The sequence below is a fragment of the Megascapheus bottae genome, chromosome X, assembly GCF_031878675.1.
Source record: "Megascapheus bottae isolate mThoBot1 chromosome X, mThoBot2.hap1, whole genome shotgun sequence".
NCBI lineage: Eukaryota > Metazoa > Chordata > Mammalia > Rodentia > Geomyidae > Megascapheus > Megascapheus bottae.
In genome coordinates this window covers 89,537,060-89,609,148 of record NC_143547.1, presented here as the reverse complement: position 1 = coordinate 89,609,148, position 72,089 = coordinate 89,537,060, and the positions used below count along the sequence as shown (strand labels likewise).

Here is a 72,089-nt window from a genome sequence, read left to right as displayed (position 1 = left end):
TCTTCTTCTTCTTCTTCTTCTTCATCTTCTTCTTCTTCTTCTTCTTCTTCTTCTTCCTCTTCTTCTTCCTCTTCCTCTTCTTCTTCTTCTTCTTCTTCCCCTTCCTCCTCCTCCTCCTCCTCCTCCTCCTCCTCCTCCTCCTCCTCCTCCTCCTCCTCCTCCTCCTCCTCCTCCTCCTCTTCTTCTTCTTCTTCTTCTTCTTCTTCTTCTTCTTCTTCTTCTTCTTCTTCTTCCTCTTCCTCTTCCTCTTCCTCTTCTTCTTCTTCTTCTTCTTCTTCTTCTTCTTCCCCTTCCTCCTCCTCCTCCTCCTCCTCCTCCTCCTCCTCCTCCTCCTCCTCCTCCTCCTCCTCCTCCTCCTCCTCTCCTCTTCTTCTTCTTCTTCTTCTTCTTCTTCTTCTTCTTCTTCTTCTTCTTCTTCTTCTTCTTCTTCTTCCACTTCCCTTCCTCTTCTTCTTCCTCTTCTTCTTCCTCCTCCTCCTCCTCCTCCTCCTCCTCCTCCTCCTCCTCCTCCTCCTCCTCCTCCTCCTCCTCCTCCTCCTCCTCCTCCTCCTCCTCCTCCTCCTCCTCCTCCTCCTCTCCTTCTTCTTCTTCTTCTTTCTTCTTTTCTTCTTCTTCTCTTCTTCTTCTTCTTCTTCTTCTTTCTCTTCTTCTTCTTCCCCTTCCCCTTCCTCCTCCTCTTCTTCCCCTTCCTCCTCCTCCTCCTCCTCCTCCTCCTCCTCCTCTTCTTCTTCTTCTTCTTCTTCTTCTTCTTCTTCTTCTTCTTCTTCTTCTTCTTCTTCTTCCTCCTCCTCCTCCTCTTCTTCCTCCTCTTCTTCCTCTTCTTCCTCTTCTTCCTCTCCTTCCTCTCCTTCCTCTTCTCCTTCTCCTTCTCCTTCTCCTCCTCCTCCTCCTCCTCCTCCTCCTCCTCCTCCTCCTCCTCCTCCTCCTCCTTCTCCTTCTCCTTCTTCTTTTCTTCTTCTTCTTCTTCTTCTTCTTCTTCTTCTTCTTCTTCTTCTTCTTCTTCTTCTTCTTCTCTTCTTCTTCTTCTTCTTCTTCTTCTTCTTCCTTTTCTTCCCCATGATCTCAGGGGCCTGGGCACTGTCCATAACCTTTTTTTGCTCAAGGCTACTTTCTCTACCACTTGAACCACCACAGCCTCATTTCCTGCTTGTTCTGTTTATATGACACTGAGGAATTGAACCTCAACCTAGGGCTTCATGCATGCTATGCAACCACACTATTGCTAAGTCACATTCCCAGCCGGCATAAACTTTTCATTTGATATAATCCCATGTGTCAATCCCTCTCCTATCTGCTATGCCTCTGGTACTACCTGTACCTGTACGTTTTAGTGTTTCTCTAATCCCTTCTAAGCTTGAGGTATGACATAGAGGTCTTTGATCCACTTTGGTTGATATTAGTGCATGATGACAAACAGTAATCCAATTTTTCTGCACATGGATGCTCAGTTTTCCCACCACTAATTATTGAAGAAACTACCTTTTCTTTCCCAACTAATGCTTTTGCTTATTTTTGCAGAGTTCTATACGTTATGTTTGGTTTTGAATTCATTTTGTCATGTAATTTTCTGTAAGTTGTGTGATTCAAAGACATATCATTTTATTTACGTTTGCTACTGTTGGTAGTTAGGGGAAACTAATAACCATCTAATAACCATGTTAGCCTGTGCTTTGTGCTTCAGGCATTTCTCAGTTGAATGATGACACTAGCTTATCGTTCTGATCATACAATTAGCTCCAAACTCATTTTTTTGGGTCTGTTTTGGTGCTTGAACTCTAGCCTGGGTGCTATCCCTAAGTTCTTCAGGCCACCACCCTACCCCTTGAGCCACAACCCCCACGTCCCATTTTCTAGTGGTTAATTGGAGATAAGTATCTCATGGACTTTAGTGCTTGGGCTGGCTTTGAACACTGATCCTCAGATCTCAGCCTCCTCAGTAGCTAGTATTATAGGCATGAGCCACCGCACCTGCCTCAAAATTTTAATAGTAGTAATTCTAAAGGAATACTTTCATCAACATTTCTATTCTACGTATCCTACTGTTCAAATATCAAGTATGTAGTTTTCTTTGGTGGAACAATTTGTCTTTGGGAACAACCTCAAAAATGATTAGCTTAGAGATGTTTCAAGCTTTAGACTAAAGAGAACTTATAGACATCTGGAGAGTGCATTAGAAGAAGCAATGTAAAGTGATTTTTTGAAGTGATTCTTTTATTGTCAATGTCCAGTTTGACTTGTGGATTTGCCCAAGTTGCATTGTAGTTTACAATATAAAAAATGAAGGAATAAAAATATTCATGTATATATATATTCATAACAACATGGAAGATATATAAAATAGAAAATATAAAAAATATATAAAATATAAAATCTTTACAATGAAAATATTGTAAAGATTGTGAATTACAATATTGATTCATTATCATGTGTTTATCAAAATAGTGGGTTTTCAATACAGGAGAGGAAAAGCAAGCTGATAAGGTGGATGTGGGAGGCTCTTCTCACTCATCTATTCTGGAAGCCACTCTTGGGTGACGACAGGATTGTTCATGGCGCCAGATGGAGTCAGTGAATCAGTCTTTAGGGCTGTGAACCCAGATGGGTGAGCATATGGTTGCATTGAACTAGAAACACCATCTCACTTGAATCTCCCTTGGAATAGAAAGGAAGAGGCCCTAGAGCCAGGACCAACATCTTGACCAGCCCAGTTGCCAGAAAATAGCTTAGAGCCTTAAGCAGGAAGGCACTCTGCCATCTTGGTCAAGCCAGCTTGGCTGCGAGTTCTTCCCATGGCCCAGGAGGTCAGTCAGTGCAAGTGGAGCTACAGGTTTCCCTCTGGTCACACCTAGGCCTAACTAATGCAAATGGCCTGGTTCCATAGGGCAAAGGGGCACCAGATCTTCCCAGGAGTAGAGGAGCCAAAGGAGTCTAGAGCAATTTGGTCTGTATGGTTTCTAGGTTGGGGCTCAAGTGATGAGCTTGGCCCAAAGCACTGAGTCTGTCCTTTGCAAAGTTTGTTCTCTGTGGCTAGCATGCAAATGGCAGTGATTCAGTGCTGTCTAATTACCTCTGCCCTTGGTGACCCTGCCTCCTGAGAGATAGGACCAGGGGCCAGCCTCCTCTCCCCAGGTCATAGGAGTTTACTACTGGCATCTTTCCAAAGAAGATGAGTCTATTTTAATAGGGCACTCTCATCTGTAGGTGAGTGTGGAAACACTGTGACAGGAAGGGAAATAATTGCGTTTTCTCTCAAAGCTGCCAGAAATTATTTCTACGTTAATGGTGAAAACAGGAGCCTTTGCATCTCTGGATGTTTTACATTGCAGGCTGTAATGAGCAAGAAAATGCCTTTCTTTTAATAGCAAATCTTGGGCTGCTTCGTGTCTGGGAAGGTAAGGTGATGTGGCAGATTGATCATTGTTGAAGAAAGTGATTGAGTCAGAGGAAGCATTCTTGTTCTGTCTCCCTTGACACTTAATTCCTGTTGGAATAGCAAGAAACTATTTGCCCCAGGATGCTTCTGTAGGCGTAGCCCCACCCAGAGGCAGAAAGAGACAAGCCATTGTTTCCCAATCTCTCCCAGTGCCATAAGACTTGAATTCTCTATGTTCTGAACATTAAGTGGGCAGCCATCAATCACCTTTCTTCTCCCCCCTCCTTTTTCAGTACAGAAATTCCAAGGCATCCCATAGAACCACAGTCCATAGTGGATGATTTTTTTTTTCTTAGAAGCAGTTGGTGCCTAAGCCAGAGTGAAAGGTACCAAGATGAGCATAGCCAGTTCTCATCTCACCATCACAGTGGCCTAAATTTCCTACAGCCAGAATTGAGCCCTTGAGGTGTCCTGCTTTGGATCCTTCTTCCAGCTTTCCTCTGAGGACCTTAATTCTTTGATAGTAAAATGATATTTTTCCAAGTATATCAAGCTAAACACTTGTCATGTCCTGGTTCCTTTTATGAATGGAATTGTCCTTACCTGTATACGAATCATTTTGGCAATTGTTGATATTCCATTTCTTGGGAAATCTTGCTGTGCATGATGCTGACTGTGCTGTATTTTTGGTACTTAATGCCTTTACTTATGCTTCTATCTACCATATTTCCATTAGGGTAAATAGACTCATTTATGTTTCATTTTCCCAGTATTAATTTCTTAGGGATTTATCTAGACAATTTCTTTTCCGATGTACTTTATAGTGATCATTATTTGAACAAGACATAAACATCTTCAGCTTTATTTTAAATATTATGAATGAAAATTAATTTTAGATACTTTTATTTTCAGTCTTAAAATATCTACCAAGATCATTAAAAATGATTCTGCACAAGAGCTTTCATAGGCATCATGAACCTATTCATTTACTTTGGAAGACATTTATACCATAAGACAAGAAATTCTCTACATTGCAAATCACTTATTCAAAGGGCATGTCTATTTCTCAGTAAAGAATAGAATTGATATTCAGATTATATTAAAACAGTTAATGAATAGAATCAGAATAAAATGATGATAAGCAGCAACAGATAAGTGTAGGAAATGGGAAGGTTGAAATTAAATAGCTAGATAAGCCTAGGCATCTAATGTATATTATGTATTTTATACTTAGGAAAATTTTCATTGCATAATGGAGTTCAGTAGTGTGTGCGTGTGTGTGTGTGTGTGTGCGTGTGCGTGTTTGTGTGTGTGTGTGTGCATGTGTGCTGGTCCCGGGTCTTTAACTCATGGCCTGAGCATTATCTCTTAGCATTTCTTCTCAGGGCTAGCACACTACCACTTGCGCCACAGTTCCACTACCAGGTTTTCTAGTCTCAAAAACTTTCCCACCTGGCCTGGCTTTAAACTACATACTTAGATCTCAGCTTCCTCCTCCTCCTCCTCCTCCTCCTCCTCCTCCTCCTCCTCCTCCTCCTCCTCCTCCTCCTCCTCCTCTTCCTCCTCCTCCTCCTCTTCCTTCCATGGTACTTGAACTCTTGAACTCTTGTCCTGGGCAGTGTCCCTGAGGTCTTCAGCTCAAGTCTACCTCCTTATCCCTTGAGCCACAGCTCCACTTCTGATTTTCTAGTGGTTAACTGGGCTGGCTTTGAACCACGATCCTCAAATCTCAGCCTCCTGAGTAGCGAGGACTATAGGCGTGTGCCACCACATCTGGTGAATCTCAGCTTGTTGATTAGCTAGAAGTACAAGTATGAGACACCAGAGCCTGGTGACTTTTATACTATTAATAAACACACACACACACATACACACACACACACACACGTGCACACACACACATACACACACGGTGGTATTTATGGAAGCTGATGGATATGCAAATTGGGGTACAATGTACTTTTTGTGTTTGTGCTGATCCTGGAGCATTTACCCAGATCTTGGGCAAAGTCCTAGAGCTTTGTTGTTTCAAGATTACCAATTACAGCTCCACTTACGGCTTAAAAAATTTTTTTGGGGGGGGGCAGTCCTGGGCTTGAGCTCAGGGCCTGAGCACTGGCCTTGGACTTTCTCAAGGCTAGAGCTCTACCACTTGAGCCTCAGCACCACTTCCAGCTTTTTTCTATGTATGTAGTACCAAGAAATCAAATCTGGGTCTTCATGCATGTTAGGCAAGCACTCTACTACTAGGCCAAACTTCCAGCACCCACTTATGGCTTTTTGTTGGTTGTTCAGAGGTAAGAGTCTCACAAACTTTCTTTCCTAGGCTGGCTGTGAAATGTGATCCTAAGAGTTCGGTCTTCTCAATAGCTAAGATCACAGACATCAGCCAACGGCACCTAACTTACATTGTTCTTTTTACTTTGTATACACGTATAAAACATTATATTGTAGACATTAGAGTATATATATTAAAAAGTTAAAATAAAGAAAATATTACTGAGCATATGCAAAATTAAACTGTCCATACGATTTGAAGTTTGGTTCTAAAGGATAAGGAATCATTCATCTTATTAGAGTCGCTCAAGTCCCTCTAGGGTTTTGGTTTTTAATGTACTGAGATTACATCTAACCCAACTGAACCTTGAAGTACAACATCCTCCAGTGCTGCTACATTAGACTAAAGTCAGGGCAACCAGGGTTCTAAGATAAAACTGAGATTCAAAGGCACAGAGGATATGAAAAAGTAATCAGTTGTTTTTCTTCCTCTTGTATTCGGCTCTGTTGGAAAAAAACAACTTGGATGCAAATCAACTGGATAAGAAAATACATTTGATGTTCCGAGATCACGAATGATTATTTTCAAATTCAGATGAAATAATTCCCGCAGCAAATGCACTTTCCTGAACATTTACCGATTTCGATTCTGGACTTTGTGGGCTTTTCATTCACTCTCACATTCATTCATTTCCCCCACTCATTCAGAGAAGCACTTATGAAGTACCTGCTGTTTTCTCAGCCAGCCTCCAATTATTTCTTTGAAAGGTGGCCTATTTGGAAGGCCACTAAAAAGATTGGGGAGTTGCTTGATATTTTTTAGTGCAATGTGAGTGCATCAAATCTGAAGGTGGTTGGAAAACAAAGGGCTTGGAAAGAGGCTCATCACCTGTGCCCTAGCTTCTGCTGATAATTTGCAGGGAGCTTTCTGAAATGGCAGGGCCAGGGGACAGACCACCTGCAAGGGTTTGTATTTCCTCTTGCAAAGAGGCACAAAGCAGACCAGGGATGGGGCACCTTGCTTGCTTATCCCCATGGAGCCTCTTCTTGCCCTTTGGTTTTAGCTCTTTTGTCATGCAGGTCCTTGGCAGTTAACATCCCAGTTTCCCAGGTGGCTGAGTAGGAAAGATTTGATATTTCTTGTGAAAGGCAGCATAAAATAGAGATTTCAGAGACCAATGAAAGAGGCATTTCCACAGCAGGTGATTTGAGCTGTTTTGATGTTCTTTCTTTGGGGACAGTGGACAAACCAACTTTCTGGTTCAAAGAAAATCCATATTTTTTGAGGGGTTGTGCACTGCTAAGTGTTCATGTTATATCAATGCACTTCCTCTCTCCATTATGTAAGATCTACCTGTGGCTTCACTAATGGATCAGGTAAATCAACTGCTTTAGAAAAGGTGCAGCCAGTGAACTATTTCATGTATACTACATCATACTTAGTAGTGTAATTGTTAGCATTCTCCCTACCTCAGGTCCTCAGCCCCTTCTACTACATTTCCCAGAGCAGCTTGTAGCTCCCAGCCAGACCTGAATTCCACTCTGCCGTTTTTCCTCCACCATAGGTGGGCACTTCTACTGTCTACTCATACTTAGCAGGGTACCTTAGCAGGGTACCTCCTACCACTAGCCCTGGTGTGGCAAGCATCTCCCTGGATGGGCATAGATGCCACGTTTCTCCCTCCCCCACATGGCATATGGCCCCACCACTTATCATCTTTTGAATTCTCTTTCTGTCCTGTGCTGCATGGTCCCCAGAGATGACTGCCTTATAGTTCTAATAGAGATATGCAATAGCTGATTAAAGATGATCTGTCCTATGGAGGTAATTTATGTTTCTTCTTGTCTGAGAATTACATGAAAAATGGCCTGGTATTAAATTAACTATCCAGTTGAAAAAGTGACCAAGAACAATGTGATACCAGGTAAGAATGCCTGTAGCCCTAGCTATGCTGGAGGCTGAGATATAGAGGATCTCAATTTGAAACCAGTCTATGTTGTAAAGTCGACAAGAGTCTATCTCCCAAATAACCAGCTAAAACCTGGGCTGGAAGTGTGGCTCAAGTCGTAGAACATCAGCTAAGTAAGCAACACTGAGCAAACTTGTGGCCCCAAATTTAAACCCTGGCCCCATATCCACCACCCCCCACCCTCTGACAAAAGCACCTTTAAGTCAACCAGATACTTATTTGAAAATATTTTTGACAGACCATTGACTGCTCATTCTTCCACCTTAGTTTGCTAACGTTGGCCACCTAAAAATAATTGAATAATATGCATGTATACAATAGAAAAATAGAGCAAGTAAAAATTATATGTGTTTGTGAATCTTAATACTGACTAGCCTTGTATATGTGTAAGAATGCTCTCAATTTAGTCGAAAAGAAATAAAAATGGTTTAAAAGGTCTTGCTAAATTGAAATATATAGATATATACTTAACATGAATTGCAATATCTTTCGTTTTTTTGCTTTTTTATTGTATGTTATAGCTGATGTATTTATTGTATTTTATAGGTGATGTATAGAGGGGTTACAGTTACATTTGCCAAATAGTGGGGTATATTACTTCTTGAATTTTGATACTCCTTCCTGTGTTTTTCTCACACTTTCCCTCTCCCCAACCCCTCCCAGTCATCTTGTTTCCTCCCTTCCCTTCCCTATTTCAAAGAAACACATTAATGTATATACAATACACCAGGTACCAATGTCAGATAAAGTAATGACATGAGATAAACCATAAGAGGAAAAAAAGAGAAAAGAAAAAAACTTCACATAGTACATTAAGAACAATAATCACAAAGATAAACCTCTTGCTTCCATATCTTAGAGTTCATTTCCCTTATCTTCATCATATATGCCCATATGTACATAGTGCTTGAACTATTGTGATCCTCTGCTATTTCCTTTTATATACATTTTAAATTCAAATCTGCCCTCAAACTTATTTTTTGGGACATCTACTAGGCAAGCTTGGGCAAGCTTGCCTCATTATATTTAAAAATTCACTCATGCTGCACAGTTTGCCACCCTTCTCCAGGCTTGCTTCTTACCATGTGGTCTGATGGCCTGTCACATTGACATTTCCTGTTAGTTCATTACAAATGTACCTCCTTGGGCCTGGCTTCTCACCTATTGAATCAATCTTTATTTTTGCGAAAATCCTTGGATGATTCAAATGTACCATTGAATTTGAGAAGGGCTCCTCTGTAGATCTGTTTTTCAAAAATCAAAGACATCATCAACACCTCTCATACCTTTCCTGCTTTTGTGTGCTTTACCTGTGGTAGTACCATCATAATCTTTCCAGTCAGCCAGGCCGAAATTGCCAGTCAGATTTGTCACTATCATTCCCCCTGTCCTCAAACCCTATCAATCAACAAAGCCTGGCCATCACACATCTTCACAACCTCTTGACATTGCCAAACCCTTTCTGTTCCCCCTTTTAATCTCCTTGTTCACTATTTATCAAGCTTTCCGAAGGTCAGTGAAGTATAAGGGTTGTGTTTTAATTATTTGGTTTTTAATTTTTCCCTACAACTTTTGGTTTCTATGGCCACTGTACTTACTATTTCGCTAGCTTTCCTAACCCATACTTTATTTCATGCTCAGAAATTTTCACTGGGAAGTTTGGAGTTCACATTCAGTGAGGACAGCAAAGTCCATGAGGCTCATGTCCAATTAATCAGCAAAAAGCTAGAAGTAGAGCTGTGATTTATGTGGTAGGGTACTATCCCTCAGGAAAAAAAATTCTTAGGGACAATGTCCAGGCCTAACACAAAAATCAATCAATCAATTCATAACAAAACCTTTAGCATGACAGTTGTGTTATTTGTAAAAGCCATGTCTGCCATACTATTAGGCAATCCTCCCACTTGACTTTTCAGCCATATCAGATTATTTCCTCTTCTTTAAACATGCCACTTAATTTCCTGCCGCTGCAGCTTTGGTCATATCTGTAGTAGTCCTTTCACATGAGCACAGATGCAAACATTGATTTCTCCCAAAGCTTTCTAAACTCCTCCTTTGTACTTCCTCCTCACTCAGCAAGAGCTTTTTTGGCATTAGTCACATGCTCCTTCTTTCCACTCTGCCCTAGGGAGCTTCCCATTCATGCCTTCCCTCCCCGGAGTAATTGTGAAGTCCTTTAGGCAGGAACAGTGTTTTTTCTAGTTTTTCCTACATCTTGCTACAATGCCTAGCCAAGTGTTTGACAAAAGAGTCAATTAATGAATTATAAATGCGAATGAATATAAGCTAAGGAGATGAGCTGCGATTTTCACAGAGATACTCGAGATATGAGCATACATTGATCCAAATATTTTCTAAAAGCAATTAGTTAGATTAATAGCCAGTGGTGTTGAATAAACACAACAGAGAATGAGGAACCGAATGCTAGCAATGGGTATTTCTTTTTGTTTTTGTTTCTTGTATTTTTTGTGTGTCATGGGGCTTGAACTCTGAGCCTGAACGTTGTCCCTGAGCTCTTCAGCTCAAGGCTACCTAGTTCCTAACCTTTGAACCACAGCACCACTTCCCACTTTCTAGTGATGAACTGGAGATAAAAGTCTCACAATCTTTAATGCCTGGGTTGACTTTGAACTGCGGTTCTCTGATCTCAGCCTCCTGAGTAGCTAGGATTACAGGTGTAAGCCACCCTGCCTGGCACAATAGGTATTTCTTACTAGTTAAGCAGTTCAGTATTGTTTATCTCCTAGTTTCTGGATGGATTTATCTAAGTCACCTATATCACTTTGTATAGTACACCAATAGGTGTAATTTTGTCTTTCACCAAAACTATGGAAATATATCATACTGGTCCAAGGACACCAGGTAGCCATTGGAGCAGTTATTGTAGCTTGCTTTTCTTTTAATAAGTTTTTATTTTGGGGGTAATATATAGAGGGGTTACAGTTATATTCACCATGGAACATGCCTTTTTGGTATATCTGGACTTGATACTGAACTTTGATGTCTGTGATCTATAAGATTAAGTGTATCAGTGTGAGACTTTCTTAACCCAGGATATCTTTGACAGCAATACAGTTTGCAGCCTGGGCCCTATCTTGAGTAAAGAGTTCTATGTTGTTTGCTGTTGTTAAGGTGACTTTGTTAAATAAAATACGGCTTATATGTCCTTTCCTATAGTAATTTATTATGTCTAGTCCCAATGCAAGTTGCTACAACAGCATTCAAAGAACATTGCATACATTCTGTCATTTAATTTACATCGCATGTGAGCCTCATTCTGCTATTGGATTGATTGTTCAATTTAGACACAGACATATTGAGTAGCTCAAAAAACTAGCAACCGAAACTATCTAATTTAAGTACCTATATACTCCTCTAATCATTATCATAGAAAATATTCATCAGTTTAATTTTTTTACCATCCAACAGAGAATTTTTATCTTGGAGGTGATACTAAGAGCGATTTGTTGATTATACCCTTTGAGGACTGTATCGCAGAAGGTTGTAATAGAAGCTCCTATTCTGCACTTCTTTTTCTAAACCATGTTTTAAAATTTAATTTTACAGGGCAGGAAGTTTGGTCTAGTGGTAAAGTGGTACCTAGCATGCACGAAGACCTGGGTTCAGTTCCCTGGTACCACATATACAGCCGAAAGTGGTGCTGTGGGTCAAGTGGCCTTGAGAAAGTCCAAGAACAGTGCTCAGGCACTGAGCTCAAGCCCAGGACTGGCACCAAAAAACAAAAAATAATAAAATTTAATTTTATTGACAGGGTGATGGACAGAGGAGTTTCAGTTACATACATAAAGTAATGAGTATGTGTCTTCTCCAACATTGTTACCCCCTCCCACATTTTTCTTCCACTTTCCCTTTCCCTTCCCCCACCGCCAAATTATAAAGTTCATTTCCAACATAATGTCTTGTGATTAATGCTGTTATATTGGTTCACCCTTGTGAACCAATCATCATCTTGTGTTTTGCAAATATGTGTGTGTGTGTGTGTGTGTGTGTGTGTGTGTGTGTGTGTGTGATGAGGCTTGAACTCGGCCTGGTAACTATTCCTGAGCTCTTCAGCTCAAGGCTACAGCCTTACCCTTGAGCCAAGCCCCACTTCCCATTTTCTAGAGATTAATTGGAGATAAGAGTCTCAGGTTCTTTTGCTCCTGGGCTGGCTTTGAACTTTGATCCTTAGATCCCAGCCTCCTGAGTATTACAGGCGTGAGCCACCATGCCCAGTCTTGTTTTGCAATTCTTATGCACATTTTTGAGCTTCAGTTTTCTAGTAGGCAATAGTTAAGTCTACAATCTACTTATTCTTTCCTTCTTTACTTTTACTTCACTGTAAAGATTTAGTAGCAATTCTCTTAAGAACAATGAGTTTTGTTTCTCATTATGGTTAGCTTATTACTCATTCTTTCATTATTTTAACTTCTTAATTTTTTTGAAATATTAGAATTTTTATTCTATGCTATATAAAATACGCATAGTTCTAGTACATAATTCATTTGCACTTTAGTAAAAGAAAAAGACAATGATGGGCCAGGAGTTTGGCCTAGTGGTTAAAGTGCTTGCCTAGCATGCATGAAGACCCGGGCTCGATTCCTTGGTACCACATACATAGAAAAAAGCCAGAAGTGGTGCTGAGGCTCAAGTGGTAGAGCTCTAGCCTTGAGAAAACCCAAGGACAGTGCTCAGGTCCTGAGCTCAAGCCCAGGACTGGCAAAAAAAAAGAAAAAGACAATGAGAAAATGGTTTATAAATCTCTGTCCCTTTTATAAAAGATTGTTACTGAAACTAACCAGTGCTTGAATGTACAGCCAACTCTGAATATGTACGGATTATACCTAGGAACTAGAATTTACCCAGATATAAGTTCTGGAGTTTGTTTTTAATGGCACAATTATATCAGAGAACACTTAGCTTCTACAGTATTGAGAAATTTGAAAACAAGCCTCTGCCTCCATGGAGGAGGAGAGGGGGGGGAAAGGTGCACAGGCAAGAATATCCTGTACATAATCAGCATCAGTATAAAAAAACTTCATGAGAAAGGGTATCAATGTTTGTGAAGTAATGCACCTTCTATCTGGTGAAAATAATGTAACCGTCCTATTAATCACAATAAAAATTATTAAAAAAACTTCACAGTGTGGTTTAGCTTTCTCAAAATAAAATAATTATCTGCTAAATTTTCAGGAAAGATTTTGACTCTATGGGTTTTGTTTTTGGTTTTTTGTTGGTTTTGGGACTTGAACTCTGGGACTAGGCATTGAGCCACAGTACCACTTCTGGTTTTCTGATGGTTAATTGGAGATAAGAGTCTCAATGGACTTTTTAGTACCTGGGCTGGCTTTCAACCATGATCCTCAGATCTCAGCCTCCTGAGAAGCTAGGAAAACAGGCATGAGCCACTGCGCCCAGCTGTGGTTCTTATAAACACACAATTTTTCCTGACCTTCATCTGTTTGGGTTTTACAAATACTAACACAAAATATGTTCAATTGGTAGAAGTCCATGGGCTAAAAAAAAGAAATTGAACATAAAATGTTTACCACGTTTATCTATTCTAATGTTACATCAGGCATTGAGACCTAATTGGCTTCTTTGACCATTTCCTGCCTTGACTTACAAGATCACTTCTTCCAACTTCTATCATTCATTCTTCCCAAGATCTCATTTCATTATTGTAATGAATTCTATCATCTTCAGAAAGCTGAAAATACACCTGCTTTTGAGAATCAGGCATATTTTCCCACATATCATTTAAAGTACTCAGTTTTTCCTTAGGTGGAACCTGTGGCTTCTTGAATTTTTTCAGCTATAAAAATGTAAGCTGAATGAGTTTTTTGGGGTTTAGCAAGAAATCTTAACTCCCTCTTTTTTTTTGATCAGTTCTTTACTTTTCAATCTTCTTTGTTTGATTTCTTTTTCTAGAGATAGCAACTGAGTTGGAGTAAGCTATTGTTGAATTCTGTGTATTTCTTCTTTGTATATTTTCCAATCTGCCTTATAAGCATCTTCATTTTTTTTCTTTGACTCAGAAAGTGCCCGCCATGCCTCTAAAATTTGTTGAATTAGTTCTTTATTTTCACATCCGGGTTCTGAGCTCTAAATACTGGTAGCTGTTCTTGAGAAAACCGAAGGTAGGAAGTCATAGGTTTCTTTGGATAACTACTCAAGGTAGATGAAAAGCATTTTGGAAAATACACAAACCTGAGAGGAGAACACAGGCGGCTCCCACAGCCAGGGCACAGCTCGGCTCTAGATCTCCCCAGTGCCCTCAGAGGGCCCCACACACCCCAGAGAATTGACATCATGCCATTCCTAACCAGCCAGCAGCCGGCCAGGACTCCATCTCACAGAACCTGCCAGTCAACATCATGGAGTCCCCACAGGGCCGACCTGAGCCCGCGTGCAGACGCTCAGGGCTTGTTATCATGCCCGCCACTCACAAGGCACTATGGGAGCTCACTAACTTCTTAATTTTTTATTATTATTTAAATAGATGTATAAAAGAGTTGCCATTTAACAAAGAATTTTGTGGCTAGAATACAACGTATCTTTTTTATTGTAATTAATAGAAGGGTTACATTATATTCACCAGATAGAAGGTGCATTACTTCACATACCTTGATAACCTTTCTCATGTCTTGGTCTCCATTTCCCTAACCCCACCTCCTCCCCTCATCTTGTTTTCCCCTCTTCCCTATCCTATCTCAAATAAACAAATAAACATACAATATACCATATAACAAGGTAAAATACTGTAATAATATGATAACCAAGGGACAACAAAAGAGATGAGAAATAACATAGTACATTAAGAATGACAATCACACATTATATGGCTCATGTTTCTATATCCAGGAAGTCCTTTTATTTAGCCTCATGATCTTATGTATCTAGGTTTTGCCCTATTGTAAACCTCTGCTCGGACAGTCCAAGGTTTATACTAATTATGACAAATGAGGGAAAGCATTGAGCCTATGTTTTGTTGAGTCTGGCTTACTTTCTAAGTCTTTCCATTTCCTAACAAATGGGGCGATGTCATTCTTTCTGACAGCAGCATAGAATTCCATTGTGTACAAATACCACATCTTCTTGATCCACTCATCAACTGAGGGGCATCTGGGTTGGTTCTATATCTTTGCTATGGTAAATAGTGCTGCAATGAACATCACAACATACCAAATTTTATTGTCTTCTTAGTACAGAAATTTAGCCATTGCCCAAGACCTGGCATCATTATGGTGTAATTTGTAACAAATTGTCTGTTCAGTAGTTGCAACCTATAAATTCTTCTCCTTTTCTTACTTCCTCTTCTCTTCTTCCTTCATTCTAAGCTTTTTACTTCTCTGAGAAATACTTATTTGAAGAAGAGAACAGAGATTTAAATTACAGCTTCAAGTATCACAGATTAGTTCTCTTTATAAAATTTCACAGTGGTGCACACTTTATTTTCTGCTGTTTATTTCCATGGATCTTCATCCTCCATATTTCTGAGTGTCTTCCCCCCTCCCCTAAGAAATGGTATATTTTATCATCATAGTAGGTGTAAGAATTTACTCAGCTGAGGTATCATACAAAAGGTTCTATACCTATCTGTTATGATTCAAAATTACCAATATTGAAAAAAATTATTGTTATTGTAAAGGGGATGTATGAAGGGAAAACTATCAATAACTTTTATTTACATATTTATATATTGTAAAGGTGATGTATTGAGGGGTTGCAGTTACATATTTCATCTAATGAGTACATTTTTGGGGGGAACAGTTTCACCTCTTGCCTCATTTTCTGCCTGTATTTTCAATCCCCACATAAGTTGTATAGTTCATTTCCTAAGTAGCATCTAGTATCACTGCTCTATTTGTTCATCCTTTGTCTTACCATTTCTATGTTACCCCTTACTATCCCTCAAACAGACAACTTTGCCTACAAGGCAAAAGGTACTGAAATAAAAAACATCAACAGGTGAGAAAAAATAGCAAAAAGAAAAGAAAAACAAAAAACAAACCTCTTGCTTCCCTTTCTTGGAGTTCATTTTCATAAGCATCACTTTGAAGGATCACATGTACATAGCTATTGAGCCCTTGTGGTCCGGTCCTAAGAATATCCTCCCTTCCACCAATATTTTTTAAACTTTTATTTTATTGTTGGGGTGATGTATAGAGGGGTTAAAGTTACATTCATCAGGTAGTGGGCACATTACTTCTTGAACATTATTACCCCTTCCCATGTTTTTCTTCTGTTTGCCCTCCCTCAACCCCCTCCCACTCAAGTTGTTTTTTCCTCACCTTCCATTTTCAAATACACAAATAAACTATACACAATACACATGGTACCAAAGTCAGGTATAATAACAACATGAGATACACTTTAAGGGGAAAAGAAGAAAAGAAAACTAGCTTCACATTAAGAACAACAATCACAAAGAGAAACCTCTTGTTTCCATATCCATTTCATTTCCCTTAGCCTCATCCTATATGGACATTTCACCAATAATTTTTAATAGAGGACTTGTATATTTAAATTCCACCTCCTCTTTTAGTGGATCCTGGAATAACTCACATTTGTGACATATAGAAGTGGCATTCCCATAATGAATCTTGTGTTAAAGAAAAAAATGGGCCGGGTGTGTGGCCTACTGGTAGAAGGCTTGCCTAGCATGCACAAAGCCCTGGGTTTCATGCCTTGGTATCACATACACAGATAAAACTGGATGTGCTGCTATGGATCAAGTGGTAGAGTGTAAGCCTTAAGAAAGCTCAAGGACAGTACCCAAGGCCCTGAGTTCCAAGCCCCAGGACTGGAAAAAAAGAGAGCGAGAACAATTGTACAGTGGTTGTTGGGAAGAATCCTGTGTACTGTTCTCATCATCTTAAGAATGACTCTCTGTGGATTTGTTACTGTTATATCAGAAGGCTGAGAGGTGAGGATAGTGGTTCCAAGCCAGTCTTGGTAGGAAAGTCTGTGAAATTATTTTTTGTCAGTCCTGGGGCTTGAACTCAGGGTCTGGGTACAGTCCCCTGAGATAATTTTGCTCAAAGCTAGCATTCTATTGCTTGAGCCACAATGCCACTTCTGCCTTTTTCTATTTATGTGGTCCTTAGGAATTGAACCCACGGCTTTGTGCATGCTAGCCAAGCACTCTACCACTAAGCCACATTCCAAGTCCCTTGGAAGTGGAACTGTGACTCAAATGGCAGAGTCCCATTCTTAAGCAAACATGTTAAGGGATAGCAACCAGGCTCCACGTTCAAGTCTCATACTGATAGTTACTTTTTTTTTTTTAAAGAATGACTACATAAATGTAGCTATAGGTAGTTGTTTGCTCATGTAATTTTCACTCTGCTGCTTCAAAATGTGATGTGAGGACATATCCCCACAGAGCCATTCAATTTGTTCTGGCATATAGCCACAAACTTTCTTTGGGTTTTAAATTCTTCACTTCTCTTAATTTATACTGTGCTCTTAATTTATACAATTTCTCATGTTGTACAAATAATTTTATGGCTCCAATTAAATAAGGACCTAATGACGATTCTTAACTTCAAACTAAATGTTCCTCTCAGTAATGGTCTCAAATACGGGCAGTGTATTTACCCTTATAATTGCACCACTAAAGTCTCATTTTAAAAATTTAGAACACAGACTACTAAATTAGTTTTGGATACTAATACTTCTTTGATGTGTGCTTTGTACTTTCTCCCAGACTCTCTTCTCTCTTGCTTTTCATTCTAAAACAAAATAAAATAACATTACACAAACAAGAGCACCATGGCAAGAAATGCAAGCTAGACTGAGAAAGACACATGCTCACTTCAATATGCATCATATGTAGAATCGACACAAACAGGAATGATGTGAATGTGAAAGAGGCACTCTTGTTGGTGGAAACAATGAGTGAAGAGAGAGGGTAACAGAACAATTTTTATGGGAAATATTAAGTACTTTAGCTCATGTATGTAAATGGTGTAACAATACATTTATAAACATGCATTATAGATGAATGAAGAGGAGGGGGAAAAGTACACTCAAAATTTAACGCATATTTGCCATAGCTAAGAGATGGAATCACATGCCCTTCAGTGGATGAGTGGATCAGAAATATGTGATATATATATATATGTTTATATGTAGTTGAATTCTATGCTTCCATCAGAAAGAATGATATTGCCACATTGGTAAGGAAATGGAAAGACTTGGAAAAACTTATATTAAACTAAGTAAACCAGACCGAAAGAAATACAGGATACACGTTTTCTCTCATTTGTAAGTAGTTAGACTGTGCCTATAAATATACCAGCAAATCCACTGGATGGTAAAAGACAAAATTCACTGGATGGACATGGAAAGTTTTAGAACATTTATACAGTGTGACCAAAGGAGATTATTCTCAGGAGCAGATCACAGAGGCTCACTAACTATGTGCACATGATCATTCAAAATGATGTTCATCAAAATGAACTCCAAGAAAGGGCAACAGAGGGTTTTGTTGTTGTTGTTGTTGTTATTTTGCTTTTTTGTTTTTTTCTCCTTTGTCACTGGTTTTCATTTCTGTACTTTTTGTCTTGTCTATAAGTTTATTTGATTTCTGTACTTTGGTAGGGATACATATGGAGTGATGAGGAAGAGAGCTGGGTACTCACCTAGCCCGCAAAATCAGTCAAATCATCCCTGACCATCAATCTCGCAGCCACATCGCCATCACATGGAATAAGCTGACTTGGTAAAAGAGTTACATGCTTCCACACTCAAGGTCAATGACACTTCCAATGCTCTCTTGGGCAGGGTGTGCAATAGCAGTGACAACTTACTGTATGTGAACATTTGTCACAGTGATCTGAGGATGCTGTCCACACACCTTATGTCATTTCACTTGTTCCACATCAATGAATTCTTTGAAATGAAAAATAATAAAAATTTCAGAACACTTTAATGACATACAGCTTTTAAGATTCTTCACATGAAGGTCTCCCAGCATTCTTTTAGTGCAATCCTGAATCTTTAAACACATAAAATCTTCCCATTTTTATATATATGTCACTCAAAAATACCCATTATTAAATCTGATATTCTTCTCTGTGTTTCCTTTTTTGACATTTTCTCTCTCCAATTTCAACCAGTGTTTGTGAAAGAATATGATCTAGAAACTTTGTTCCAATTGTCCTATGAATGTTTTCACATTTATGACAGTCACAGTGTTTCTACTTCCTTTTGCTTGGTACTTGCTACTATGAGTCTTAGGGCTTGCAAAACGTCTGATAGGTATTACCCACAATGTTATCTACCTCATCTACTACCTATGTGATGATCCTCAGTTCTTACTATTCTGCGTGTGATAACCTTCAGTCTTCCTAGATTGAATTTCCTGATACCTTTAAAATACAGTATTAGGTACCACAGGACTTTGGTCACTGATATTTATGCAATTGTATGTCATCTTACCAAGAGTAATCACATCAACTTTGGGACAAAAAGCTACAGCTTTTCCAGACTGTAGGCATATATGTACTTTCAAAAATATGTTCAAGGCTTTGGTGATGTCATGGTTTGGCCCTACTCCAGGCTTATCCTGGTGCTGAAAGCATCATGATGGCAAGATTTGTCATATAAGATACACATATTTGGTAGAACTTGAATGCTTTGTTTTGTAGACAAGCAAATAAAGTTTATTTTCATTGATAAGGTCAAGAAGTGGCAACGTGTGGACTTTATTATTTTTTTTGCCAGTCCTGGGCTTGAGCTCAGGGCCTGAGCACTGTCCTTGGACTTTCTCAAGGCTAGAGCTCTACCACTTGAGTCTCAGCACCACTTCTGGCTTTTTTTTTTTGCTATGTATGTGGGGTACCGAGGAATTGAACCCGGGTCTTCATGCATGCTAGGCAAGCACTCTACTACTAGGCTAAGCTCCTGGCCCCCGTGGACTTTATTTTTGATCAATGAAAATGCAGTATTAAAGAGGCTTAGAGATATTTTCACTAAAGGCTTGTTTCTTGAAACTATAGCTCCCTCCATGCTTCAATCTTAGGTTCCTTTAATCTATAAATTAGTACCACAGGTGATTTAGAGTATCTATGATGTTTATTTAGACATCTGTAAATTTTAGCATTCACCACAAAACTCTGGCTTTTATTTTCCCACAGCAGCACTGCTTAGGACAGTGTTAGCCACACAGACAAAGAAGGTCTTTATATCTTGCAACAAAAACAACATGCTTGCACTAGCTGGAACATTATCATAACACTGTGTAACCTCATGAATCACAGGCAAAATGGCATACAAGTCTCTTATTTTTTCCTCATCCAACTTCAGCTTCTCCAGCATGCTGGCTTTCAGGACTCCCAAGCTAATTCCTTGATTACCTTCCTCTTAGGTCAAACCTATCAGGTATGAGCTTGACCAGCTGGGAAAGGGTTTTTATTTTTTAACAGTATCCTTCACAGGGCAGAAAATTTTAATTTTAATGATGTATGTGTTATTTTTATTACATGTATTTACTGATATATTTAAAAATCATTACCAGAGCCAAGTTCATTCAGCTTTTCTCTTATGTTCTCTCTATAGAGTGCTTTTTTAAAAATAATTTTGAAATTTACATTTAGGTAGGACACATTTGGGGTTGATATTTTTCAAGTGTGTAAGATTTCTGGCTAGGTTCAGTTTTTTGTATGTGGTTGACAGCTTGTTCCAGCATCATTTGTTAAGACTATCTTTCTTCATTGAATTTTCATTTTTTTCCTCTGCCAAAAATCAATTGACTGTGTTTTTATAGACCTATTTTTAGAGCTCTCCATTTTGTTTCATTGATCACTTTTCCATTTTTTTGTCAATATCATACTATCTTGGTTGCTGTGAGTTTGTAGTAAGTTTTGAAGTTGGAAAATATCAATTTTTTCTTCTATATTATATTGGCTGTTCTGAGACTTGTGTTTTCATATAAAATCTACACAGCCTGTTTATATCCACAATATAACTCCTTTAGATTTTGGATGGGATGGCATTAAGTCAATAGACCAATATGGGAAGAATTGAAATCTTGAAAATAGTGGATCTTGATCTAGTATTAGTAGTAATACTAGTAGTATTAGTAGTGATGATGATGATGATGATGATGATGATGATAATAATAATAATAATAAATATGGCTGGATACTAATGGCTCACACTTGTAATTCTAGCTACTCAGGGGGCTGAGATCTGAGGATTGTGGTTAGAAGCCAGTCTGGGTAGAAAAGTGCATGAAACTCTTACCTCCAATTGGCCACCAAAAATCTAGAAGTGGAGCTGTGGACATAGTGGTAAGAGTGCTAGCTTTGACTCAAAATGTACCTAGGCCATCACTTCAGTACTATCATAATGAATAAAAATAAAAAGTGAAAGAAACTCAAAGAAAAGAAACCCAGTGATTTTTCTTATCTCTATACATGTAATATTTCTATATATTTAGATTGATTTTGATTCTTCATCATTTTTTAGTCTCCTCCATATAGGTGTTGTATACATTTTGTCAGAATGGGGCTCAAGTATTTCAAAGCTTTCTGTTAATGGAATGGTATTGTGCTTTGAGTTTTAAATTCCAATTTTCATTTCTTGCATATAATAGAGCAATTGACTTCTGAATTTTGATCTTGTATCTTTCAATGTCACTGTAATACTTTACTCTCAAGACATTTTCAGTGTAAAGGGATTTTCTACATTGCCGGTTATGTCATCTCCATATGAACACAATTTAATTCTTCCTTCCTAGTATATACATGTTGTTTTTATTCTTTTGCTCTATTACATTAATTTCTACTTTCAGTATGATATAGAATAGGATGTAGTGGCAAGAAGGAACATCTTTGACTTGTTCCTGATAATAGTGTGAAAGCTTCTTGTTTATCACCATTAAATTTGATGTTAGCTGTAAGTTTTCACAAGTTAAATGAAGTCTCTTCTACTCTTTGTTTGCTGAGAACAGTTATGATGAATTTATTTTGAATTTTGTGAAATGGTTTTTACACACCTATTGATACCATAATTTTCTACTTTATCTAGTTGCTGTGATGGATTATATTGTTATATACGTATATATGTAATGAAATATATATGTTTTATATATATATATATATAAATTGACTTTTAACTCAGGGTCTGATACTTAATCTACATGCTTGTTTGTACTACCATTTACGTCACACCTCTGGCTCTGCTTTTTGTTGCTCATTATGGAGGTAGAATCCCACTAATTTTCTGGGTATGCTGGCTTCAACCCTCAATCCTCTGGATCTCAGCCAGGATTACAGGTATGAGCCTCTGGTGCCTGGCTTGTATTAATTTTTGTGTGCTTAGCTAATTTTGAATAGTTGGAACAAGTCATGCTTCCCCTCTTGTGTAACTGTTTCTGTGTGTTGTTGGATTTACATTGCTAACATATATTGATAATTTTATATCTATGTTAAGGATATCGATCATATATTTTTATTGTAATTAATAGAAGGGTTACATTATATTCACCAGATAGAAGGAGCATTACTTCACAAACATAGATACCCTTTCTCATGTCTTGGTCCCCATTTCCCTCCCACCACTGCCGCCCCTCATCTTGTTTTCCTCCCTTCCCTATCTGATTTCAAATAACCAAATAAACATATATACACTATATCAGATAACAAGGTAAAATACTGTAACAATATGAGATAACCAAGGGACAGAAAAAGAGATGAGAGATAACATAGTACATTAAGAGCAACAATCACTCATTACATGGATTTTGTTTCTATATCCTGGAGGTCCTTTCATTTCTCATCATCCTATATGGCCTTATGTGTCTAGGATTGCTCTATTGTAAATCTCTGCTAGGAGAGCCCAAGGATTCTACTGATTATGACAAATGAGAGAAACCAGTGAGCCTACGTTTTTTTGAGTCTGGCTTATTTCACTTAATATGCTTTTTTCTAAGTCTTTCCATTTCCTTACAAATGGGGCGATGTCATTACTTGTGATGGCAACACAGAATTCCATTGTGTATAAATACCACATCTTGTTGACCCACTCATCAACTGAGGGACATCTGGGTTGGTTCCGTATCTTTGCTATGTTAAATAGTGCTGCAATGAACATTGTTGTGCTAGTGGATTTAGTATGTCCTTGTTTCTGGACGATTGGGTAAATGCCACGTAGTAGAATTGCTGGGTCATAGGGGAACTCTATGTTTAGTCTTTTGAGGAACTGCCATACTGTTTTCCATTTTCCTTTTTTTTTTTGTTTTGTTGGTCGTGGGGCCTGGGTGCAGTCCTTGAGCTCTTCAGCTAAAGGCTACCACCCCACCCCTTGAGCCACCGCACCACTTCCAGTTTTCTAGTGGTTAATTGGAGATAAAAGTCTCACAGACTTTAGTGCCCAGGCTGGCTTTGAACCGTGATCATCAGATCTCAGCCTCCTGAGTAGCTAGGATTGCAGGCGTGAGCCTTTTTTAAATTTTTTTGCCAGTCCTGGCCCTTGAACTCAGGGCCTGAGCTCTGTCCTTGGGCTTTCCCATATGTTCAGAACAGGCAATTTATATAGTCATAAAGTAAATTAGTGGCTGCTGGAATGTGTTCTATATATGATTAGGATTGAGGTTCAAGGTGATAAAAATGTTCCTGAATTAAATAGCAGTCATGTTTGCATGACCTTGTCAATATATTTATAACTTCTAAATTATAGGACAAAATTTAAAAAATTAAAACATGTACACTGGATATGTCATAGAACTTTGAGGTCATGTCAGTTCATCTGTTTATATTTTTCAGAACATACAATATGTTGATATCTATTCAGAATTGATTATTAAATTAGCCGAATTTTATGATATAATAACTACCTAAAAGTTACTTAGACAACTATGAAATATTAAGAAATGTTCTGAAATTGACAACTTGGAGAATTTTTGTTCCAATTGATCATCCTTATAGCCTTAATTTTTTCATGTGTTTCTCATGTAAATCCAAGTTACAGCAGGAAAATAATATGTATAAAAACCTAAGTGAGGGCTGGGAGTTTGGCCTACTGGTAGAGTGCTTGCCTAGCATGCATGAAGATGCAGGTTCAATTCCTCGATACCATATACATAGAAAAAAAGCCAGAAGTGGTGCTGAGGCTCAAGTGGTAGAGCTGTAGCCTTGAGAAAGCCCAAGGACAGTGCTCAGGCCCTGAGTCCAAGCCCCAACTGGCAAAAAAAAAATTGTTTCGGCCAGGAGTTTGGCCTAATGGTTAAAGTGCTTGCCTAGCATGCACGAAGACCCGGGTTCAATTCCTTGGTACCACATACATAGAAAAAAGCCGGAAGTGGTGCTGAGGCTCAAGTGGTAGAGATCTAGCCCTGAGAAAGTCCAAGGACAGTGCTCAGACCCTGAGCTCAAGCCCAGGACTGACAAAAAAAAAAACCTAAGTGAATAATACAATGTTTGCTCTTCCAGGTTTGTATTTTACTAATGAAACTAAACTATTAGAGAGATGTACATCGAGGCCACATTATTTTGCCTATTTTAGAATTACTTTAATGAAAATACCCTTTGACATAATGTTGTCTGCCTACATTAAAGTACATCATCAAAAAGAGTCCTGTGAAATAGCTCATTATTATACTTACTGCTGGGATGTTTCTGAGGACAATGTTCTCAATAATGTATTTTCCAGTTTTATAAAAACCACAGAACAAATTTTTCTCTGAATTTAATACCAGGAAAATAATATATTATTCAAAATTTGTTTAATAATGCTTTTGTGAACATTACAACTCTTATTACTCATTCTATTTGTCGTTTTCCTTTTGTTCCATTGTATCTCAAAAGTAATTTGGGGATCATTTCTTACCATGGTACAGAGATAGCTGTGTATCCTTTGGATATTAACCTTATTCATGACTTTGTGTTTATCTTGTATTATATTTAGGACTATAATACCTCAAATAAATGTTTTCCAGTGGCAGAATAGAGTAATAGATACATAGTCTGATTCAGAGGAGATAGGTAGATAAACAAATCCTGGCCTTGGCCTTAGAGAGATTCATCATACCAGCCACATATTTACTCTGAGTCTACAAAAAACCTTTCACAAATTCAATTCATACTGTTGCCCCCAAAATGTGAAAGTAACAGTCTGAATGATTTGGTGTAACAAAAGTACATGAAAAGAATGTTAACTTAGTTTCACAATCTACAGTCATCCATCTCATATTATCACTTGCTAATCAGTAATCCAAAATGGCATCCTCTTCTGCTAAAAGCTAATCTTTGGTATTAACTTTATATTAAATTATGGTGAGCATGATTTCCAATAATATGAGTTTGAAATGCAAAGGCAATTTAAATTATCTAAAGGTCTATTTGATGTAAGGATTTCAAAATGTCAGAAAGAGCCCTAGGAGATTAAATTCATTTTAGCCATGTTAACATTTTTGTTCGAAGTATATAAGTTAAGTATGAAACTTGAAAAATATTAATTTACTTCTATTGTACATCACACTAAAAGATGTCCCCAAATTCTGATTGTCCCTTAAAGACATTAAAAAGATAGGTCATAGCATCATTCTGAAGTATATTGTTCGAAGTGTGTGGAAATGGAACCACTTATAAATTGATTGATTTATTGAACTTTCTACTTTTTATTAAATTGTTTGGTTTCATGGCAACCTAGGCTTTGTATCTTGCTTAAGAAAAAAACAGATCATGACATTTTTATTACATGTCTTCAAGAATGGCATCCCTGGCAACTTCTTCCTTGACATGGAAATGTGTAATAATGTTCCCAGATGCCTGAGGTTTTGGCATTTGTGTCATTGGCAAAACAGGTGCTCAAATGACCATATTTTTTTGTTATGTGGGTGTTCCATGAAGTAAACTCTTTCCTTTGAGTGGTCTTTGGAGCATGTTATAGTTCACTTTACTTGTCAGCCTGTATATATAGGGTCCATAGAGTATAAAATGTCTGGAGCAAAAGAAAAACTTTGTAACATAGGAGAGATATTCTACGCATCCATGCATTGTTAATTGAAAACTTGTGGATGATGGATCAGATTTTATATGAACATATTGGTCATTGTCTTGCTAGGCTCTGTGGCACATGGCTGTAATATCAATGTTTAGGAAACAGAGATAAGGTTATCAGGAACGTGATGACAGTCTGAGCTGTGGTGGCCTGGCCTTAACTAGATTGGGTTCAACATCTCTTGAGAGTTGCCTAGAGATGATCCAGGACGCTAAATAAATGTATGTGCTCACCATTAATGCCACACCATTCCTCTTCATTCTCCAAGGTTTTGTTTATAGCTCTCTTCTTAAACATACTCCTAAAGCCTGGTTTCGCCTAACTCATTAAACACAATTGGTTATTCAAGCCAGAAAAGTAAAGTTCATACTTTCAAAGATGCAACCCTTTGTTTTTTATTCAAATCAGAAAATGGTGTGTATTTATGTATAAAATTGTCAGCACATACTTGTATTTCCATGTTATTTTGTTATTATCTCACACATACTGTCGTATATATCCTGATAAGTGCATCTCTAATTTTTCTTTTGCTTTTCAGTAGAATCTGCTTTCCACGTGATAATATGAAAAGGGTATAAATGACTAAATCATAATACGGCACTGCCACACTTACAGCAACATAGTGAATTCTTTTTTTTCTGGAGTCTGATCCAGGAATTATTATTATTATTATTTTTGCCAGTCCTGGGCTTGAGCTCAGGGCCTGAGCAGTGTCCTTGGATTTTTCTCAAGGCTTGAGCTCTACCACTTGAACGTCAGCACCAATTCCAACTTTTTCCTTTATATGTGGTACCGAGGAATCGAACCTAGGCCTTCGTGCATGTTAGGCAAGCACTCTGCCACTAGGCCAAACTCTGGCCAACATAGTGAATTTTTAAAATTTTTTTTACTGTTATTATAAAGATGGGTTACAGTTACATAAGTCAGATGGATTATATATTTCTTTTCGGACAATGTCACCCTTTCCAAAACAGTGGATTCATAATGCAGTATAGAAGAATATTAGAGCAAAAGCACAGTGGATGTGGGGGACTCTCCTCACTCATCTATTCTGGAAGCCACTCTTGGGTGACGACCGGATTGCTCATGGCTCCAGATGGAGTCAGTGAATCAATCTTTAGGGCTCTGAACCCAGATGGATGAGCATATGGCTGCATTGAACTAGAAACACCATCTCACTTGAATCTCCCTTGGAATAGAAAGGAAGAGGCCCTAGAGCCAGGACCGACACCTTGACCAGCCCAGTGGCCAGAAAATAGCTTAGAGCCTTAATCAGGAAGGCACACTGCCATGTTGGTCAAGCCAGCTTGGCTGCGAGTTCTTCCCATGGTCCAGGAGGTCAGTCAGTGCAAGTGGAGCTACAGGTTTCCCTCTGGTCACACCTAGGCCTAACCAATGCAAATAGCCTGGTTCCATAGTGCAGAGGGGCACCAGATTTTCCCAGGAGTAGAGGAGCCAAAAGAGTCTAGAACAATCTGGTCTGTATGGGTCCTAGGTTGTGGCTCAAGGGGTGAGCTTGGCCCAAAGCTCTGAGTCTGTCCTTTACAAAGTTTGTTCTCTGTGGCTAGCATGCAAATAGCAGTGACTCAGTGCTGTCTAATTACCTCTGCCCTTGGTGACCCTGCCTCCTGAGAGATAGGACCAGGGGCCAGCCTCCTCTCCCCAGGTCATAGGAGCTTACCTACTGGCATCTTTCCAAAGAAGATGAGTCTAATAGGGCACTCTCTTCTGTAGGTGATTGTGGAAACACTGTGACAGGAAGGGAAATAATTGCGTTTTCTCTCAAAGCTGCCAGAAATCATTTCTACGTTAATGGTGAAAATAGGAGCCTTTGCATCTCTGGATGTTTTACATTGCAGGCTGTAATGAGCAAGAAAATGCCTTTCTTTTAATAGCAAATCTTGGGCTGCTTCGTGCCTGGGAAGGTAAGGTGATGTGGCAGATTGATCATTGTTGAAGAAAGTGATTGAGTCAGAGGAAGCATTCTTGTTCTGTCTCCCTTGACACTTAATTCCTGTTGGAATAGCAAGAAACTATTTGCCCCAGGATGCTTCTGTAGACATAACCCCACCCAGAAGCAGAAAGAGACAAGCCATTGTTTCCTAATCTCTCCCAGTGCCATTAGATTTGAATTGAATTCTATGCGCTGACCACTAAGTGGGTACCTTTCTTCTCCAAAGCTACCATTCCCTCTGTTTCCTTCCTCCCTACTACCGTGATTTTCAGAACTAATAAATTGACATCCTTGTTTCATAGTGGATGGTCTATGGGTTTTCTTTAGTAGTCGTGCTTGCCTGAGATTGGTTGGAGTAAGAGAGGTACAAAGCTCAATATGGCAAGGTCTCATGTCACAGGCTCCAAAGCCTACAATTCTCTAGAGTATCAGTGCATTGGTTGAGTCTTCCTGCATTTGGTTCCTTCTTGCAGACTTTTCTTAGGGGCCTTTTTTTTCCCTCTCTGGATGTTATTTGTTTTCTGGTAATGTGTCAAGTTGGAGATGTTTCTCCAACAGAACGTATCTTTTCTTCTATAAATGGAAAAATCCTGAGCTTTCTCTTTGGCTTGCCTACAGATGAGATGTATGCCTTCATAATGAACCTTCTCCAGCTTTTGATGTTACTTTTCTCAGGACATTTTTGCTTTACCAGTATTTCTGTCTGTTTTGTACTTTGGGTAATCGACATTTAAAATGTTTAGTTTTATATAACATTACAACATTTTCTTTTTTTTTATTACCATATTTTCAATGGAACTAAGTGTTGTTCCACAAGCATTCTTAACAAGGAGCTGGGAAATAGTCTCCTTGGTATAAGTGCAGCTACATTTCTGAATGAGACTCTTGTTAGATTCTATTTTTTGACATTGTGATTACACATATATAGCTTTTTAAAAATGTACTCACGTCAAATTCTGCTGATGAATCCTAGTCTTTTTTTTATTGCTGTCAGCACAAATCTCTAAGATGATTATCTAAATATCTTTGTGATTTTGTGGATTATATAGCTTTTGTTTTTTATGTGAGTTCTAGAACCCATTCAATTTATGGATATGCTAGGAAGATCTGCATTCAGTTAACTGGAATTTAGATTTCAAACGTCTCTTCTGTGACTGGTTCATAAAGTTCTGTTTCACTAGGGAGAAGAGAGAAAAATGTTTTTGCCTATAACCATTCAAAACATTGAACTACTGTTGTTTTTATGGTGCTTTCTTTCCTGTATGGTAACAAGGAAACAATGTATAGCCAAGGCAACTTCCTGATGGTGTAATATCTCCCAATAAACTTTGACATCTTGTTTGAGTTTCTGCATGACTCTTGAATATATATTTAAAACAATATTCAGTAGACAATAATGTTTGTAGAATACATGCCATTCTAAGAAAACAAAGCCCATATTAAGGTCTTCTTCCTGACACAAGTGCTCTGGTTTCCCTGGAAGCAGCTATAACTTGCATTCACAAACTATTTTAATAAAATTCTGATTTTTATTTAAATTTCTCTTACAAACATTAAAAACTAATATTAAGCATAGATATTAGGTAATTTTATTATCACAAAAGTCACTAAAACTGAATTTCAGAATGTTGAAGTTAGACACAATCTTTGAAAATGTTTGATTTAATGATATTCTGTAAATAGGGAAAGTTCAGAGGCTAGGTTTCCCATGGAGACACTGACAGACTCCACATCATTGCTCCATGACAAAAGGTAATTGGCCTGGTATACATATTTGATTTAGTCAAGACGCCCTATTATAGTATTCACGACAGAATCTAATAAATGTATTCTCAACCCAACATCTCATTGCTATTCCACATTGTAGACTTAACAATGTGCTGTTATATATGGTTGGCTTCTCTTTGGGGCAAAATTTCAAAAGAAGAGTGAATTTAACATTTGACAATTAATCTGAGTACTATTTCTCTTATCCATGGTATAATTTGGACATACTACATGTTCCTAAGCAATCAATAATGTTTTTCTCATATGTTTTATTGTAATTAATGGAAGGGTTACATTATATTCACCAGATAGAAGGTGCATTAATTCACATACATTGATACCCTCAATAATGTTTCTATAGCCTTATGTTTTGAACCATGGTAATTTTATTTTTTATTTTTATTTGTTGGTGTTTTAAAAATATTCTGTTTTCAGAATGATGTTTAGAGGAGTTATAGTTACATGCGTAAGGTAGTGAGTACATTACATCTTGAACATTGTTACCCCTTCCCAGGTTTTTCTCCCATTTTCCTTCCCCCAACTCCCTCCCAAGTTAGTTGTAGAGTTCATTTCCAACATATGATCATGTGAATATCACTATTATTTGTTGGTGTTAAGAAAACATTTTTATTATTTTCAAGTAGTCATACAAAGGAGGTGCCATTTTACAAAGAAGTTTATGTGTATAATGCATCTTGATCTGTGTCACCCCATCAACATTCTAACCCTGCTTTAATCCATCCTTTCCCTTATATTTCACAACTGTATGATATATACAATGGAATGTTGCCTGCATTTTCCCTCCCCCCCCCCCGCTTCATTCTTCTACTCCTCTCCCCTTTGCCTCACCCTCCCCTCTTGCAAATACCCATTTCCTGGTACTTACTTTGTTGTGCTTTAACTTAGTCCTTTTAAAGCATTATACTATTTGCTCTCTCCACAGAGTCTATTACACTCCAGCTAATTCATTTATAACCAACTGCTAATGAAGTAACTTGTGGGTAAGGATGGAAGAGAGAAAATGAGGGAAAGCAAAGAACAGGACAAAAAAGGCCCAAGAGGTATTGGACTCAGCCTGACTTATGAAATTGTCACAACTCCTTAAAAATAATAAAATGATTTAAAAATTAATGTCATTACCATGACTGTATGAACAAGGATTACTTTTACTATTGTGAAATACAAACCAAATTTTTTTCTTTCTTAGCTTTCTTCTCCTTTTCCAGAAATATAGGCTAATTTTCTGTCTTGGAATGTTGTCTTGTGTTTCTATTACTATTTTAACTAAACAAAATATATTCAAACTAATGTCGAGTATTCAATGGGCCCCTGTGGAGTGTGCAAGAATCACCTAATATTATGAAATATGCGATTTTGTAGAGACTTTTTTTTGTTGATTATGGGGCTTGAAATAAGGTGTGGGTACTGTTCCTGAGCTCTTTTTGCTCTAGGCTACTGCTCTACCAATTTAGAGATAAATATTTTAGTAGAAGAGGAGTACTTTATGCAAATGTGCTGTGTTATATGTTTTTGGAAGCCATTGAAACCTTTAATTCTATTATCTTATTGCAGTAAAGACACTGTACATCCAGACAACACCATTCTAAACAAATAGCATTAGAAACTTATAAAGAGTATATTGCTTTTTTCTTGGGCTTTTTCTGGGGTTGAACTCAAGGCCTGGGCACTGTCCTTGAACTTTCTTTAATACTAACACTCCACTCCTTGAGCCACAGCACCACTTCTAACTTTTTCTCTATATGTGGTACTGAGGAATGGAATCCAGGACTTTCTGCATGCTAGGTAAGCACTCCACCACTAGGTCACAGTCTTGAATTTCATTGTGATATTTTAAAACATGTTTACAATATACTTTGATCATATTCAATCCCTCTATCACTCTCCCTTATCCCCAGTTTTTCATTTTTGAAAATAATTTTAAGAGGTTTCACATATGCAATCTGCATATATGCATATCTATATATGTATCTATTGGATGTATATGTATGTTTGTAGATGTAATGATTTCATGAACATTAGAATACAAATACTTAAAATTACATATAAGAATGCATAAAATACAAGTGAATTAGAAAATGGAATTATCTTCAGAGTGAATATTTTCATTTATTCATTTTTGTTCGGGGTAATGTATAGAGAGGTTACAGTTACATTTGTCAAGAAGGAGGTGCATTATTTCTCACATATTAATACCCCTTCTCATGTTTTTGTCCCCATTTCCCTTCCCTTACTCCCTTCCAGTCATGTTTTCCCCCTTCCCTTTCCTATTTCAAATCATAATTAGTATTTTTATGGATAATACTTTTGTTATGTTTCTTAACATAGGGTAGCATAGTAAAAGAATATGAAATCTTCTCAAGGTTTTTCTGAAGTCATCAATATTTCAAGGTTATGTCTTCATATCTCCATCAACATCTGCGTATGTGTGTATAAAAATTCTGAACCTTTTCTATTTTTGCCAGTGGAAATATTTTTAGCTAATATTGTAATTGTGGAAAAAATGAAAAAAAAAGAATGAGTTTACTAACAAAATTTGGTAACAGATTTTGTTCTATCAGGAAGTACATACTACAGCCAAGCACATGTTCTACTTTTAGGTTTTTCTCTTGGCATTCCGTTTAGTGAGAACTCCTGGCTTGTTGATGTTCATCGCTGTTAGTAATATTATTAGATCACTGTTTACTTCTTTCTGTGAAGATCTTTCATAAGTTTGTGTTAAAGTACTGATGAATCTTGTAAAAATGAAGATTATTTTCTCTTCATCTTGTGTGAACCAAATGTGAATATTTTTGCTCTTTATGACTTCTGAGTACAATTTCTATTTTTCTTTACCTAGAATCTTTACAAAAAAATGAATTATCCAGTTCTGTTCTTTCACTGCATTCCAGGCATGTATCTAACAGTAACAACATGTTATGTGTATAGTTAGTTATACTGTTTATTTTGAAGTTCAATCCTTATATTTCAGTTTTCTGAATTTAAATAATTATCAGCTTCTAGTGTGGCACTTCTCTACTGTTAGTTATTTTCTGTTCAGATATATGTATAATGATTTATCTGCTTTTTACATACAGGGATTCATTTGAATAGCTTCTATACTGGTGATTCTACATGCTCATTATCGATACTCTCTTCGGTTCTTCTCAGCCATAGTTAAAGTTTTCCCACTTTGTCTTTAGACCCTTCTACTGTCATTTTCTTCTGTGGGAAATGCACCCTCCATTTTTCTCTATTTTCTGGGTCAAGACCAGGCCATATCCATTTTTACATGGTACAAATTCATTTATTAGACTCCATTATCTAATATTTAAGAAATAAAAGTGCCACTTCTTAAAAGTGTCCTTGAAACTGGATGGTAGTGGGTAATACTTGTAATCCTAGCTACTGAGGAGGTTGAGATTTGAGGATCATGGTTAGAAGCCAGCCAGGCAGAAAAGTCCATGGGACTCTTATGTCCAACTGAGAAGCAATACGCAAGAACAGGAGCTATGGCACAAGTGGTAGAGCTTTAGCCTTGATCAAAAATAAGCTTACTTGAAGTCCAAGACCTGGCATCCCTTCAAAACAAACTCCTTTATACAGATCAGGACCAGTCTGGGTAAGAATTATGCAAGAAGATGCTTAAGAAAAAGTCCTATTTTTCTTAAAGTTTGATGCAGCATTATGTTACCATGTATGAAATTTTCATTTGAGGGATTATTCATCACTTCAATTTCTTTGCCACTACTGGGGCTTGAATTTAGAGCCTTGGCCTGGTTCCTGGGCTTGTTTTGCTCAAGGATAGCACTCTACCAGTTGAGCTGTGTATGTGGTACAGGCCTTTGTGCATGCTAGGCAAGTACTCTACCTACTGCTAAGTCACATTCCCCAATCCTCTTCTATTTTTTTTTACATCTACTTTTTTCTTATCCTTCTTATGGAAGATTGTGTCCTATTAAATATAAATTTCCAGATGATTTAGAATTAGGCTAATAGCTTTTTCGGCCCTCAAGGTGTAGGAAGGAAATGAGGAAATTCACATTCAATAAGTATATATTATTATGTGTGAAGCGATCTATAGTCAATATCTATACCTGCCCAAGGGTTTAAAAGTAAGAATTAGAGAAGTTAGAATTAAAAGCCAGGTCCAATTCTGTATCTATTCATTTACTCTAAAAATTTTCTATCATAATTTTTCCTAAACATTCCATTCTTTGCTGTTCACAGTGTAAAAGCATCATTTACTTTAAGTATAGTTATATGTTTTGGTTTAATTATTGAGTGGTTTGCATTAAGATTGTTTACCAAAGCCTATAATCTCACAAGGACAGCGTTTACCTTCTTTATCTGGCATTGAGAACATCATGAGCTTCTGTGTGTGTGTGTGAGTGTGTGTGTGTGCGTGCCTGTGTGTGTGTACACATGTGCATCTGTATAATAAATATACTTTCCTCTTTTTTAATACAATCTCATAAATGTGTCATACACGCTTCCTTTTTATATTTTTAAAGCATCTTAAATCATAACCTCTCGACTACAACCAAAATTGTCTACAAATAAATGTTTTATTTTTCTGAATCTGGATTGTAGAATCAGGTCTTCTGATATTGCAGTTATTTAAATATCAAGTACTTGATTTGTGTCCCATTCCAGACTCATCCTCTAGCACAAGATCTTGACTTAAAGGTGAAGTTTTATTAGTTTAATAAGTAGCTTTAGTTCTCTTTCTTCAGAAAGTTCCAGGGTGGAACTTAATTCCTACTTCAAAGACTAAGAAGGAAGTGCTGCGTTTTCCTGAAGCACCATGTTCCAAAATGCCCCAATTCTTCCAAGACAGTAAAATCCTCAGCATAGAGATGGAGCCCTCATTTTGGATAGTCCTGTTTGCAATTCAGTCATTGTATGAGAGATTTTTTGTTACCTCTCCTTTGACTCATTGTGATCTGTTCTTGCCTCTTTTGGCCTTATTTTAAGACCTAAACTGAAATCTTGCTTTGTTCTTATGCCAATGATCCCATCTTGTTACTACCTCTTTCTTTATCCTTCATCAACCTGGGTAATGTGTTTATGGGATAAAGAGAAACTACATACATATATGCATAAATCATGTATGCATATATACATATGCACATTCTATGATGAAACTTACGAGTAACAATTGAGGGGAGATGAGAGAGATGAGATAAGATACTCCAGGGTGTAGGCAACCTGTAGTCAACCACTAAAAAGTCTTGCTTACTTACTACATATCAAGCTTCTACACACGATCTGGAATAAACCAGGGGATAGTGTGAGAGAGAAGGCCCTCAGGGCTCTTGCCTCTGCTACAATCAGAATAGCTTTGCTTCATTTCTTTTGATATAAACAAACCCAAGCCTTGACTGCTCTACATGTGAACTTTTAGGGTTAGGCACTATCTCATTACCCTTGCAAAATTTTCTGGACAATGCAGTATGATGCTAAATGAAAGGACCTCTAGGACATAGAAACAAAAGCCATATAATGAGTGATGGTTGTCCTTAATGTACTATGTTATCGCTCATCTCTTTTGCTGTCCCCTTGGTTATCTCATATTGTTACAGTATTTCACTTTGTTATCCGATATATTGGATATATGCGTATGTGGTTATTTGAAATTGGATAGGGAGGGAAATGGGGACCAAGACAAGAGAAAGGTTATCAATGTATGTGAAGTAATGCACCTTCTATCTGGCGAATATCATGTAACCCTTCTATTAATTACAATAAAAATATTACAAAAAAACCTTTCTGGCCAGTGGCCAGACCCTGATGAATGCTTGTAGCACAGTTCCTTCTCTAATATACCCACATTGTTATCATCCTGGCCTATCATATTTTCATTTCAAAATGTTTGTATTATTTGCACTTGTTTGTTTTAAAATTCATGCAATTAAAAGTACATGAACCAACACAATGTGAAACCAACAGAAAATTATTCATGTACAAATTCAGTTATACACATTGAAAAGATTGTAAAATCATTAGCACAATGTTGCTGGATTCCATGTAAAGACTGGAGACAAAATTGATAATTGCTTAAGAAGGATTATGCATTTAGCTTGTTTTGGGGGGGAGTTCATATAATATTAAAGAAACTAGAGTGGAAGTCAGTGTGATGTATTATCAGTGAGGTTTATGCAGAAGTGATTATATAGAACTCAGTGGACCCATAGTCAAAGAAATGATCTTGATACTATAGCCAAAGTTTAGCTAAGAAATACATCTTTGGATAAAGTTCAAAAAAGAGTACTTTGAAAAGTATTAAGGGTATTTGGGGATTGCTTAATGACTTTTTGTTTCAATTGATTTTTTAAATTAACCAAGAAATAGCAAATCTTAATTGCCTTGGCTAAAGCCATATTCATTATATACAGAGTCCTGCTTAAGATTTTAATTTTTTTCTTAAGAGTTTATGATGGCAAAGAAGAAGATGATGATGTTGAACAAATAAAAGGGGAGGTGCAGTGCTTCTCCAAATATTTTAAATAACCAGCTTTTTATTTAATATGTTCAAATTCTACACTTATCTCATTCCAACAGTGTTAATCAGTAATAAATAGTGTTATTAGCACAGGTCTGGAAACCTCACTTAGAGCCTTATGTGAGTATAAAGCTACAAAACTAGCCCTGGAAAATGTAACCAAAAAAAGTCAAGTTCACTCAACATGAACAGCATATAACTCAGCATATAACTAGTTGGTACTAGACACCCCATAAGCCTGAATTTTATTCCATGATGACATACTAGGGTTTTATGTGGATACTGCATATAAAGGTCAAACATCATGACATAATTTCCATAGCCACACAAAGATCTATTTTTCTTGCCAGTCTTTGAGCTTAAACTTGGGGCTTGGGCACTGTCCTGGAGATTTCTCAAGGCTAGTGCTCTACCACTTGAACCACAACACCACTTCTGGATTTTCTTTGTGTATGCGGTACCAAAGTATGGAATCCAGGGCTTCGTGTGTACAAGAAAAGCACTCTACTCCTAGGTCATGCTCTTGTACCAAAGAAAGATCTATTCAGACCGACAACAATTAGTTGTATAAAATGTTTCATTTCAACGGATCCATTTGTGTGTGCAATGCTCCTTGACTATAATGACCCTCTGTCATCAAGAATGGTTGCATTCTCCAAGCCTTTATATTAGTATATATGTTTAATTCGTGATTCTTTACATTAAAATTTACTTTGAATTCCAGGCAGCTATCTAGCATGGAAATACCACAGACTTCTGTCTCAGAATATTTTTACTGCAAAACATTTTATATCGTCAATGGAAATAGCTAGGAGGCAGAAGTTACTATAACTGATTCATAGATTGTACCAGTGTTTCACTGAAGCTCAGAGAGATTTATTGATTCATCTAGGATTACACAGATAGCTAGCAGAAGATAAACTAAACCTAAATTTTCAGTTCTGAAAAATGACAGCATTCCTGTTCAATTCATATTACTGAATACCTGCTCTGTTTTAGGCATTACATTCTGTCTACAGGTGCAAAACTTCACAAAATAGAATCATGCCCACTGCAAAAGATCTCAGTGCCATTTATTTTATTGAATTTTTAAAAATTTTTTTGCTAGTCCTGGGGATAGAACTTGGGGCCTGGGCACTGTCCTTGGACACTATTTGCTCAAGGCTAGTGATCTGCCAAATGAGCCACAGTGCCACTTCCTGCTTTTTCTCTGTGTATGGAACCCAGGGCTTCGTGCATTCCAGGTTGAGCACTCTACCACTAGGTCAAACTCCCAGCTCAGTGCCTCACATACTCTAATTCATTGTCTTAAGTGATATAATCTTTGCAATGATGTATTAACATTGATGCGTTGTTGGCTGAAGATACAGCTTAGTGATAGAATGTACTTACCATGCATAGGGCACTGAGTTAAATTCTCGTACATAAAAAGCAATGGAAAAGTATAAGAGTACCATATGATAACTAGAGTAGAGAGGTGAGTAAATGTGTGCAAAAACGTATTAGAAATATCAAGGGAGTTCAGAAAATATAGTATCTTGAGATGGGGTCTAAAAGAAAGTACTGAATGTCATTTGGAAGGAAGTGGTACAATATGGATATATGGATATTTCAAGGAGAACATATAACATGTACAAAGGTAAGCATTGTGCATAAACTACACAAAGAATGACAAAGTGTTCAGTGTAGCTAAAATCTAGAATGCACCAAATGGCTGATTTTTCATATTCCTGGAAAAGTAGTTATGTTTAGATGGTAGAGTCTATTGAAGATCTAACTGGTAGAGAGACTCTGTATAGTTCAAAATAGGATAAAAGAAGATTCTTGAGGCTTAATTTGCTTCTCCTAGTACACTTTTTTCCTTTTCCAGCATATGGAGAACTCATATATATATATATATATATATATATATATATATATATATATATATATATATCAAAGGGTTATATTGTACTGAGTCAAATTACCTTTGGAAGTTTTAAAGTTTAATGCAGCATTATTGATAAGGTATTTTAAGCTATCACAAATTCTCCTTAATTTCCTTTCTACCCTCTGTTCTCCTCTTCTTCCTCCCTCCTTCCTTCTGTCCTTCCTTTTCTCCTTCCCTCCCTGTCCTTTCCTCCCTCCCTCCCCCCTTTCTTCCTCCTTCCTTTCTCCCCTTCCTTCCTCCTCCCTTCCTCCCTCCCTCTCTCCCTTCCTTCCTTCCTCCTTTCCTCCCTTCTTCCTTCCCTCCCTTCCTTTCTTCCTTCCTTCCTCCCTCCCTTCCTCCTTCCCTTCCTCCCTTCCTCCCTTCCTTCCTTCTTCCTTCCCTTTCTTTCTTCCTTCCTTCCCTTCCTCTCTCCCTCCCTCCTTCCTTCCCTCCCTCATTCCCTCCCTCTCTCTCTCTCACTCTTTCTTTCTTTCTTTCTTTCTTTCTTTCTTTCTTTCTTTCTTTCTTTCTTTCTTTCTTCCTCTCTTCCTTCCTTCTTCCCTCCCTCCCTCCCTCCATTCCTTCCTCCATCCCTCTCTCCCTTTCTCCTCCTTCCTTTCTTTCTTTTGAGATACAAACTAAAAATTAAAATTTAAAAACCATAAAACTAACATTTATGAGTTTTTTCTCAAGGAAATTTTTATATGGAAGCAGTGAACACTGTGGAATGGAAGAAAGAATTATTTTATTTTGTTATAATTTTTTTGCTAGTCCTGGTTTTGAACTCAGGGCATGAGCACTGTCCTTGGGTTTTTTCACCAAGTCTAGCACTCTACCATTTGAGCCACAGCATCACTACCAGCTTTGTTATTTCTGTGGTGTGGAGGAATCGAACCCCAGTCTTGGTGCATGCTAGGCAAGTGTTCTACCACTAGATCAAACTCTGGACCACTTGTCATATTATTTTTTTTATAGTGAAATGATTCTAATCTAGATTTGGGCCTGGATTGGAGGGCTAAAACTGATGCAAAGTTTAGAGACTAGCACTGTCATCTGAACCTTTGCATCTGTTAGCCCACCTATGTCTAGGAAGCTGATAAAGACGACTTATTGCTCAGCTAACAACAGAAAAAACACATTTTTGCTGAGTGGTCTTATGAATGCTCCTTTCATATCTCTATTTCTTAGACTATCAATACAGTGGTTTCTCGTCCAGGTTACAACTGTATATGTCAAAGCTGCCACCTTATCCCTTTCTACTGAGTAGGAAAAACAGGGAAGAAAGTAGACCCCAACAATAGAGCCATAGAAGAGAGACACAGCTGAGAGATGGGAGCCACATGTAAAGAATGTTTCCCACTCCCCTTGACTGATGGATGTCAAACACAGTGTTACCAATGAGATCACAGGAGACTAGAATGAAGGTAAAGGGATCGAAGAAAACTGTTCCCCTAATGACTAAGATTAAGAAGTCGTTGATTTGAGCCTGTGAGCAAGCAAGCCTTAAAAGGGGTTCTAGGTCACAGAAGAAATGTGGGATTGTTCAGTGATCCCAGAAAGACAAGTGACTCGGCAGACTGAGATGTGGAACTGAAACAATGCTAGAGAGGATCCATGGACTCACAAGCAATAGGGCACAGTGCTTGGGATTCAGCAATGCAGCATAGTGCAGTGGATGACAGATGGCAATGTACCGATCCTACGCCACGGCTGCCAAGAGGAAATTATCTAGGTCCACTAGGAGCATAAAGAAATACATTTGTGTAAAGCATCCTGCAAAGGACATGGTTGGACTCTGGCTTCGAATGTCTGCCAACATTTTGGGTTGACAGTAGTGTTGAAATACTTGTCAGTGAAGGAGAGATTAGCAAGGAAGTAGTACATGGGGCTACGGAGTTGAGTGTCACTGTTAATGTCCCGGATGATAAATAAGTTTCCTACCAGGGTGACCAGATATATGCATAGAAATAGCATGAAGATGAGTTGCTGTTTTTCAGACTCCACTGAGAATCCCAGGAAGAAGAATTCAGAGACAGTAGTTTGGTTTCCTTGGTGCATGATTCTGCTGTTCTTAAAAGAGAGAAAAACTCAATAGCATGGTAAAAATGGTAATAGGACACAAAAGCTCATCGTACAAGGTCAGAGAATCAAATCAGGTTTGGAACTATTCAGTCTTGTTTTACATTCCTGCCTTACCATGCCTTTAGGCATGGATATGTATTTATTTACTTATTTATGTATCTATTTATTGTTTTTTGTGTTTCCCACTATTTTTTCTTTTTAAGTTTTCTTTTATCTTTAAGTAGCTGCATAAAATGTTATTCAACAAATTAGTATATTAACACAATGAGTCTTGATCAATGTCGGGCAAGGGTTTTGAATCCTCTGTTCAGTGCTGTGCATCTGTGCCAAGAACAGTGTCTGACGCACAGTAGGTGATCAGTAAACAGCTGTATTTAAATAAGGATTGGTGGACAAAGAAAAAATGAACTTTGGGTATTAATAGTTCACTGTTTTCATGTCCTTCCTTTCGGTGTTATTTCTACAACTTCAAAATCGAAAAGGTCTTACAGGGGAGTTGTGAGTGTTGCTATTATACATGTAAACCTATACAGACCTGTGTTTTGGCTTTTGGCTGCACAAATACTAGTTGCCAACATTCACTAATTTTGAATTGTAAACTCAGCAATGGGCATAGAAATTTTTAACTTGTCCCTTGCTTTGGGCAGGTGAGACTCCAATATGCATATGAAAATTTAGCAGATCACTTTGTAGTTCACCAGAGGCAGAGACTCAGTTCCCTCCTGGCACTTTATCAAAACAATCTTCTAAGTAGTTTTCTTCTTCCTTAAATTATAATGAAGAGAAGATAGTCATTTATATTACATACTGCAGAAAACATGTGCAGGAGTGGTCAGTTAAGTATGCAACATTAAAAGTCTAGATTATTAAACCATACTCATTTGTACAGGGATTGATTGGGCAGAAGCTAGAATGAAAGAAGTTTAGGATTAGCATCTTAAGAGCTAGTATTTTTGTTGGATTTCTAATCTTTTAAGCATCTTCTCAGTGCTAATTATTTACCACAATTTGATGAGATAAATAAGACTATGGAAATGCCCAATGTACAGATGAGGACATCAATACATGAGGAAGTTATAATTGACCAACTTGATACAAAACCAGTGTAATAGTGTTCTGCGCTCAGTCAGTATGACATGAGTCCTCTTGCTTACTCAGTATGCTATAATGCATATGTACTGTTTATGCCTTCATATGAGCATGAAGATGGCACTAATTAATATTTTATAGCCTTACCTATGTTCTAGGAACATGAAAATTTGGTGAGACTTTTTACAGAGTGGAGTTAACAACTGGAATTGGACTCAAAAGCAGTTTGTTTATGCCATATGGGTGCAAGTATAAATTAGACCAAATGAAACATACTTACAAAGGGGAATCCTTGTCTTTGCTTACTCCAGTTCGCTCTGTTCTAACTGGTGGTGGTAAATCCACTTGACATACACATTTCTTACTTGAAGGCTTATCATGTCTTCATGCCTCCTTCCCACTTTAACATAACCAGACCATCATTATGTATATTCACATCCTTTTACTCACATATTGTTTAGCTCTGTACCCTTTAGGAGAAAGATGAGGTTGCTAGCACTAATGAATCGTTAGAGCAAGATTACAGGAAGAATGTTGCATTTCATTAACAGCACATTTTTTTCTAAGTACCATAGCAGTGTTCATTTGCATACTAACAAATAAATGTGCTAATTATAAATCAGACAGGATCAGGTCTGGTGGGACCTCTGCTAGGCAACACTTAGACATTTTATATGTACAGAATGTACTGTACTGAAAATAATAAAGTGGCATATTATTATGTACATGTAATCCAGGCTTTTCATTAATTCAGATTGTATTAGCAAATTTGACAGCTTGTGTTCCTGCTTTGACCTTCGGGGCATCATATTAGCTAGCTCCACTGAACTTACTGTTCCCATCTATATTCCCCAAGCTAGTACTATTTTTTTTTACAATCAACTATATATCTAACTGCTGTCACTCAACCTTTATACTGAAGTCACTAAAGGTAGCATGATACTTTTGCAGTGAACCTGGGAAGCAAATATGTGTATGTGGGTATTGTGATTCCCTTTCTGTGAGACTTACCCTTAGTTTTTTGACTATTTCCCAAAATTGTTCCATAAAGAAATGATTTTTCTTTATTCGCCCTAAAAAGTTGGTAGTTTTTCTAGCCACAATGCATCATCTTCCTCCTCCTAAAATACACACACACACACACACACACACACACACACACATGCACACACACTCTTAATTGCATTGTTACAGCTTCTGGATTTACGAAAAGGATTACCTTAATTGTTAAGACCCAATTCTCAGGGCTCCTTATTAGAAATTACTCCTGGTTCCATCCTCTATGGATGTAGTCATCCATACTGGGATATGCTGGTACTCAATGAACTGTGGGTATATTAAAATTAATTATACATAACTAAGAATAGGACACCTTTTATTCCTACTGCATTGTTATGCTAGGAAATTAAAATAGTATTTTTGAACAAAAATTTCGTTCCCCTTATCAGCTCTTGCATTCCCATGTAATCCAATGACAAACATACTCAGGTGTGATTGGGAGAGTCATAATAACAAAAGCAAACCAGAAGGAACATTATTTTACTTATCGTCTTAATCCCTTTGTGTGTATTTAAATTACCTTCATAATAAAGTTCTAAGTAGGCAAAATTATATTTTTCTTACATATGAGAAAACTAAGAATGGAAAAGTTGAATGATTTAACCAAAGCCATATAACTAGGTGGTGGTAGAGTGAAGTTTAGATGGAGGCACTTTTGTTTTAGATCCGTGTTCTGAACGACTTCATCATACTGCCTCTTCAGAAGCAAAGGGGAGGTATAGAAAAATAGCAACATACAGACAACTTGGCCAATTGTCTTCTCAATCCTTCTTCCTATCACTCTCCCTTTCTTAAGTATCAGCAAATGTCCTCGATACCTATTTATTCAACTCTACCTCAAAACACACTATGACTGGATTCCACCTTCATTTGCCTTCCTGGGAATCTTGTACCATTAGGTAACTTCTTGCTTTCCTTTCTCTTCAAATACTCCTTCTGTATTGGACTCTTCAGCTTTTAAACATATTCTATTCTTTTCAATGTTCAAGCAAAACAGTTCCATTCCTACTATTAAACACAAATTTCTTGTATTATTTACATTTCTATTTCTTCACCTCAACCCACTCCAATCTGTCATCTACCCCATATATCTCCACTGAAATAGCTCCTGAGAAGGTCACAGTGACATTCATACTGCTAAATCCACTCTTGTTGGCAACTCAACAGCATTCACCTCAGATGATTGCCCTTCTTTTTAATTTACTGTCTCCTTGGATTTGGAGAAACCCCATTCTCTTGGGTTTTTCTCTCTGACTATTCATTCTCCATCCCCTCTATAGCATTGTCATTGAACTTTATTGTGATGTACAGAACTTTCCTTCCTCCTCAACTCTCAATTTAGAAAAATATTATATATTTTCATAACTTCAATTAACACCTGGTGGTTTTCAGTTCCTTTTGTATTGTTTCAATTTTATTATATGTGCTGCCAAAGCAAATATTGGTTCTCAGATTCTTATCTCTACTTTTGTGTTTTATTTAGAGCTTCAAAACAATATATCTAACCTAGTTTTTGATGCGTCCACATGTATAAGTCATAGCAACTCAAATTCAGTATTTTTAAAACAAATCTCATTGCCTATGAAACTTACTACCTGAAACCAACCATGGCTCTCCTCCATTTCTTCTGACCTAAGTAAATTATAGCACCATTATTTGGGGGACCAATTTTGCTATCTCCTGTATCTCTTTCTTAATAGTTTGATACAGTATTTTGTTTCCATATATAAAATTGTCCTTTGAGGGACTACACATCTTTTATATTTTTTATTCTTTTACCAGAATTTGTACTTGAACTCAGGGCGTAGGCACTGTATTTGGGATTTCTCAGGGCTAGAGCTCTACAACTTGAGCCATGGAACCTCTTCCAACTTTTTCTGTGTATGTGGAATTGAGGAATCAAACCCAGGGCTTCTTGCATACTAGGTAAGCACTCTATCACTAGTCCACACTCCAGGACCGTACATTTCTTAATAGATTCTCCATTTTAATAACTTCCAAATGTATTTACTTGAACCATGTTTCACCATTTTCATCATTATACTTCCTTATATGTTCATATCCATATATATAATTATAAAATCTGTTTCATCATTATAATTCCTCCCATACTCTGGTTCCTTCCAAAGATTCTCCACACTAATATTTTTCAGTTGCTTCTGGTAAGTCCAAAATAATCAATGTCTCCTGTAATGTCTGTTCATTTGGCTTCTTTCGTGGGTTCCTATCCCCTCCTTTCAACTCTGTTGAAAGCCTCAAAATTCTTCCTGCTTCATTTTCATTCTTATGTATATATGCTTTTTCTGGAAGGCAATAACTTCCTCATCTGGGCCACTCATGTTGTGATTTGAGATCTCAATTTAAATGTTTCCTATGTAAAATTTATATGGAGAAAAATTACTTTGAGGTAGCAGTAGGGTTCATGGGAGACTTTAAAGAGAAGGTGATTCTTTAAACTGAATTTTGAAGAATGACAAAACGAAATGAATATTTGAGAAATGCCACACAAAACAATAGGGCAAGAAGTGTGAGGCCTCAGTGTAGAAAATAAACTAAGGAACACAGTGTTGACTACCATGACTGCAGCAAGGAGAGACTGGCTATGTGCATTAGGAATGATATGCAGGACTGTGTGTGTGTGTGTGTGTGTGTGTGTGCGCATGTGTGTGTTTGTATGCATGTGATATTACTAGTGATGTTTGGGAAGATCCAAGAAAAGCTATCAAGTAGGATTTGATGTTGAAAACAATTCAGTCTTCAGAAGTAGCATTGAAGAACTAATATGAGAAATACAAAGTAGATACTCTGGAGGCGTAGGCAGGGGGACTGGGTACTTGAGGTGAGCCTGGGCTCACCTGGGCTGCATAGCAATGAGACACTGTCTCAAAACAACAACAGGGCTAGGAGTTTGGCCTAGTGGTAGAGTGCTTGCCTAGCATACACAAAGACCTGGGTTCGATTCCTTGGTACCACATACACAGAAAAAAGCTGGAAGTGGTGCTGAGGCTCAAGTGGTAGAGCTCTAGCCTTGAGAAAAGTCCAAGGACAGTGCTCAGGCCCTGAGTTCAAGCCCAGGACTGGCAAAAAACAACAAGAAGAAATATCCAGTAGAATAATTGTCTTTTCCTTGTGGTTGCCCCTCTCTTCTCTGATTTCCCTAGAAACTTGATTTCTTGTTTCTACTGATCAGTTGTCTGGGACCAGGGTGAAATTTTAAGGCACTAGAGAACTACATGAACATAAGGACAGAAGAATAAGAAGTCATGGCTGGCCAGGTGCTGGTGGCTCATACCTGTAATCCATGCTACTCAGGAGGCTGAGCTATAAGGATCAAGATTTGAAGCTAGGCCAGGAAGCAATGTCCCTGTGAGACTCTTATCTCTAATTAACGACTCAAAAAACTGGAAGTGGCACTGTGGCTCAAATGGTAGCTATCTAGCATTGAGCACAAAAAGGCTAAGGGACAGTGCTCAGGCCCCGAGTTCAAGCCCCACAACTCCCCATTCTCCCCTCCACTCCACCAGCCACACACAAAAGAAAAGTAAAAGAAAAAAGAAATCACCACTAGCACTTGCAGATCTGTCAGTACAATTCCCCAGGCCAGTAGAAAAATGGTATCTTTTTCATTCTCCCCTTTGCTTCCCTTTTTCAGTTTGGTAAATCACATTACAACTTGCATTGGATTTGCCATTTCTTTAGGAGCCTTGACTTTTCTGGAGGGGATTTGTGAGTCTTTAGGCAATTGATATTCAGTATTGTAATGTCTGATTTTTTTTAAAGAGGCACATTTGGAATCAGAGGACACTGACACTGACCTTTTCTGTGAATGGCTGCCTTTTCATACGTCATAGCAAATGCATTTAGGAATTGCTCATTGGTGAGGGCTGTTCAGAGGCTGGGAAAAGGAAAGTGTCCTGGGAATTGACAAGCAGCAAAGCAAGGCAGAAAAGAGCAGGGACATTCAGACATGATGAATGGGGTCATTTTTGCTTTGAAAAGATTAGTGTTTCCTGGTTTAGGGGACAGATCCATATATACTTAGGTTCTTGGTTGAATATGTGTTTGTTTCTTTTGACACAGAGGATCCAAAACATACCCACAATTTTTAGTTCTCATTTCTCTTCTCAGCTACCTGAGTGACCTTTGGAAAGTTCTTCCTCTGGGTATTTGTATTATTCTCTGTGAAATAAGAGGGTTACATAAAATGATCTCTTCACTCCCTTCCTACTGTGACATTTGACAATTTTCTGATTTCTAATTAGGTACATTTATGCATGTTGTGGTAAAAGCATGATCATGTATGACTGGAAGGTGGGGAGTAGAAATAGCATAATTTCTTTTTAACTACTAGCAGGTTTTGTGTATGTTTTCATGCATAATTCATGAAGTTTCTCAGTTTTTAGCTTTAGAGAGAATTTTTGACAATAAAATTACATCCTCTGCAATCGGTTCATTTATGTTTTGTGTGTGGGTAACGAACGTTGCGAGCTAATAGAGGTCACGTGGAGGTGGTGGTGCAGGTAGGCTCCTGTTTAAGAGGAGGAAATGGGAAAATGGGTAAAATAAATACAAAATATCTTTATGTAATGGCCTTAATAAGAGTAAAAAGGATTCGAAGTAGGAGCTTGTCAATTAAATTGAAGTCAATTGATTATTGAGCCTTTGTGGGGGGAATCAGCATGCTGTCTACGTATTCACATTTTATTAATGGAGGTAGGAGATTGAGTGGAAGCTCTTCCTCAGGATTAGGGAAGAAGAAACAATGTAGGAAAAGTATCCCATAAATGTCTTCTCCCAATTTCATGCAGTTGGTAAAGAACAGCCAAGGATGCTTTGATTTTTCATATCTTCATTATATCTTCAAGAAACATCCTTACAACCAAAAGGTAAACATTTGGAAGAATGAGAGTGCAAAAGCCAAAATAAATACAACATCCCTGTCTCCATTCAGTCCCAGACATTAAGGGATTAGCTCTCTATCCTCTACAGAAGACAGTCCATTGCTATGTCTTCGGTAAGCAATCACCGAATCATTCTCAGGTCACTCTTTAATGATCAGCTTTACCAGTCTTTTTTGACACCTATATAAGACTGGCACCAGGACATAAGGGGAATATTGAAGTGTGGCATAAGAAGGGAGATAGGGGGCCGGAAGTTTGGCCTAGTGGTAGAGTGCTTGCCTAGCATGCACGAAGAAACAGGTTCACTTCCTAGGTACCACATACGTAGCAAAAGGCCAGAAGTGGTGCTGTGGCTCAAGTGGTAGAGCCCTGGCCTTGAGAAAATCCAGAGACAGTGCTCAGGCCCTGAGCCCAAGCCCAGGACTGACAAAAAAAAGAAGGGAGATAGTTGTATATCAAAGTTAAATTACTTGTTTTAAGAAGGGAGGAGGAAGAGGGGTAATGATGGAGGGAGTAAGATTGATGGGTAAAATGTATGCATATATGAAAACGTCACAATGAACTCCTCTTGTCAATTAATATACTTCAATAAAAATGTTTCTTAAAAAAAGAAAAAAAAAGGGGAGAAGAAGGTTGGGAGGGAAAAACACAGGAGAAAATGAAGGAGAGGGTAACATTGTTCAAGAAGAAGTGTACTCTCTACCTTACTTATGTAACTGTAACCACTCTGTATATCATGTTCACCCTAAAAACAGTTGGATATGGCAAAGACATTTGCCCATCCATACTAATTGCTGTGCTATTCACAATAGACAAGATATAGAAGCAATCCATATACCCAATAGATGAGCGCATAAAAACCATAACACCTATACACAATGCAATTTTACTCTCCATTAGAAAGAATGAGATTCTGTCATTTGCAGGGAAATAGATGGACCTAGAACAAATATTAAATTAGGTAAGCCAAGCTCACAGAGACAAAGAGCACATGTTTTCTTTCTTTTTTTTTGCCAGTCCTGGGGCATGAGCACTATGTATGTGATACCAAGCGATCAAACCCAAGTCTTCATGCATACTAGGCAAGCACTCTACCACTAGACCAAACACCCAGCCCCTGCACATGTTTTCTTTAAGGAACTCTAGGATATAGAAACAAGAGCTTTATCTTGTGTAATTATTGTTCTTAATGTACTATATTTCTCTTCTCTTTTTTTGTCCTTTGGTTACTCTCATATTGTTACTGTATCTGACTTTATTACCTGGTATATTGTATATACATTTATTTGTTTATTTGAAAGAGGAAAGGGAAGAGGGGAAGACAAAACGATTGGGAAGGGTCAGGGGAGGGAAATAGGGGCAAAAAATGAGAAAGGATATAAATGTGTGAGAAGTAATGCACCTCCTTCTTGATGAATGTAACTGTAACCCCTCTATACATTACCACAACAATAAAAAATAAATAAAAATAAAATTAAATCTAGTTGGACATGATGACCTACACATACCTTTAAGCACTCATACAGTCAGACTAAAGGAGGATATCCTTAGGGGAGGAACACAAACGTGTAACTCCTCCGAATATTTAAAATACTACTTATCAAACCAAATTCTCAAACAACGGAAACATAGTTGCTTTGCTTTTGTTGTTGTTGGTGGTGGTGTTTGTTTTTCTTTTTTCTTTTTTTTGCCAATCTTAGGGCTTGCACTCAGGGCCTGAGCATTGTCCTTGTGCTTTCTCAAAGCTAGAGCTCTTCCACTTGGGCCACAGCACCACTTAGTCCATTCTCTGTTGCAATCCTAGAACAGTACAAACTACATATATTTCAAGCAACAGCATTTATTTGGCTCCCTATAGTGATAATACCTTGCTGCATCATAACCTATAGAAGGGAAAATGAGCGTGTCTGAGACCTAATCACCAATTAAAGGTCCCATTTCTTACTCCTGTAAACACAACAATTAAAGCTTGGGAGGGAGCATTCAAGCCATAGCCAAACAGAATCAAGATCAATTTAGAAAACAGAATGAGGAGATTTGCCTTTCCTTTATGACCAGGAATGCTGCATATTTCTTCATATACTCATTTGGCCATGTGTACTTCTTCTGACAAGTGTCTCTTTGACTCAGTATCCCAAGTGCGAGAATTGTAGATTAGTGACAACAGGTCTGGCAAAATATTTTTCCATATATTTATTATTGTAATTAATAGAAGGGTTACATTATAGTCACCAGATAGAAGGTGCATTACTTCACATACATTGATAACATTTTCTTATGTCTTGGTCCCCATTTCCCTCTCATCCCCATCCCTCATCTTTTTTCCCCCCATCCCTATCCAATTTCAAACAAACAAATACACATATATTTAATATATTAGATAACAAGGTGAAATAGTATAACAATATGAGATAACCAAGGCACAGCAAAAGAGATGAGAGATAACATAGTATATTAAGGACAACAATCACTCATTATAGGGCTTTTGTTTTATATCCTGGAGGTCCTTTCATTTCACATCATTCTATATAGCCTTATGTATTTAGGTTTTGTTCTATTGTAAATCTCTGCTAGGAGAGCCCAAGGTTTCTACTGATTATGACAAGTGAGGGAAACCATTGAGCCTATGTTCCTTTGAGTCTGGCTTACTTCACTTAATATGATTTTTTCTAAGTCTTTCCATTTCCTTACAAATGGGGCGATGTTCTTTCTGACAGCAGCATTGAATTCCACATAAATAGCACATACCATATAAATACCACATCTTGTTGACCCACTCAACAATTGAGGGACAACTGGGTTCATTCCATATCTTTGCTATGGTAAATAGTGCTGCAATGAACATCATTGTGCTAATGGATTTAGTATGTCCTTGTTTCTGGATGGTTGGGTAAATGCCAAGTAGTGGAATTGCTGGGTCATAGGGGAGTTCTATGTTTAGTCTTTTGAGGAACTGCCATACTGCTTTCCATAGTGGTTGAATGAGTTTGCACTCCCACCAACAGTGTAGCAGTGATCCCTCCTGGCCACATCCTGGACAGCTTCTGTTGTCATTAGATTACTTGATAATGGCCATTCTACCCGGAGTGAGGTGGAATCTTAGAGTTGTTTTGATTTGCATTTCTTTTATGGCCAGAGATGTTGAGCATTTCTTCATGTGTCTATAGGCCATTCTTATTTCTTCTTCAGAGAAGTCTCTCTTTAAGTCTTTGGCCCATCTTTTAATGGGATGGTTGTTTCTTTGAAGATTTGGTTTGTAGTGATTCAATTTTTTTAGTTGTAGATATATTTTAGATATGAGGTCTTTGTTGTATGGTTAGTGAAGGCCTTCTCACACTCTGTGGGCTTTCTATTAACTTGCTAGCTATGTCCTTTGCTATACAGAAGCTCTGGAGTTTAATGCAGTCCTATTTGTCCAAACTTTCTTTAATTTGTTGTGTTTCTGTGTGTTTTTAAGAGCCAAGGAAACTTAGTATATCTTTGATTCCTTCTTGTAAAGTTTTCAGGGTATCTGCTTTTATATCAAGGTCTTAATCCATTTGTAGTTAATCCTGGTGCAGGATGAAGTGGAAGGATCCAACTTTAGTTTTCTGCAGGTGCTTACCCAGTTCTGCCAGCACCACTTGTTGTAGAGGCTGTCTTTCTTCCATTCTATTTTGGGGGCTCCCTTAGCAAAGATTAGGTGGCCATAGGTCTCTGGATTGATTTCTGGGTCTTCAGTTCTATTCCATTGGTCCTCAGGCCTGTTCTTGTGACAGTATCGAGCAGTTTTGTTTACTATAGCTCTGTTATAGAGTCTAAAGTTTGGTATTGAAATTACTCCAGTCCTGTTCTTTCTGCTAAGGATTGTTTTTGCTATATGGGGTCTTTTATTATTCCATATGAAATTTTGGATTTCCTCTATTTCTTTAAAGAATGCCATTGGGATATTGATGGGTATTGTGTTGAATTTGTAGATAGCCCTTGGCAAGATTGTCATTTTCACGATGTTGATTCTTCCAATCCAGGAGCATGGGAGGTTTTTCCATGTCCTCAGTTCTGCTTTAATTTCCTTTTTCAGGGTTTTAAAGTTTTCATCAAAAAGATCCTTTACATTCTTAATTAAGGTAATTCCTAGGTACTTTATTTTCTTTGAGGCTATTGCAAAAGGAGTTGCTTTCCTGATTGTTGCCTCATTCCCCTCATCGTTGGCATATAGGAAGGAAGTTGATTTTTGAGGGTTAATTTTAAACTGGCAAAATATTTTTGCAGGCCTTTACAAACTATCAATCGAAATACAGATTAAAGAGAATAAATTATGTGTGTAAAATTTACTGACCTGAGTATGATATGACTTGGGTTTTTGACTCAGCTTTATAAACTCATTGCATGACTTAACTGGTTATGCAATTTTAGATTCTGTGTCTGTAAAATAAAGATGTTTATATGGTAAATTACCCTTTTTCAAATTTATTTGCTAAGAATATAGAAATGTTTTTGAATCTTAAAGAATATATATATATATATATATAATATACAAAGAGGATTTGTGTCGAGAGCTCCAGTGTGTTGACTTATGAAACCAGTAGTGGCTACCATTAACAGCCTAGCAGTTATTGTTTTACTATCATCTGTCCATATAGTGGAGAGTACTCTCTTTTCCTCCTTAGTCCTTTAAGATGCTTAAATTTATAATAGTCATTATTAGCTCAAGAATTTAGCCCAATTTTGCCTCAATGACAAGTCAATATATTTCTTACTCTACAGTAATGATATTCATACATAACAGGTTGCCTCTAAAACATCACTGACATTTAACTCATTGAATCTTGGAAGTGGAATTAAAGCTCTATAAATCTTTTTTTTCAATCTCATATATTACCAATGAGAAAGCTGAAGAACAGAAAGTCAGTATTATTAGCTGGTTAGAGTCAGATCTGAGGCCATTGTTTTTCCTTTTATTCTCTTGACAGTCCTGGGGCTTGTACTTAATCACAGGGCCTAGGCCCTGACATTGGGCATTCCTCAAGGCTAGCGCTCTATCACTTGTGCCACAGGACTACTTCTGGCTTTTTATGTGTATGTGGTACTGAGGAATCGACCCTAGGTCTTCGTGTATGTTAGGTAAGCACTCTACCACTATGCCATCCCCCAGGCCCAAGGCAATTTTTTTTTTTAATACAAAGTACTTGATTTTTTTTTTTGCCAGCCCTGGGCTTGAGCTCAGGTCTGAGCACTGTCCTTGGACTTTCTCAAGGCTAGAGCTCTACCACTTGAGCCTCAGCACCACTTCTGGCTTTTTTCTATGTATGTGGTACCAAGGCATTGAACCCGGATCTTCGTGCATGCTAGGCAAGCACTCTACCACTAGGCCAAACTCTCGGCCCCCCAAGGCAATTTTTAATTTGCATTTCTTTTATGTCCAGAGATGTCAAGCATTTCTTCATGTTTCTATTGGCCATTTTTACTCCCTCTTCAGAGAAGTCTCTCGTTAAGTCTTTAGCCCACCTTTTAATGGGATGGTGGAATAGTTGTTTCTTTGAGGTTTTTCTTTTTTGAATACTTAATTTCTTGAGCTGTAGGTATCTTTTCCCACTCCATGGGCTTCTTATTTATCTTGCTGGCTATGTCCTTTGCCATACAGAAGTTCTACAGTTTAATGCAGTTCCATTAGTCCAAATATTGGTTTGTTGTGCTTCTGGGCCTTTATTATGAAAGTTTCAACCATGCCAAGGAGCCCAAGTGTGTCTCCTCTTTCTTCCTGAAAATTTTCAGGATATTTCCATTTACCTCAAAGTCTTTGGTCAATTTGGAGTTTCTTCTGTTGCAGAAAGACAGACAACGATCCAACTTTAGTTTTCTACATGTGTTTAGCCAGTTCTGCCAGCACCATTTGTTAAAGAGGCTGTCTTCCTTTTAGCCAGTATCCTTGGCTCCTTTATCAAAGATTAGGTAGCCATAGGTCTGTGGGTTGGTGTCTGGGTCTTCAGTTCTATTCCTTGGTCCTCAGGCCTGTTGTGAAGCCATTTTTTGTTATATAACTTGCCCATTCCTCTTTCTCATTAGACATTCTAAAGATAGGATTTGATCATAAATTGGTCTAAATGTATGTGTAGATTTCACAGGGATCTTAGGCCAATAAAAGTGTGAATATAGAGTTAACTGACATATGGAGGAAAAACATTGGTGGAGGATATGAAAAAATGTTTGCATGAGTATAAGATATGATTACAGAAAGAGAGCCTATTTACACTGTGACCTTTCAATTAGCCTCAGCTTCCCTTAGGGAGGAATGATTCTGTATTATATACTGTGCATTGCTTTTCCCAGCTCGCTCAGAATAGACATTTATATGGAAAAAAGAATCTAAGTGCCTCAGTCTTTCTAGAACAAACAAATGGGGAGGTAAATGATGTATTGAAGATAAGCTTGGAAAAAATAACAAGAAATTGTGGGTGAGTACTGCAGCTTTGCACATTTTTGTGAAATAAAATAAAGAGTGAAGAGGAGCAAATAACAGGCTGGGCCCTTTTCCTGAAAGCCACTGATTTGGGATATACCCCCCCCAAAAAAATCTGACCTACTCTGATATATTTGCCTGTGGCCTACAACTTGAAAAACTTCAGGCAGAGAGACAAATTTTTCTTTGAGTAACTCTAAATTGCCTTTCACATTTCTGTTTTATGTCTGCAGAAAGGACACGCAATAAATTTGTGTAAGAACGTAGCAGGCAAAAATCAGAGTGGATGAATTCCAAGCTTATATAAACTAAGGTTCCCAATCCTGGGTGCTTTTCTTTTTCCCTGTCAGCAGACTTAGTAAAACAAGACAGATAGTCTGAGTCCTCCTAACTCCTGTCCCATTACTCAGGGATTTTGGAGACTAGGCATTGTGATTGCTTTGTTGAAATAGAATAGGATTTAGTGGGCTATGGTGTGAGGGGAGAGAGGCTGAACAGATGATGGGCTGCATATCAAAGAGACAACAGGGATTCCCAGGAGATATATACACAAAATGCAGGACCTTTACTTTCCAGAAGCCACATCAGGAAGCAAATGTTCATGGTCTTCCTGACCCTGACAATTTGATCCCAGTACAAGAGCCAGAGCAAATACTTGTAGATTTGACGTAGCCTGCACTGTGGTATTGTTGACTAAAATTGTGAAATTTCAGTCACTTGACTGAAGCAAGTATTGCAGATAGCCAGAATTCTGAGTGCCTGTCTGACCTTTGTAAGGCACAGTCATGCTTAATGTGGCCAGAGGTTATTTTCCAAGTACATTTCTTTTGGTTATTTCTAGTGATTACATGGCTGTGTAGTCTGCAAATATCTAATAGTGTGTCTAGTCATCTTTCAGGTGCTGGGCACTTTGAATTTTTCATAGAGTACCCTTTTCTCTTTGAACTGCTCACATCATTCATCAAGCTCTATTCGCCATTCAAGATCCAAATTCGGTTCTCCTTCTCTCTTGAAATCTTTCTTCTCTCTGTCTCTACCATGCTCCCAGCACATATGTGGAATCAGCCCCCTTTCTTTTTCTTTAATCTCTTTGTCTTTATTTCCTCTTTGTCCTCCACACAAATGAATCAGTTAAGTATAAATTGTCATCATTTACAGATGTACATTATATACTATGTGATGTTTCCTTAACATTTATTTTCAATTACTTTGGATTATATCATTGGAGGAACATTCTTGCAAATGCAGCTACTGTGACAAAGAATAGTTTGCACATCATCAGAGTGTGTTCCAAAAATGGGGAAATTTCGTGTTTTAATTTCTATTTTCCTGAGATCGTGGATTTTGTCATGGGATTCCATACTTGGTGTGCTTCCTAATGTATATGCTGTCTATTCTGCTTAATCAAGAGAATCTATCAGATAATCTCCTATGATTTCAACTGTTCTTAGTAGCTCATTAAAAATTCTGTTCACTTTATGCATTATGCATGACAGTTATTTCACCTTTGATCTTCATTTTTTTACAGCACATTATGCAAAATATTTTAGTCATACATTTGAATGTATCATCCTTGTTCTGACCACAGTACTCTCACTTCATTGCTACCTCTACTTTTCAGTAGCCATAACAGCTGGATAAACAATTCTTTCCAATTTTCATACCTAAATTTTACAGGATAGACTTTTATGTTTACGTTGCTGATATATTTGAAACATACTGAAGCATATAATGTATGCAACACATCCAGTTTACTTCTTTTCTCAGTTATACAATTTTCCTAATGTTTACTTTAAGTGCTCTGTGTGTGTGCCTGCACATTGTAACATACTACAGAAGTTCTAATGCGAATCTAATTCTCATTTTAAAAAATGTGCATTTCCTTGGTCTACCATTATTTTGAACAAATACGTCTTATGACACATATGGTTTCAGGATAAAGTTTAAAATTTAAGAGGCTTTCAACAATCATTTCTTTAAAGATGCCATTTGACACTTGGTTCTTCTTATAATTCCATATGAATTACATCATACTGCAAAATTTTAATTGATAGTGCATAAGATCTTTACATTAACTTAAAAGTCATTGCTTTTTTTGTATTTGAGCCTTACCAGTATGTAAGGTATCTCTGATTTATTTGTGTCATTATTTCCAAAATTCTCATTTCATTATTTCCTTTGAGTGCATTTCCTTTGTCACAGTTCAATTTTTCAGGGTACTGAAAAATGTGGGCTTGTCTTCGTTGGGCCACTTGAAATATTTATATATAGTCCAAAATGGCTGATCTATAAGGGACTTCTTTTGGTAAAAGCTTTATTGAATAGAATTTATGCATCTTATAATACATATAGGTAAAGTGTATAATTCAGCAGTTTTTCATATACATGGTTTTTGCAGCAGCATCATTGTGGCTAACTTTAAGAACATTTTCATCATTGTCCATCTTTCTCCCCCCCAAACTGTACCTTGCATTTTTATATCATTCCTTAAGACCACGGCTAGTACTATTGTGCTGTCTGTCTCTATAAATGTGCCTATTTCCAGACATTTCATGTGATAATAAAGTATGGTTAAAGAAAAGCAAATACATTAAGCTTTATCATTTCAATGCAATTTTTATTTCTTAATCTTTAAGACCATTATGTAAATTAGGTTGTATTATTCCCACTATAGAAAAGGAAATTGAAGGGGCTGGGAGTTCGGCCTAGTGGTAAGAGTGCTTGCCTATCATGCATGAGGACCCCAGTTTGATTCCTCGGTACCATATATGTAGAAAAAAACAGAAGTGGTGCTGGCTCAAGTGGTAGAGCTCTATCCTTGAGAAAGCGCAAGGACAGTGTTCATGCCTTGAGTATAAGCCCCAGGACTGGTTAAAAAAAGGAAATAGATGGCAAAGGGGCTGAAGGATCAGCAATTGATGTAGTCATATTATTAGTCATGCAGGAGGTTTTCATCATATGTTTCTGCTTTCTGGAAGCAAGGAAATTTAGAAAACACCCCAACATGTCTTTGCCTCCATTATTTTCAGCACCAACACAAAGAGCACCCACCAATAAGACATGTCTAACAACTGAGCTAAAAGAGAAGGGAGGAGCATAATGAGTTTTACAGCACAGACTCACAGAACCAGAGAAATTTGCTCTTGCAACTTCTTTCCATCAGATATTGAGAATGGCTGGTGACCTTTGTATATTATGAGTCATAGAGCCATGAGATTTAGAGCCCAAAACTGGAAAGAGGCTTATATCAGATAATTTAGTTGTTCCATTTTATTGCTGAAGAAACTAAGATTCAGAATAAATAAGTGATTTGCTCAAGGGCATATAACTGAAATATACTGATAGGTCATATGTTGTTGAAGAAAAAAATTCCTTATCCCTGATCTCACAATAACCTCAGGGGGAAAAAGCAAAATATTTTAATGCAAAGATTCAGTGAATTCACTTAAGAAATCTGAATTTTCAAATTAGTCATGCTACTAATGTACTGAGACCATACATAAGTCATTTGACCTTTCCAGAATTTTATTTTTATTATCACTTATTTTTTCCATTTCATTTTGTGGGATGTGTGCATTTGAGTCTAGAAATTAGTAGGTTGAACTAGATGATATTTTGAAGACTAGCACTTATAAAACACTCAAGAACTTTTATTGAATAGGTAAATATGTGAACTGTACTTAAATTCGAAATGTTAGGCTGTTTTTGGAAGACTCACAGTGAGCTACATAACTGAAGAAATGAAAAAAACGAGGAATCAACTTTTTAAAGTACAAGTACTATAAATTTCAATGTCTTTATGAACAAGTACATGAGTACATTTTTAAAAAAAATATAAAAGGTCACCTCTTCAACAAATAAGAGGGCCTGAGTATCTCCAACAAGTAAATATCCAAGAGACAGTAACCAAGATAATAAATAAATCTGCCATGGTTTCCATCCTGATAGTACCAAATTTAGCATGCATGGATGAGAGTGTCAAATTATTCCTCTGCAAAGTCTAATTTTGTATGTTTATGTTCTTCAGGAAGAAAAAAGCAATTTAATCATCATTTAAGTTAATTCTATTTAAGTTAATTCTATTTAAGTTAAGTCTATTTTATAGACTAAGCATCAGTCACTCAATCAAGTAATATTTAAATAATGCCTACAGTGCATGTGAGTCCCCAGGAAAGGAGATATCCTCAAATGGAAATTTGTAGTGACACGGCAATGTGAAATGAGCATTTGAAATACTTCTCTATCTTCTGATCCAAGATACATGTACAGCCTAAAGCTGTTTATTTAAGCTTTCATAGGTTGAACTCCTTTCAGTGGAGAAGCAGAGCAGATGATGCATGTGTGGGGGGGGAGGGGGGGAGGGGTGAGTGGGAGGGCGAAGAGTACAGCTATGTAAGCAGGAACTGGATCAGGGAGCAGAAAATGAGCATATTGACGTATTCCTCTTCCTGCTCCCGCCTCCCAGAATGGAATAAGAATAGGGATCAGTTCCAGAGTTTACAGAGTGATTTCACATTCATTATCTTATTTGATGCTCATGCCCAACCTATGAGAGGCATGGTTGCTATTATTTTTATCCAGTTTTTGAGATGAGAAATTATGGGAGTTAAGAAGGGTCATGTCTTCCCCCCGACTACCAAAGGTCTATAGAAAGAAATGCCAGGACCAAAATCCATGTCTTCATTTCTCAGAGTAATTCTCTTGCTACTACCAATCAACCCAATTATTTTCTCCTTCAGTTTCCTTATTTAGAGGTGTAAGTTTTACAATGTTTTACTTCCTGTAGGTAATTGAAACAGTTGGGTACAGGAATAAGGAGATAAGGAGTGAATTATACTCATGAATTGTTAGCGTGAATTTAAGATGCACTCTCCATCTACACTGTCAGAATTTTGTGGGAGGGGTAGTAAGTGAATGGAACATGGAGAGTATATTTCAATGTCTCTAAGGTCAATGTAAAATGATATTAATATACATACACACAATATCTCTGTTACAATTTAGTGCAATATCGTGAGAGAAAAATGGTAGTGAATACCTAATACATACACGAGTTGTCATGAAAGAATGGAGAATATACTTTAATGTTCTTAATATGTATCAAGCAGTCTACCTACAGTACATGTTGATGAGATCTCATTAAATAGTCTAGGTTGGCATGGCAATTGCATGTCGATCTGGCTGGTCTAAAATTACTAGCCCTCTTGTGTTAGCTTTCTGAGAGTTGGTATTATAGATGTGTAGTATGATACCAAGTCAAATTTGTATTTTTTGATTATTGAAATATTCATGATCTTCCCTTCCTTATATCCTTCCTCCCTCCATTTGTTTATTTCTTCTTCTTTCCTTCTTCTCTTCTTCCTCCCCCTTCCTTCCTTCCCTCTCTCCCTCCCTCTTTCCTTTCTTTCCTTCACTCCTTCCCCTCTTTCCTTCCCCGCTTCCCCGCTTTCTTTCTTCCTTCCTTTCTTCCTTCCTTCCTTCTTTCCTTTCTTTCTTTCTTTCTTTCTTTCTTTCTTTCTTTCTTTCTTTCTTTCCTTCCTTCCTTCCTTCCTTCCTTCCTTCCTTCCTTCCTTCCTTCCTTCCTTCTTTCTTTCTTTCTTTCTTTCTTTCTTTCCTTCTTCCTTCTTCTTTTCTTCTTGCAATGCCAGTGCCTATGACATGGACGGAATTCAGATCTTCATACATGTTAGATAATTGCTCTACCTCTGAATTATATCCCCAGTGCATGACTATATTTCATTCTTTTTGTACCGAGAACCAAACCTAGGCCTCATACATGCTGGGAAATTCCTCTTCCACAAAATTATATTTTAAGTCCTATGACTTTCTGTTTTGATAAAGGTTGGGATAACTCTTCACAGTTCCTTCTTGTTCAGCCTCTAGGTAAATACAGAAATCTCCTCTAGACACTTCTCACCAATATCTGTTCAATGATCCAGAGAGATCCGGATTCATTTGAATTCTATAAATATAAATTGAGCTGCATGAACTCATCTCTTTTTTGGTCTGGTGCTTCACCCAGGGCTGGAACTGTGCATTTACATGAGATGGCAAGCCAGCATCGGAGACAGTCTGTGAGTACAGGAACAGCATGAAAAGCCACGTACTTTGTCAATACCACATGATTACAGTTATTTTACTACTCAGTCCTTTGCTAAGACATAGCTTCTCACTAAGCCCTTGTAAATGTCACAGCTAATTTTTCATCCACATTCCCTTTGCCCCAAGCATGATCAAAGGAACTAATGTAGTGACCATTATCCTAAAGTTGCATGAATGCAGATTCTTCTTGATTGGTCTTTTAGAAGGTCTAATCTTGAGCTCTCTTTCTTATAGTCACTTATGCAATTCAGATTTCTGCAATAACTGTCCATTGGAGAAATGGCTGTGGTCTTAGCAAATCTTTGCTGACCAACACAAATTGTAAATAATGGTGACTTCTAATGTGTCAAAAATACTCTGACAGTGAAAATATGAGGAGAGATCATACGTGAAGGTAAAACTAATTGACATATTTATTATTACTTCACTTCATACAATTCTTTGGGCATATTTTCACTAAAATTATTTTATTCATTGAATTTCAAAGCAATTCATCATTTGATTAATTTGATCAACATTTATTGAATAAAATGCCAGTTAACCACCAAGTATTGCCAGGGTTGGGTATGGTTTTTAAAGGGAGAGAGGGAGAGAGAATGAGATGAAATGTCACAGCATGAATTTCTTTTTTTTTCTTTAGACAGAATTTCAGAGCATGAATTTCTAAGAGTGTGCAGTCATGTTGATAAAGAGCAAAAACCCTCATTTATTAATTTCTTCAAGTAGCAGTAAATGCCTTCTACCTCCTGGGCTATTATTTTCCTTCTAAGCATTTTTTTGTTGCCAGCCCTGAGGCTTGAACTCAGGGGCTGGGCACTGTCCTAAGGCTTTCTCAAAGCCATCACTCTACCACTTGAGCCACAGCAGCACTTCCAGCTTTTTCTGTGTATGTGGTACTGAGGAACTGAACCAGGGCTTGGTGCATGCTAGACAAGCGCTCTACCACCAGGCCATGCTCCGGCCTTCTATTTCCCTCCTTATCTGAAATGTTCCTCTTTTTTTCCTTCCCACTTTTCTTCAATCCTTATATCTTCTATATTATGCCTTGGAAAAGACATTTTTGTAATGGTATTTGTAAATGGTTTAATGTGAGCTGTAGATGAAGGAACCAATTGGGTAGTGGCATATGCTTCCAATGGGGTTGTCTTATTCACATCATCTAGTTTTCTCTTATTTTCACTTCAAGGATATCTAAAGAGTTTTTAACACGTTAAGAAAAATTCTCAGCATGTTCCAATGGAGAATTCATCTATAGACACAGGATTCATCCTTGCTGGTATGACTGATAACCCTCAGCTTGCAGTCCTGCTATTTGGAGTCTTCTTTATTGTTTATGTGGTAACTGTATTGGGGAACCTAGGATTGGTGGTCCTGATCAGAGTAAGTCCCCGCCTCCATACTCCCATGTACTTTTTCCTCTCTCATCTGTCCTTCCTTGATTTCTTTTTCTCTTCCATTACAACCCCAAAGACTTTGGAAAGTTTTTTATCTCAGCTGCAAGGTATTTCTTTCTTTGCATGTGTGACTCAAATGAGTCTGTTCATAATCTTTGCCTCTGCTGAATGCAATGTTTTGGCTTCCATGGCCTATGATCGGTACACAGCCATCTGTCACCCACTAGTCTATCACATCACCATGTCAAGAGTTAATTGTCTCCTCTTGGTAGCAGGATGCTACCTTGGTGGCTTAGTCAACATGGTTGCTGTAACAAGTTCCATCACACAACTCTCATTCTGCCAACCACATATCATCCCACACTTCTTCTGTGATATTCCTCCACTGTTAACAATGGCTTGTTCAAATCCCTGGCTCACTCAGATGTTGGTTATTGCATGTGGAGGATTCACCCTGGTTACTTCTATTGTGGTGATCATTGTCTCCTATATGTCTATACTTGTGACTGTCCTGGGAATTCCCTCATCTTCTGGAAAACAGAAAGCCTTCTCCACTTGTGCTTCCCACTTGACTGCTGTTGGCCTATACTATGGAACAACTATGTACACGTATTTGCAGCCCTCTCAGCATGGATCCCATGCTGGAAATCAGATGGTCTCAGTGTTTTACACAATGATGATTCCCATGCTAAATCCTCTCATCTATAGTTTGAGAAACCAGGAAGTGAAAGCTGCCTTGCATAAAATATTGAGATATAACCTCTGAGCTTCTGCTGTGTATCTCAAGAATATAATAGGTCTAATGAAGACTTGCTCACGTTTTATTCAGTGTTCCCTTTGCCTACAAATGAAACCTTGTTAGGAAGAATTCAATTGCTCTGGTGGTTTAGAGGAGCAGAGGGAAATTATATAAACATAATAATAAGCATTTTATGATGAGAAATATTGAAGAAGGAAATATGTAATTTTGTTGACATAAATTTACCAATCTGACCATCGAACCTGTATGATAGCATCAGATACAAATGAAACTAATTCCAATATATCAAGAAGGGTAGAACATATACACATATAATTTCATAATAAATTACAGAAGAAGGCGTGGATGGTAACTGGGATACAGTAACCTTGCAACACTGTACATGTACTTACATCATGAATTTACTTGGTGCACTTTAGATTGAATTTCAGTCTAAATCTTTCATAAGGACCCAGAAGACACCAAGTGCTGAGATTTCATACAGGAGTTATTAGGTAAAATTATTGAGATTGCTATATATAAATTTTAAACACAGTGATAATCAGCCCAAAATGGCTGGGTTTTCAAATTAGAATTTGAAGAGCATGTATTAAAGACACAATTGATTATTGCTTAGTGGGATCTCCAGTCCTGAATTGCAGCTTTGATTTTTAAATTTAATTTTATTTTTTGTGGGTCATGGGGTTTGAACTTGGCCTGCACGCTGTCCCTGAACTCATCAGCTCAAGGCTACCAACCTACCCTTGAGCCAAGCCCCACTTCTCATTTTTCTAGAGGCTAATTGGAGATAAAGAGTCTCAAGTCCTCTTGTGCCTGGGGTGGCTTTGATCCTCAGATCTCAGCCTCCTGATTAGGTGTATGTAGTAGTACATGTGTGAGCCATGGCGCCCGGCTGCGGCTTTTATTTATTTTTTTTGGTATGCGATTTTTGAGTGAATCTGTAAATATTGAGTAAACAATGGAACAGACCTTGTTATTCTTTATCATACTTCCAATAGGCAATGCAAGTGTAAGTATAGCCCCAGTTCATTCACTCATTCATAACTACTCATCAGGATTTACAATAATGTAAGAAAGACATGGATATTGCTTGCTATGCTGCATAACTGTAGCTCAATGGTAAAGTACTCACTTATTAAACATGCATGAGGCTGTGAGCACAGTCCTAACACAGTGCCCAGCACAAAAGTATCCTGAAGGCCTTACTGTCCCATGTCTAAAAAATATAAGCCTCGAATGTATTTTCATTTCATAAAGAGATCAAGCATAGAAAATAGAAAGTGATCTAAATCTAAGAACCAATTGAGAAGTGCTAATCAAATTAGGTCAAGGTCAAAAGAAAGCAGCAAACGGAGCAAAGCATTGAGGCCAGCCTTGGTTACAGAGTTAAGACCTTGTCTGTAAAACAGAACAAACAGAAAAATAACCCACTATCAACAGTAATTAAAACAAAGTACAATTTATCCACATGTACAATCAAATACAATCTATGGATTCCAAGAATATTGTACTTTTGATCTCTAGTTAAGAAATTGTTTAGCCACAGTAGCCATCATCTGTGAACATCCAAAACTTATGGTTTTAACAATGCTATTGGGTTTGCTGGGTAGCCATGTGAAAGCCCATTTCCCAGCTCCCAATAGGGAGCTGCCAGCGGGAACCTTCACCTCAGGCACTTGAAACCTTAATATTTCAAAATTGCACCCTTTCTAATCCTTCTCTTCTTCCCATCTCCTTCCAAGTGAATTATATCACCCACACCTGAGAATCAATTCCTCAGCTCCCTGCATTTAATCATGAACCGATTCTATTAATTTCCTCTTCCAAATGCCTCTTGGATTAGTGCTTTCTTTACTGCCAGTAGCACTGTGCAAGCTTCAAGATATATATATTTTTTGGGAGGGGGAGGCTAGGATTAGTTAGTCTCATATCCCTTCTTCCCACTACTCTGGATTATATCAAATCTGTTTCACATAACCCCAATGGTTTAAATGTAAGTCCAGTCCCAGTAGTCCTCTCTCATTCTTCACAGCTTAAAACGTTTCTGTTCACGCTGTGCCAGTAAAATAAATTTCAACTCACACCCCTTCCTTCTTAATATAGCATATAAATATCACCATTCCCCAAGTCCCACCAATCTTTAAAGTCAAAACTTAAATCCCATCTTCTTTTCTAGGTAGCTTTACTTGATGTTTCAGGGAGAAGTAAGATTCATATTCTGTCTTCCCATTCATTTTGCATGTCATTTCTATTATAGCCTTAGGGCATTTGTCTATTTAATAAAATTCTCAGGGTTTTTATACATTTTGATTTTGCAATTAGACTGAAACTCTTTGAAAATATGGAAGCATGTCTCGTTAAGTTCCGCATCTCCAACCATTGGTCTAACATGGGTTCTAGTAGTCTTAGTAAAAGTTCAAAACACATTACAGAGTCAAAATTCACTCACAACGTTTCTTATTCAGCCCACTTTCTCCACCTGGCATTGTTATATCCCATCATATAATGAAGGCAAAAATAAAAATTCTTACCTTCAGGAGTAGCAGATTAGAGATTCGCCTCATGGAATGTTGTGGATGTTTCTTGTCACTCCACAATAGGGAATCTAAACTACCTTTCCTTCATTTACTTTTTTTTAATTAAAGAATTTATTAACCTTGATTTTTACATCATATTTCAAATGACGTATTTACCAAACAAGTATTCAAGAAGGGAATCTCTATATACAATCACTGGCACTTAGATTTTAGAACAAAATTAAAATTAGGCTGAGGGTTTATATGTTATAGATACATATTAATCTATGTAATAAAATGTTATGTCTATAGAGTCATAAACTTTTATGTCTGTGTAGTTGTGTTTATATTTCCAATACCATGGCCATAGCATTGGGTACTCAAATATTGAGTCCTCGCTCTTGTACTGTTTGGATCTAATAGTCATATATTAAGGATACCATGCGCCTTTTGTTCCTTTGGTCTTGACTTGTCTCACTCAACATATTTGCTCTAGATTCATCCACTTCCCTGCAAATACCATTATTTTATCTTGTCTGTTGGCTATGTAGAATTCCATTATATATATATATATATATATATATATATATATATATATATATATACCACATTTTCTGTATCCATTCATCTGCAGTAGGGCATTTGGTGTTTCCATTACCTGGCTATTGTGAATAGTGCAGAGATGAACATAGCTGAGCAGGTGTCCTTATCATATCTTGGGTAATGATGTTCAGGATAGATGCCCAGGAGTGGTATGGCGGGATCGTAGGGAAGGTCAATTTTCAGTTCTTTAAGAAACCTCCAAAGTGCTTTTCAGACTGGCAGAACTTGTTTATAATCCCACCAACAGTGCAGCAGGGTTCCTTTTTCTCCACAACCCCACCAGCATCTGTCATTGTCTGAGTTCATAGTCTTGGCCATTCTTGTTGGGGTAAGGTAGTATCTTAGGATTGTTTTTATTTGCATTTCCTCTATGACCATGAATGATGAGCATTTTCTCATATGCTTTTCTGCCATTTTAAACTCTTCTTTTGATAAGTCTCTCTTTTAGTTCCTTTGCCCATTCAGTGATTGGTTTGTTGGGTTTGGGGGGGATTAGTTTCTTGAGTTCCCTGTAGATATTGGATATTAAGTATTTGTCTGATGTATTATTGGTAAATATCTTTTCCCAGTTGATTGGCTGTCTCTCTACTTTAGTCGCTTTGCTTTTATATGCACAGAAACTTCATTCACTTTCACTGTTCAGTTCACCACTGGCTTTGATCCCATGGCCCTCTCTGGAGTTTTTTCTTCCTATTCATTGGCCATAGAAAATGGCAGATTCCTTCCTGAAATAAGACAACATCTTTTTGTGGAGTACAAGTTTGGGGACATTCTAGTTCAGAAGCCAAATGTAAGAAGACTCAGAATTGAGAGTGATGGATCATTAATTTCTTTTTAAATATGATTTTGTTGTTATGCTTAAGCTATTTTACAGAGGGGTTACCCTTTCATAAGTCAGGTGTTGAGTACACTTTTTTTCTTTTGGACAATGTCACCACTTCCTTCTCTTTCTGTTTTTTTTATGAAGTGCTGAAAAAGTATGGTGGACAGTGGGTATTTTTTAATTGTCAGAGTGATATATAAAAGGGTCACAGTTACATTTGTCAGATAGGGAAGAAATCACTTCTTGAACATTGATATGACTTCCTGTTTTTCTCCCATTTCCATCCCTCATCCTTCCCAATCATCTTGTCATTCCAATTCCCTTCCCAATTTTAAATAAACAAATAAACATATATACACTATGCCACACACTTCCTTCTCTTTTCCTCAGTTTCCCCCTTCAGTCCCTGCCCACAAGTCGCACAGTTTATTTTTCATAAAGTGTGTACAGAAAAGTATGACTCCATTTATCACTCTTTCCCTCCCTTTGTGAGCACCCCTTTCCTCCTAAAAAAAGTACAAAGCAAAAATAAACACTACCTCCAATAACAACACTACCAACAACAAAAGACATGTTCTACTTCTTGGATTTTTTGATAAATAGTATTTTTAATTTTTTCAATTTAAATTTTTATTGTAAAGTACAGATGCGTTATTGATGTACAGAGGGGTCACAGTTATATAAATAAGGTAATGAGTATACAAAACCTAGGTACATAAGGTCATATAGGATGGGACTAAATGAAAGCATCTCTAGGATATGGAAACAAGAACTTTATCTTGTGTGATTGTTGTTCTTAATGTACTGTGTTATTTCTCTTCTCTTTTTTGCCCTTTGGTTAATCTCATATTGTTATTGTATCTGACTTTGTTACCTGGTATATTGTATATACGTGTATTTATATGAAAGGGAATGGGAGAAATCAAGATGGTTGGGAGGGGTGGGGGAGGGAAATGGGGACATAAACATGAGAAGGGGTATCAATGTGTGAGAAGTGATGCACCTACTAACTGGCGAATGTAACTGTAACCCCTCTATATATTACCCCTACAATAAAAGATAAAAAAGAATTTAGATGAAAAAAAGGTATTGAGTACCTTTCTTTTTGAACAGTTTTAACCACCCCTCATTTTCTCCCATTTTCCCCTCTGCCTCCCCTCCCCTCTTCAGTTTGATAAAGTCATATTTATCCAGACTTTCTTTGATTTATTGTGTTTCTGGATCTATATTTAGGAAATTTTGACCTGTGCCAAGGAACCATAGTGTATCCCTTGTTCCTTCCTGGAATATTTTCAGAGTATTTGCTCTTACCTCTTGTCTTTGACTCATTTGGAGTCGATTCTGGATCTAACTTCAGTTTTCTACACCTGTATAGCCATTTCTGCCAGTACCATTTGTTGATGAGGCTATCCTTCTTTCATCTGATGATTTGGGCTCCCTTATGAAAGATTAGGTGGCTGTAGGTTTGTGGGGTCATTTCTGAGTCTTCAATTCTATTCCATTGGTCCTTAGACTTGTTCATGTGCCAGTAACAATCTGTTTTTAATATTATAGCTTTATAATACAATTTGAAGTTTGGTATTGATATTCCTTCAGTAATGTTTTTCCTGCTAAGGATTGCTTTTGCTATTCAGGGTCTTCTATTATTCCATATGAATATTTCGGTTGCTTCTTTTATCACATTAAATAATATTGCTGGGATGTTGATAGGTATTACATTGGATTTGTAGATAGCTTTTGACAGTATTACCATTTTCATGATGTGAACCCTCCTAATCCAGGATCATGGGAGTTTTTTCTACTTCTTTAAATCTGCTTTAATTTCTATTCTTACATCAGAAATAAATGGCATCATCCCATTTGTAAGGAAATAGAGATTTGGCAATAATCATACTAAGGAAGTAAGCCAGACCCAAAGAAACATAGGTTCCTTGGTTTCCCTCGTTTGTAACAATTAGAAGATGTCTAGGATAGTCCTAGCAGAGAATCACAATAATTCAATAGCTATGTACATATGACCATATAGAATGATGCTAATTGAAATGAACTCCAAGAAATGGAAAGAAGAGTGTTTCTTTTGTTTTATTTTCTAATATATTGTGTGCCTTATATCTTTTCATTCATTTTTGTTTCCTTTAGTTTATCCCCTATAGTCACTGTTTTTGATTTTAGTGATATATATATATGTATATATATCCATATATATATATATGCTTTGGGGAAGAGCAGGGGACTGATAAAATGCTGAAACAGTGGATAAAGGATGAACCAATTCAACAGTGATACTCACAGGACACTCTATTGGAAATGAACGTTAAAACTTAGGGGGAGGGAAGTCGGGAGTAGGAAAGTGGTAGAAAAGGAGGGAGGGGTAACAGTGATGGAGAAGAAATGTACTCATTTTCTTATTTATGTTACTGTAACCCCTCTGCACATCACCTTTATAATAAAATAAAATAAACCTCCCTTTTCCCTTTCTTGGAGTTCTTTTTTATTACTTTAAAATTTTTTTATTTTTTATTTTTTTCATATATTTATTATTGTAATTAATAGAAGGGTTACATGATATTTGCCAGATAGAAGGTGCATTAATTCACATACATTGATACCCTTTCACATGTCTTGGTCCCCATTTCCCTCCCCCCACCCCACCCCTCATCTTGTTTTCCCCCCTTCCCTATCCAATTTCAAATAACCAAATACAAATATATCTGATATATCAGGTAACAAAGTGAGATACTGTAACAATATGAGATAATCAAGGGACAGCAAAAGAGATGAGAGAAAACATAGTACCTTAAGAACAACAATCATTCATTATATGGCTTATGTTCAATATCCTAGAGATCCTTTACTTTAGCATCATACTATATGGCCTTTTGCATCAAGGTTTTGCTCTATTGCAAATCTCTGCTAGGAGAGCCCAAGGTTTCTACTGATTATGACAAATGAGGGAAACCATTGAGTCTAAGTTCCTTTGAGTCTGGCTTACTTCACTTAATATGATTTTTTCTAAGTATTTCCATTTCCTAACAAACGGGGCAATGTCATTCTTTCTGACAGCAGCATAGAATTCCATTGTGTACAAATACCACATCTTTTTGATCCACTCATCAACTGAGGGACATCTAGGTTGGTTCCATATCTTTGCTATGGTAAATAGTGCTGCAATGAACATTGTTGTGCTGGTGGATTTAGTATTTCCTTGTTTCTGGATGATTGGGTAAATGCCAAGTAGTGGAATTGCTGGGTCATAGGGGAGCTCTATGTTTAATCTTTTGAGGAACTGCCATACTGCTTTCCATAGTGGTTGAATGAGTTTGCACTCCTACCAACAGTGTAGTAGTGATCCCTCCTGGCCACATCCCCTCCAGCATCTGTTGTCATTCGTTTTCCTGATCCTGGCCATTCTAGCTGGAGTGAGGTGGAATCTTAGAGTTGTTTTGATTTGCATTTCTTTTATGACCAGAGATGTTGAGCATTTCTTCATGTGTCTATAGGCCATTTTTGTTTCTTCTTCAGAGAAGACTCTCTTTAAGTCTTTGGCCCAACTTTTAATGGGATGGTTGTTTCTTTGGAGATTAGTTTTGGAGTGATTCAATTTTTGGAGCTGTTGATATATTTTAGATATGAGGCCTTTGTCCGTTGTTTGGTTGGTGAAGATCTTCTCCCACTCTGTAGGTTTCCTAATTCGTTTACTAGCTATGTCCTTTGCCAAGCAAAAGCTCTGCAGTTTAATGCAGTCCCATTTATCCAGCCTTTCTCTGATTTTTTGTGATTTTTGGTCCTTATTACGAAAGTTTCGACCTGTGCCAAGGAGGTCTAGTGTATCTCCTATTCCTTCTTGTATAGTTTTCAGTGTGTCGGCTTTTACCTACAGGTCTTTGATCCATTTGGAGTTAATTCTAGTGCAGGGTGACAAAGAAGAATCCAACTCTACTTTTCTGCATGTGCTTAACCAATTTTGCTAGCTCCACTTGTTGAAGAGGCTGTCTTTCTTTCATTCTAATTTTTGGCTCCCTTGTCAAAGATTAGGTGGCCATAGGTCTGTGGTTTAATATCTGGGTCCTCAGTTCTATTCCATTGGTCTTCAGGTCTGTTCTTGTGCCAGTACCAAGCTGTTTTGGTCACTATAGCTCTGTAATAGAGTCTAAAGTTTGGTATTGAAATTCCTCCTGCGCTGTTCTTTCTGCTAAGAAGTGTTTTTGCTATACGGGGTCTTTTATTATTCCATATGAAATTTTGGATTGCCTCTTCTATTTCTTTAAAGAATGACATTGGGATGTTGATGGGTATTGCATTGAATTTTTAGATAGCTCTTGGCAAGATTGTCATTTTCACAATGTTGATTCTTCCAATCCAGGAGCATGGGAGGTTTTTCCATTTCCTTAGTTCTGCTTTAATTTCCTTTTTTAGGGTTTTAAAGTTTTCATCAGAAAGGTCCTTTGCATTCTTAATTAAGGTAATTCCTAGGTACTTTATTTTCTTTGAGGAGGCTATTGCAAACGGAGTTGCTTTCCTGATTGTTGCCTCATTCTTCTCACTGTTGGTGTAGGTGAAGGAAGTTGATTTTTGAGGGTTAATTTTATACCCTGCTACCCTTCCAAAGTTTTGAATCAGCTCAAGGAGCTTGGGAGTAGAGTTTATAGGATTCTTTAAATACAGGATCATGTCATCTGCAAAGAGGGAAAGTTTTACTTCCTCTTTCCCTATTTGGATCCTCTTTATGCTTGCTTCTTGCCTTATTGCACTGGCTAGGAATTCTAATACTATGTTAAAGAGGAGTGGAGAGAGTGGGCATCCTTGTCTCATTCCTGGTTTTAGAGGGAATGGCTTTAGCTTTTCGCTGTTAAGTATAATACTAGCTGTGAGTTTGTCATACACAGCCTTTATTATATTGAGGAATGTTCCATGGATTCCTAGTTTTTCCAGAGCTTTTAACATAAAGGGGTGTTGTATCTTGTCAAATGCCTTTTCTGCATCTATTGAGACAATCATGTGATTTTTGTCCCTGCTCTTGGAGTTCTTTTTGATAAGTATAATTTTTTTGGTTATATGCACATAGCTATTGAGCCACTTTGTGATCCTTTCCTAATAATATCTTCCTGTGTTATCACTGTGCAATGCTTAGAATGAGGAGGTTGTATACATATTTGGGATCTTCCCCTAAGAGTATCTTCCTTTTGTCTAACAGATTATTAAGTTCTTAGTAATTGGAATGATAAAATGAGTATCTGTGCAAGCTGAGAATACACAAAAAACAGAGAAACAAGCTCAAGAGATTTGAATGAAAGAAGTCTGATGTACCCACTAGCCTGGGTTTTACCTGTCTGTCCCTGAGGCAGCTCTCTAGAAATTCAATGATAGGAAACACTAGATTAAACAAACTTGTTCTTTTTCACTTTATCCCCAAGGAAAAGTAATACATGGAGATCACTCAGTGAGTGACAGAGCCAGAACTGGAATTCAGCTTTCCTGATTCATAATCCCAGAATACTATTACAATCTTTTTTGTGCTGTAACCCTTAACACAGCTGGGAAGGTGAGATGAAGTGGGTATCATCATTTTGAACAACAAATACTAACTTGCCATCTATTTCCTTGACATGCCAAACTCTCTCCTCACAAACAGCCCCAGAACAGCTAGAGAAAGCTACAAATCCATCAGCTCTTGTCATTCCTGTCCAAGAACTGATAGACCTTGGAGTGTACCAAAATACTTTATTCATGAACAATCCCTAACATGAGGACTGACTTCATGTTTTTAGATCTAGTGTAAAGTATATACATAAAATCTATTTTTCAAGAAGTAGGTAAAGCTTCTAGTAAAGTTACTTAAACATAACGACTTTGCCTTTTTTATAGTCTTTCATTGTGTTTTAAATTGGCTGCTTAATTCCACACCCTTGCAGGTACAAGGTTGCTTGTGAGGCAGGTGTAGGTTCTCATACATGTACAATGACATTATCTTGTGATTCAGTACACATGTATATGGTCCATTGAGTACCAGATTTCTTCTTCTTTTACCTGCTGGACAGATGCAACATACCTTAGGTCGGGGGGGGGAGTTTAGTCACAAATATCCTCTTTACATTCTTTACAGGTTGCTTCTACCCACTAATGTTATTTTAATTTCTGCCCAGGATGTACCAAGTACCTGATTGTGGTGTGTGACACTGTATGTCAAGTCACCTATAAAAGGCAATGTGATACTGACATTCTGTGACTTAGGTAGCTGTAATATGTCTAACCATAAGAGTTTGCAGTGTCTGAGCCTGATCTTGTTTGTGTTTCTTGCTTTGGCTGCTATAGGTAGACCAGATGCAGCATTCAGTGGTTGGGATAGAAGGAGGGCAAGTTATATAAGGTTATATAAAGTCATTGACACTAAAGGAACAGAGTCTGAGAGATAGACCAAAGTAGGGCTAAATTCTATCAGATAATCTAAGTGCATACAAAATCATCTCATTAAAATTTGCAGTTCAGTTAAACACATTCAAATAACTAAAAATGTCATGACAGTAATGTCAAATTCCTAGCTCAGGGACCTGAATCAA

The 72,089-nt window shown here is 37.5% G+C and overlaps 1 protein-coding gene and 2 pseudogenes across 1 annotated transcript; 1 reads left to right on the top strand and 2 right to left on the bottom strand.

Moving 5' to 3' along the window:
* Window positions 1-13,189: 13,189 nt before the first annotated feature.
* On the bottom strand, window positions 13,190-13,931 carry LOC150041532 (transcription factor A, mitochondrial pseudogene; annotated as a pseudogene).
* Window positions 13,932-38,871: 24,940 nt separating this feature from the next.
* LOC150041531 (olfactory receptor 1468-like) lies at window positions 38,872-39,822 on the bottom strand (annotated as a pseudogene).
* A 20,850-nt stretch (window positions 39,823-60,672) lies between these two features.
* On the top strand, window positions 60,673-61,596 carry LOC150041530 (olfactory receptor 5J3-like). The gene has a single exon (XM_090327172.1). The coding sequence runs from the start codon at window positions 60,673-60,675 to the stop codon at window positions 61,594-61,596; it is 924 nt and encodes a 307-aa protein (XP_090183298.1).
* The last annotated feature ends 10,493 nt before the right edge of the window (window positions 61,597-72,089 follow it).

Excerpts from the sequence above, each read along its gene's own strand:
- LOC150041530 (XM_090327172.1), top strand. The coding sequence starts at position 60,673 with ATGGAGAATTCATCTATAGACACAGGATTCATCCTTGCTGGTATGACT.